This window comes from Nicotiana sylvestris, chromosome 1 (assembly GCF_000393655.2).
Source record: "Nicotiana sylvestris chromosome 1, ASM39365v2, whole genome shotgun sequence".
Classification (NCBI taxonomy): domain Eukaryota; kingdom Viridiplantae; phylum Streptophyta; class Magnoliopsida; order Solanales; family Solanaceae; genus Nicotiana; species Nicotiana sylvestris.
The window spans coordinates 101,981,443-102,053,531 of record NC_091057.1 but is presented as its reverse complement, the minus strand read 5'-3'; the positions used below and the strand labels follow the sequence as shown (position 1 = coordinate 102,053,531).

At 38.0% G+C, this 72,089-nt stretch overlaps 3 protein-coding genes and 1 non-coding gene across 4 annotated transcripts; 2 read left to right on the top strand and 2 right to left on the bottom strand.

Annotated features, from left to right (window-relative positions):
• Positions 1-30,462: 30,462 nt before the first annotated feature.
• Positions 30,463-30,569, bottom strand: LOC138881951 (small nucleolar RNA R71). Its single transcript, XR_011403403.1, has one exon. It is a non-coding gene; the product is annotated as a small nucleolar RNA R71 (small nucleolar RNA).
• Positions 30,570-31,853: 1,284 nt separating this feature from the next.
• Positions 31,854-32,648, top strand: LOC138872631 (uncharacterized). The gene has a single exon (XM_070150981.1). It carries the CDS (start codon positions 31,854-31,856, stop codon positions 32,646-32,648), a length of 795 nt encoding a protein of 264 aa, XP_070007082.1.
• Positions 32,649-44,560: 11,912 nt separating this feature from the next.
• Positions 44,561-48,661, top strand: LOC104226063 (RGG repeats nuclear RNA binding protein A-like). The gene is made up of 7 exons (XM_009777946.2): positions 44,561-45,004; positions 46,101-46,413; positions 46,502-46,567; positions 46,672-46,804; positions 47,461-47,613; positions 47,707-47,760; positions 48,257-48,661. Exons 1-7 carry the CDS (start codon positions 44,827-44,829, stop codon positions 48,449-48,451), a joined length of 1,092 nt encoding a protein of 363 aa, XP_009776248.1. The 5' UTR covers positions 44,561-44,826; the 3' UTR covers positions 48,452-48,661.
• Positions 48,662-49,690: 1,029 nt separating this feature from the next.
• LOC104226064 (ras-related protein RABD2a-like) lies at positions 49,691-53,763 on the bottom strand. The gene is made up of 8 exons (XM_009777947.2): positions 53,568-53,763; positions 51,997-52,069; positions 51,377-51,424; positions 51,195-51,242; positions 51,010-51,081; positions 50,736-50,891; positions 50,551-50,654; positions 49,691-50,057 (listed from the first exon to the last, which is right to left on the bottom strand). Exons 1-8 carry the CDS (start codon positions 53,579-53,581, stop codon positions 49,961-49,963), a joined length of 612 nt encoding a protein of 203 aa, XP_009776249.1. The 5' UTR covers positions 53,582-53,763; the 3' UTR covers positions 49,691-49,960.
• Positions 53,764-72,089: the final 18,326 nt, after the last annotated feature.

Sequence of the window (72,089 nt, the reverse complement as noted above, 5' to 3'; positions counted from 1 at the left end):
TAGACCTTATTCCAACTGTTTACACATCAAGCATAGTTAATTTTCAGCTGTTAATTATTTTCAGACTTCAGTTGTTAGAAATATCATCAATTGTGAATTACAAAGTTTGGGGAAAATTGATTATGTGAATTTAGTAAATCAGTCAAAAGTAATTGATAGGTTAATTCTCTGTCGTTCGACTATGGGCAGAATTACTCAGATTATATTTGCTATGTCTGTGTGTGCTTTTGTATAAGGCATAGTTTGACGTTATCACCCTCGCATTCACGAAGGGTTAGCTGGTGAGGCTGAGATTTTAGCCTTCACATTCACGAGGAAGGCTCCGCGTTCGCAAAGAACTGGGGTTGTTGTGCATCGCGTTCGCGAGAGAGGCTCCACGTTCGTGTAGAGGAAGTTGGGCAGCTGGATTTGAGGTTGATTTGTCATCGCGTTCACGAGAAGGGGAGCATGGGGATGAGGAACCATCGCCTTCGCGAGGGATTGGACGCGTTCGCGTAAGAGAAAATATGGTCAGTTAGATTGTGCTTCGCAAACGCGAGGCGTTGACCGCGTTCGCGAAGAAGGAATTGAGGCCTGGGCAGAATGTTTAAATAGTCATCTTGTCCGCGATTTTGGGGTTAACTTCCACCATTTTTGAGCGATTTTGGAGTTTTTTGAAGAGGATTGAAGAGGGATTCAAGGGGAAACACTTGGAGGTAAGATTTATGGACTTAATACTCGATTCTAATGTGAATTTTACCTAATTAATCATGGAAATTAAGTCTATTATTGAAGAACTAGGGCTTGTAATTGGAGACCTAGAATTTGGGATTTGAGAGGTCATTTGTGGTTGAATTTTGATGCGTTTGGTATGAATGAACTCAGGGAGTGATAAGGAGTCCATATTGATGTAATTTTTATCGGAATTCGAGACGTGATCCCGGGGGTCGGGTTTGGCCAATTTCGGGATTTATGTTACAATTTGATTTTTTTCGAGGTGCCTTTGTTCCCTTAGCATATTTTGATGGTTTTGCACTGATTTTGGTTAGATTTGGAGCGTCCGGAGGCCGATTGGAGGGGCAAAGGCATCGCGAGCTAGAGATTTGGACCGGGTAGAGGTGAGTAATGACTGTAAATGTTGTCCTAAGGGTATGAAACCCCATATTTGCACATCGTTGTGCTATATTGAGGTGACACACATGTTAGATGACGAGCATGGGGTCGTTCACTATTGGGGATCATGACTTAGTCCATCTCGAATGATTGTTTTACCGCGTATTTGACTGAAAACTATTTGCTATCATCATGTTTTGGGTTGAATGCCATATTTAACCTCGTGCCAACTATTTGAACCCCTTTATGGGATTTTTACTGATCTTTCCTCACTGTTTTGACTTTATACTTGAACTCAGTCATATTATATTCTACTGTTTTCATAACTCAGTCATGTTTACTCTACTTTAACACTTTAAATGACATTTAAAATGATATTTTGGGCTAAGCATCTACTGTTGCCCGAGTGGCTTGTGAGATTCTGACTAAGGCCAAGGGCCTATGTTGTGAGGAAACACTGATTATGTTATGAGGCCGGGGGTCTGATATTTGTACGCCACGAGATGGCTTGTTGAAATGAGATCGAGAGCCTAGTGATGATGCCACAAGATAGCTTGATATTGCGCTTGGGCCGTAAGGAGCCCCTCCAGGAGTCTGCACACCCCCAGTGAGCGTGAATACCCATTGTGATGTGAGATATAACCCGTGAGGCTGGTGTTATTTATGATATTGCCCGAGGGGTGGATTTTTGTTGACTTTGTGCCGAGGGGCGATTCTTTATGTGTTTATCTTTCCTAGTTGACTGTGACTTACTTGCTTAATTGTTAAAAAAGCATTTTTAAGAAGTTTAAACTGAGCTAAAATGACTTCTTATATTTTATTGCTTCATTGTTTTACTGTCTTTTACTGCTTCTTTACAGCCTGTTGACGTGCCTTTGCATGGTTTCTTATTACTCAGCCTGCATTTATTATTATTACTCATTGAGTTGGAGTACTCACTTTGCTCCCTGCACCCCGTGTGCAAATTCAGGCGCATCAGGTCCTGCTTGTGAGGGTTGAGAGCTGTCCAGCAAATTTCGGAGATTCACTAGGTAACTGCCCGGCGATTCGCATCCCAGTGCTTCTCCCTCTATCTTATTTCGTTCTGTTTTAGTTATATAATAGTGGAGTAGACTTGTTCATACTTGTAGTATTATTATAGATGCTCATGACTGGTGACACCTCGATGTCGAGCTATGTCTTTTTCCGCAAACTGTATTATTTACCTTATTTTGGGTTTTATGATTATGATTAAGACTTAGTTTTTTTACTTAATTGCTTAAAAATGAATTGGGAACGCATCGGCTGGCCTTGTCTTCATGAGAGGCGCCATTACGACCGGGTTCGGGTTTAGGTTTGTGACAGCTGCAAGATAGAAGGTAGCAACCGTTACGAGATTAGAAGGAATTAGATCACAAGTCATGGCGTGGGAAATAGGCTTAAAGGAGGGAATGCCCTGGACTTTGGATTTATTCACAGAACAACTGCCTAAATGACAAGGAGAGTAGGTATTCACAACACCTATAAGTTATGAAAATGATAAGAGCATCAGTCAACATTCGAGGACGAATGTTCCAAACAGGGGAATGGTGTTACGCCCCACAATATTACGTCGATATTATGTCCCGCAATATTATATTACGATGATGCCACGCCTTGCAGTATTACATTATGATGATGTTACGCTTCGCAGTATTAAATTACGATGATGTTGCACCCTGTAGTATTGTACGTTGAATTTGTCTTAAGGTAATTGACATCCAAGGGGAAGCAAGTCAAAAAATAAATTTTCGTCCAAGTTTGGCATGTTGGGATAAAATACGAGCCGAGCGTTAATACCCGATATTTATGGACTAGTATCATATAAGGTAGCATATGACCATGATATTATGATGTATAAAATATATTAAAAATGAGTAATATTTTAAGTAATTTGAGATAATTCTTAATTATGTGGGTAATTGGTTAATTATCGAGTAACGGGACATCATCTAATTAATTAATTAGTTATAAGATAAGATTAAAACAATCCCACCCCATGTGACAGCAAGCCACTACTAAGACATATGACTCTTAGTCATATTGTCTTAGGTGGCCATCTCAAGTAAGGCACATAAAGCCACCTACGTATAAGACTTATTCAAGTTTGGTTTCATTTATACAAAGTTTGGTTTCATTTGATTTTATTTATACAATCTTTCTTCCTAATTCAAAAGCTCTCAAAAAACAGACACAAAAACTTGGTTTCATTTGATTTTATATATACAACCTTTCTTCCTAATTCAAAACCTCTCAACAACAGACGCCAAAACTCAAATCCAACAAGCTTCCAACAAAATTTCTTAGCTCTCAAAAACAGACACAAAAACTTGGTTTCATTTGATTTTATATATACAACCTTTCTTCCTAATTCAAAACCTCTCAACAACAGACGCCAAAACTCAAATCCAACAAGCTTCCAACAAAATTTCTTGCGACCAAATCAATTCCAGCGAGAAATAATTAGCACCTCAGCAATGTAAAATTTTACGGTTCTAAAGGAGTACGGTGCAACCTTTTCCAAGAATGTCATATGAATTTTTCCCTACTCCAGGTATGTTAAGGCTATCCTTCTTTCTTTTTGGCATAATTCATACGACACGAACGAAACGAGTAAATGCACAACTTTCATAAATGACTCTATTCATAGAAATACTAGAGATGCTCATGTTCTTGATTCCCCATGTGTCATATTATTCTATCATCTGTTCATGGGTCTCAGAATATACATAAGTTGAGAAAGTTTGTTTCATGATATTAATCAGAGGTATGATGATCTTATGACGTATCGAGAGATTTTTTATTAACGTATTTCATATGCATTTCATGTATTTATACATGCACATTGTCTCATGACCAGATGATGTTATACGCGTATTTATATGTATATATATGTATATGGGATATGGGAAAGGTTATGGCGTTATATACGCACCACCACCTGATCAGCTGGTATACGTACGTTGATGATTTTGCCCACGATGGCTGAGATAATATGATGGGATGCCCTCAGAGGCTTGATGATGTTATGAGCACATGTACCTATACACGGCATAACATTCATACGCATATGCATGACATTATAATTATTTCATGAATTACAGAGTTATCCAGACTTACAGGTTGAGTCATTTACTCTATATTTCTTCCATGTCTGTTATGTACTTATTTATGTGCCTTACATACTCGGTACATTATTCTACTGACGTCCTTTTTTTCCTGGGAATGTTGCGTTTCATGCCCGCAAGTCCCTATAGACAGGTCGAGAGCCCTCCAAGCAGGCTATCAACTCAGCGGAAGATGTTGGTGTGCTTCATTTTCTTCGGGGTTGCTTGTTTGGTTAGTATGACTTAGACGTGTATTGTTTGGTATGGTGGGACTCTGTCCTGACCTTTATGAAAATTATGTATTCTTAGAGGCTTGTAGACAGATGTCATGTACGTAAAATATTGTATGGCCTTCTCGGCCTATGTTCAGTGTACGAGTGGTTATTTTGGCCTTATAGGCCGTATATCTTATGTATAAGTTGGTATCACATTTTGTATTCTACTTATCTCACAGTAGCCTTCCAGCTCAGTTATCAATGATAGTATGACATGAAAAGATACGTTATGTTGGTACTCGGTTGAGTAAGGTAACGGGTGCCCGTCGCGGCCCATCGATTTGGGTCGTGACAATTCCAAAACTCCTTTATCAATATGATGATCCTTTACTTCAACGTAGGTAAAAGTGGGGAAAGTTTCTATCACCAAATTATCGAGTCCACGTGTAGCAGCAGCAGCACTACGGCGGTGCATAGAAAGTGTTTGACGGATGCTGTTATCGTTGGCGGCGCTGTGACTGCGGTTGTAAATTGAGAAACAAAACTCTATATAAATCTTTGTCTTCCTCTTCGCTTCGTCGTTCTAGGGTTCTGCCCAATCTGGGATATTCTGTCCCAATCCACAAGCGCCATTCAAATTCAATTGTAAAGAATAGTTTTTTTGAAGCGTACGTGAGGCTATTATGGTAACAGGAACAGTGACGTTTCGAGTCAAAATCGCGGCCCTCTCGACGAGACGACATTAGGGTTGTTTTTGAACAAAGACGACGGAGTTTGGGCTGAGCAACTAGAATTTTCTCTTAATATATTTCAATGTATTTCAATGTATTCCGTGTATTTTATTGTATTCACTGTCTCGTTGTATTCCATGAATGTATTCATTTATTTTTTTAATTAATATAATTTATGTATTCAGATGTATATATGTATTCAAATTGCTTTGTTTTGTTGTATTTATCGGCTGGGAAAAATATTCAGCATATTTTCTCTGAAGATTGCTATGTTTTCGGGGTATTTTTCGGTTGAGAATCTTTTTTATAACTGGAAATACAAATTTTATGTGTTATAATTGAGTTTGTTGAGTTATATTAGGAGTCTATTATGTTAATTGATTCACTTTCCGTTTAAAACGGTTGAATAGACTATGAATTGCGTTATTTACATTATTGTATTCACAAATACATATCGTGAATACAGTCGAATACAATAATCTATCTAGTTGTAATCCATTGTTTCACGCCGTGAATACAGTCGAATACAAAAATTTGTCTAGCTGTAATCACATGTTTCACGCCTAAAAATGCTACTGTATTCATGAATACAATAACTTAAATACATCGAATACATTCTAAAAAACCTAAAAATATAGCTATATAAAGTAATATAACTAGCTAATAACCACTAAAACATAGTGGTTTTTGAAAGTTTCTCAAAATGTTATCATCTCAACAAAACAAAAAAATTGATTTCGAGTTAATATTAACAGTTTGAATCAATAATTATTTTCTTTAATGAGAATGAAAAATTAAGTTATTGAATTAATTAATTTAGCAAATAATCAAATTTAATTATTTTTAAATTCATCATATACAAAAATTATTTTTCAAGTTGATAAAACTTTTAGGGTACATAAATTTGTTTTACCAAGAAGAATATTGGCGTGTAAAGAAATCAAAAACAAAGCAAAATTAATTATAGTATAGTATTAAGAGTCACATTAATAAGAATACGAACTTGAAGCAATGAAACAATAGAAATAATTTGAATTATGAATTATGAAAAAAATTGATTATTAGCACACAAAAAATTGAATTATGAATGAATTGCCGTTAATTATTGTTTTTCTTTTTACACTCGTTCCAACAATTTGACAGTTCGTCGTAATTTTTTACATATTAAGTTAGTATTCTATATTAACTGAACATTAGTTATTTTTATACTTTAAATTGTTACTTATCAATTCTTTAAAGTTATACGTCAAACTCTTCATTTTCAAATTTTAAAAAAAATAAAAGATTCTGTTTTTAAATTTATTTTATTTCACAATTTCTTAAATAATTATAATTAAAGTATTTTCATATTACTTGTTCATTTTTACTATTTGTCACAAAAATAACAGCAATATTTTAAGGATACTCTCGCATAAGTCATCACGAATCATAATAAGTACCCGAGGACTAATGTGAGGCAAGATTTCTTTTTTATTAAGCTGGTTAAATGAGATCACTGTTAATTATTTTCGAAAACTTAGACCTTTTTAAATTTTTTATTTTTTAACTCAAACACATTGTTTAATTTAATATTTACGTGCTTTTCTCAAAGTTGTATGCTGATTGTTATGAGCCACATGTGCAAAGTGTGTGATGCCGTACCCAAAAGCTGTTAAATTGAACAGTGTTAAATGCAGAGAAAATTCGACCAAACCATTTTTGAATGCCACTGTTAAGATGCTTAGCAAAGCAAATGGTTATATATTTCCAACTCAGGCCTAAACCCCTATAGAGTTAAATTGCCTTGTTTTTCACCTCTTTGTATTCAAATTTATTGAGAACCTGCTATGATATAATGTAACGCCATTGTGCATCATTTCACATTGTTTATAACATAATATAGGATTATGTTGCACTCAAGGGAGGTTCAATAAAATTAGTGGCCTAATGCCAAATTTAATAAGAGGTCTTATATTTTTTTAAAAAAATATTAAAATTCATACATGTATACACAACAAATATAAAAAAGTTAGTGTTGTCATTTTATTATAGTACTTGTTTTTGTAATATAATATTCTCAAATGCTGTAAGTCATTTAACTTCCCGTAGTAATATTATTGTTTGTATTAGTAAGAGGTTATTGAAATAAATAAGATGTTATGCATGTATTTACAATAATAGTTTTTTTGATATTTTTGTAAGAAATTATATTTACTAGTATAAAAATTTAAGTATTTTAATTCAAAGTTTTGAAATATTTCTATCGTTAAAAAGTAAATGCTCTTTTATTTTTACAATTTTTTTGTACTTTTTTTTTTCCTGCAAACTTTAATATTGTCTAAACTAAAATAAAACCATAAATTTACTGTGGAGCCTCAAAATCTCGAGGGCCTAGATCAAAGCTTTATTGCCTCCTCCTTGAGCCACTCGTCCATCCCTGACATTCTCAATCAATTTTTATAGTCTCAATTAACATAAGACAATAATGATAAAAAACAATGAATGTATCATTCAGTTACCAAATGTGAATAACATTGTTTGAACAGTACGTGCATAAGGCAATGGTCTTAGGGCCAAACTAAAATTTATTAAAAGACATTTAACCCTTTTTAATAAAATTCATATGATAATAAGAGACCAAAAAAACTACATGGCTTTGATCTAGTGGTGAGAGTGCAACACTTGATGTGTGGGTTAGGCACGTCATGGTATTAAACTCTCCTTTATACAAAAATATGGTATTAAGTAAAATGATAAAAGGGTGACCCATTATTCATCAAGTTTTGAACCTTGCGACACTTGCTCAGAAATTTCTTAGTTAAAAAGGTAAGACACAAACGAACTTGCTTTTTGATGTATGAATCAATCAAGTGGGACAAAAATGAATAACTAAATTAGAGAATTTGAGTTGAAACTAAAAAAGTAAAATCGTGAGAAACTTGAAAATAGACTATTCATAGAGTAAGAAAAATAGAATTGATGAAAAGGTAAATATATTAATTGATTTAATGATAGTGAAAATTTATCGTATTAACTCACTTGATCCTAACTAGACCAAATTTAAAACAATATTTAAACTTAATTTGTTTACTAATATATATATATATATATTTGGGGGCCCAAGGCAAGTGCTCTAGGCAAGGACTTGCCCTACCCAAAAGCCGCCCTTGTTTGCACTATCTATTTAAATATAAGTGTTCAAGATAAATAAAAAAAATCAGTCCGCACTTCGGGTACGATTTTGGCATGCAAGTGCTCATCGCTGTCACAACAACAATATATCCAATGTAATTTCACATAATGTATACGCAAACTCTACCTTTATTGTAGAAGCAGAGAGGTCAACTGCTTAGAGAAAATAGGCATGGCCATTTACAATGTTACAATTCCTTTTTAGATCTCTTATGTGTAAAAGATAGATCTCTCATATGTAAAAGTTAATAACCCGACTGGTCATTTTGAGTTTTAGCATTTTGTCCAGTGGTTCTAGGTTTTGAGTGGCTTCATAATGTGCATTATGACTTGCGTGTACGGTTAAATTCGATTTTCGGATTTTTCGGGATTGAATTGGATAAGTGGTTCTCATTTTAGAAACTTAAGTTGGAAATGTTGACCGATATTTGACTTTTGTGAAAATAACTCCGGTATGGTTTTTTTGATGGCTCTGATAGGTTCGTATTGTAATTTTGGAATTGGGCGTATGTCCGAAATTGAATTCGGAGGTTCCTAGGTTGATTGGACTTCTTTTGTCGAAAGTTGGCAATGTGAAAGTTTAAAAATTCCTTAGGTTTGACCATGGTTTGAATTTATGGCTATCGGGTTTGAAATTTAGTTTTGGGACTTGGAATAGGTCCGTTTTGTTATTTGGAACTTCTACAAAGTTTGGCGTCATTCCGAGTTGATTTGATAGGAATCGGACACGCGATTGTGTTTATAAAAGTTACTGAGTTTCATGTAAATTTCATGTATTTTAGAGGTCCAACTCATGGTTTCATATGTTTTTTTGATTGTTTGATCGTGTGAGCGAGTTCGTGTTATGTTTTTAGACTTGTATTGATGTTTGGTGTGGAGCCCTGAGGGCTCGGGTGAGTTTCGGACGCATTTCGGAGTGCTTGAAGGAGTTCTATCTTCTGGTGGTTTCTGCACATATGCTTTAGGTCTCACGAATGTGAGCCTGTGTTCGCATTTGCGATATCGCATTTGCAAGGTGGGACATTGCTTGTGCGATATAGGCTGGGACTATTGGGTTTGCATTTGTGAACTTATTGTTCGCATTTGTGATGGGGTCTAGGCTAGGCAGTGGTCGCAATTGCAATCATTTGTCGCTTTTGCAAAATATTCAGTCTTCACATTTGCGATGTTAGTGTTGCATTTTCGACATTACCAGTGTTGTGATGGATGTCGCTTGTGCGATCATTCTTCGCATTTGCGGGGTTTGTATTTGCGAACCCCATATCGCATTTGCGATACCTGCACCAGAACATAAGGCCTGAAAATCGGGAGTTTGGCCTCATTTTTCATATCTAATAACCCTAGACTCGGTAGGAGGCGATTCTAAGGAGGGATTTTCATTTACAATCCTTGGGTAAGTGATTCTAACCAATTTCCAACTGTATTTTATGATTATATATAATATTGAACATCAAATTCATGAGAATCTAACAGAAATTTTGGGAAATTTTGTCTATGTTTTGAAAAATGAAATTTTGGGATTTGGGAGTCGATATGGACTCAAATTTTGAAATAAAATACATATATGGACTCATGGGTTATGAGTAATGAAGACCTACCCTTAGACCCGGATTTTGACCGGACACGTCTGGGTTAATTGTTTGGGAATTGTATGAAGGTCATAGCTTTACTTATTAGTACTTGTTCCTCTTGCATTATTTGATGTTATGAATTGATTTTGGTTAGATTTGAGTGGCGTGGAGGTGAATTGTAAAGGGAAAGCTATTTTTGAGAGTTGATTGGGCCTAGTTGAGGTAAGTATCTTGCCTAACTTCGTGTGCGGGAACTACCCCCTAGGGATTAGTTTGATTATATTATTTGTATTATGTGAAAGACGTGTACACGATGTAACGAGTGTGTACACGAGCTATATGTTGTATTTTGACTGGTATAGACTTCTAGACTTCTTCCATGCACTTAATTGAACTTGTTATTGTCACACCTCCTTTTTCATACACCCCCCGGAAGAGGGATGTATAAAGGAGTTTTTCCAATTAAAGGACAATCGAAACGGGATTTATTTATTAAAAAATTTAGAGTCGCCACTTGGGATAATTTATGGTGTCCCAAGTCACCGGTTTAAAATCCCGAATCGAGGAAAGGTTGACTCTGTATTACAGTCCGCGAACATAGAAATCCGGGTAAAGAATTATGTTAACCCGGGAGAAGGTGTTAGGCATTCCCGAGTTCCGTGGTTCTAGCACGGTCGCTCAACTGTTATATTCGGCTTAATTCTCTGATTTTAAATACATTTTAGCCTATGATTCAATTTTAACTTTTATAACCGCTTTATTTAATTTTTAAAGAAAATTGCAACGTTATTAAAACACGTTTCGAACCACGTCACATAAATGCACCCGCAGCTCTTGACATATTCTATCTAACATTGTTGAGATTTAGATTTGGGTCACATAAATGCACACCCGAGTTTAGGAAGGTAGATTATTAAAATAACGCGCCTAAAGCAACTACGCATTTATTTTTTTTGTTATCAATTTATCAGAAATGGTCATTTCTACCTATTAGACCGATACGTAATTAAACTATGACACAAATCCAAACTAATGTGATTTAATCCAAATAGAATAGTCTCGTCATTATCTCTTATAGTCTATTTATCACTCCTACGTGTTTTAAACATTAAACCGACGTCTCAAATTATTGTTATGGCGTATACTTATCCTGGTTCCACACAACGAAAGTTAATTCACAGAAACAACCAAACACCAGCAGTTAAGGCATACACTACTAATGATATACGTTATTCTAAAACAAGCATCAATGAAAAAGAAGCAGCGATGCACCAGCAAAGTCCATCAAAGCTATTTGAAAATGGAGTAATGTCATGAAGGAAGGAACTGACCTTTTAATTAAAAAAACTGAAGTCTTCTAGTACAGAGGAATCTAAAATAGTGAGAAGGATCCCAATGGACCTTGAAAGGAAAGTCAACAACTGACTAGCACCCGACCGGAACATACGTCGGCGATTCTAGCAGGACCTTTACTGACCGGAAAACTCGATGATGACCTCAGCGGCAAACTCGAATCTCTTACTCAACGACTAAATGGAAAGCTTGCACCAGGGACCTCGACGAACCCGACACTTCAATATATGGCCCTGTACGGATCTCGCAAACGAACTCCAAGATGGATTCAACATCGACAAGGAACCAGCAGAATAGTCATCGAAACACGACCAGAAAAACTCAAGACTCGCCGGAAAAGTGTTAAACGAGCTTTTGAACTCCTCACTGTTTTCAGTGTGTACGTGTGTCGTGGTTGTTTTCTCGTTTGAGCTGGTGATGGAGTTTGGCAGCTATGGAGGAGTTGGTTGTTGTGTGTCATTGGTTTCAAAGGCTGCGTCTGGAGCTCGTAAATCCGACGAGCTGCTGGAGCTCATTTTTCCGACGAGTTTCAGGCAACCGTGGTCAGCGTTGTTTGCCTTTTTCGTTGTTGGGTGTTGCCGGATTTTCCGGCGGGTTTGGTAGCGACCGATGGTACTGGTGAAGGGTGTGAGTGAAGAGGGTTATGGGGTCTGTTGGTTTTTGGGTTATGTTGCTGAAGCAGAAAAATGAAAAGAAAAAACGGGGAGGAGGGGAGGTTCGAAGAAGACGACCTCAAGGGGTGGTGGTGGTTTTTTTTTTCAAAAGCTGCACAGCCTTTTCTGTCAGCTTTCCCTTCAGCGTCCTCTCTTCTTCTTTTTGATTTTTAAGCATTAATTTATAGCTAGAGTCTAGGTTTAGGTGTATTTTTGTGTATTTTGCCCATTAGTCCCTAGGTCTTTTGTGTATTAGGTCCTTAGGGTCTTTTTGTTTGTTTTTATTCCAAAGAAGAGTCTAGAAGGGTCCCTAGGCTTAATGGACTAATCCGACTTGGGCCAAGAACTAGGTTCTAAAACTCTTAAAATTATGATCCAACACCTTAATCGACTCCTTTTAAAATAAGATAAAAATACTACATAATGCAAAAGCTAACATGAAACTATTATATATTTTTTTGTATTTTCAAGATCATGTAAAGATAAAAATAAGGTACTATTTTTGTGTATATTTTTTATTTAAATTTATGAAAGATACGCAAGCTAAAATATTTTTTGTAATTTTCCATTTTTATGACGAAAATAAAGTAAAGAAGTCAAAATAGTTGAAATAGCTATATTAGGCCTAAATTAAATATTTACGCGCTAAAATATGAAAAATCTTAGGGAGAGTCAAAAATCACATGTCTACAGCTGCCCCTCTTTGACTGGAAAGACGTAGTATTTTCAGACAAAGAATGACCAGACAGGTTTTTTGACCCGACCCTTATTTGGAGAAACTAATACTAAGAGAGAGGGGAATGTGACCGAGCTATGGTATCTGATCTGCCTACATATCCTTGGCTATAAAGGAATCAGGACACGTGTAGTTCAGAGGTGAGTGAGATGATGGAGTATGCCAAGGTGGAGAGCCGGTCGAGGTGCCGTTCCGCCGAAGTTCCGGTCCGCGGTCCTGTTATTACATCAAAATCAAAAGGAATGAAAAAGACTAACTAAGTCTGTCAACTACGAGTTACAAGATTCCTATCTATAAGTCTTCTGAAGCTTAATCTTGAGTCTTGAATGGTTCTTCATGCAGACTTTGGATTTGAACCTTGGCGCTTGTTAGCTGCAGGTGCTAGCTCGTTCTTCTATAGCTTTTTGGATCAAGACCGAACATGTAGTGCTTGTGACTTCCACCATGTCTTAAGCAGTTCACATCTTCCATCAACTTCTGCATTTGGATTCACTTTTTGCCTTTCTCTCTTTTTCCTTTATTATGACTAACTTCTGTTGATCACCTCGGACTGTTGACTCGCATTTTTGCCGCGAGCTCCTTTTGTTGCTGACTTGAATTGTAATTTGAGATGCTTTCCCTTTCTCCAGGTGGATACCTGATTGCTGAACTCGAATTGTACTTTGAGATGCTTTCCTTTTCTCCAAGCGGACGCTTGACTGCTGAACTTGAATGTATTCCCTGCTCTCCAGGCGGGCTCCTAACTTCAATAAAATAGACAAAAATAAAGAAAATTTTTCTGCCCCAAATTGGGTATCTGGGCACATATGTAAGTGTAAAATGAACTACATTACCAAATATCAATAAGAACTTGAAAGCTAAAACTTGAGTTATACTCCTTTGTTCTCCAGGTGGGCTCTTGATTGCTGACTTGAAATGTATTCCCTGCTCTTCAGGTGGGCTCCTGACTGTTGAACTTGAATGTATTCCCTCGTTCTCCAGGTGGGCTCCTGATTGCTGACTTGAAATGTATTCCCTGCTCTCCTGGTGGGCTCCTAACTGCTGAACTTGAATGTATTCTCTGCTCTCCAGGCGGGCTCCTGGCTGCTGACTTGAAATATATTCCCTGCTTTCCAGGCGGGCTCCTGACTACTGACTTTAAATGTATTCCCTGCTCTCCAGGCGGGCTCCTGACTGCTAACTTGAATGTATTCCCTGCTCTTCAGGCGGACTCCTGACTGCTGAACTTGAAATGCTTCTCCCTATTCTCCAAGTGGGTACCTGATTATAAAAAAATGACAAAACAACGAAAATTTTCTGCCCCAGTTTGGTAATTGGGCACATATGTGAGTGTTGAACTGAATCATATTACCAAATATTACTAAGAATTTGAAAGCTAGATCCCATTATCCAGGGGGTCCTGACAACTCTTAACTAAACGACAATTTTAAATCTAAGCTATATCCTTTAAAGGTGTGACTTCTGCTAAATCTTGTTATCTAAGAAGGTCTTTAAACTATTCCCCATTATCCAGGAGGGTCCTGAAAATCAAAAGTCAAGTTTTATCTTAAGAGTGACAACTATTATGGCTGAATTATACTACCCTACAGCAAAATTTACGCTAAATGTTGCTATCTAATCGAAATTTTAAAGCTAAGTCCCATTATCCAAGAGGGTCCTGAAAACTCTTAATTGAATCCTATCTCGAACATGCAAACTTTTAAGCCAACTTATATTCCTTTGGGATGCATTTATGCTAGATTATGCTATTTCTGAACATTTAAACTAGGTCCCATTTTCCAGGAGGGTCCTGAGAATAAAAAATCAAACCTGTTTGGTGACTGCCTTTCTTTACGGAGGGTTTCTCCGAAACAAACGAAATTTTCTTCCCCTGTTTCAAATCAAAGAAAAATCTTGTCAGTTTAAAAATATGGTGGTTGGTTTGTGGCCTTGACTTTGAGGACGGTTGCTCCTTCAATTCCCATGATAACTTTGATTTCCACTCGAAGACCTTGCTTGTTTATTGATTAACCACTTTCTCTGTCACCCTTATCACGGAAAATACTTCTGATCTGTTCCAACCCAATACCCTTCATCTATTGCATTGTGCTCTTGCATGTACTAAACCTTTGTGTTTCTCATGAATCTCAAAGCACGACAATTGCCACCCACTCATTCTGCATGTTGTTTTTCTTGACTTAAATCACTGACCCTGGCCTTGAGGTCTGTTGCTCCTTCACTTGCCACGATAACTTTGATTTCTTCTCGGAGGACCTCGCTTGTCACTGATTAAACACCTTTTGTCAATCTTACCACAGAAAATACCTTTGATCCGTTCACCAAACCCCTCCATCTTGTTGCATTGTTCATGAATTGATATGCACCAAACCCTAATGTTTCACCATAAATACCTTTGATCCGTTTACCTAGCACCCTCCATCTGTTGCATTGTTCCTGAATTTATGTGTACCAAACCTTTGTATTTCACAAGGGCCCCAAAGCATGTTGATTGTTACCAGCTCAGTTCGCTTGTTGTTCTTTCCTGACTTATGACACTTTGATGTATTGGCCAAATCCCGTTTTGTGCAATTGGAAAGCCGGTGGCAAATTTTGAAGTCATTTCTCACTTATTTTGACCAAACAGACTCAGGAAGAGGAAGTAAACAAGACAAAAGGAACAGAGTAAAGGACAAAGGAAAAAGATGATTCCTAACAAAAAAACTACAAAGTAGAAACCTATCAGATGTGGACACCAACTCTAATGACCGTAGCATGCACCTGTGACCTATTCTGTCAAGTAGGTCTGATGTTCAACTCCTATTATACCCCAAACCGTGAAACTGGACTTCCATGCTCCGATTATCCAATCTGATTCACAGTCCTTATTCGATATGTAGTGCTCGAGGGGTTTTCACCATCAAGCCTCTCTCATTCTGTTCTTTCTCTCAACTTACCGTCGCCTTACGATGCCCGCGAGGGTTTTCACCAATAAGACTCTTCATTTTTGGATTTCTCCCAGCTCTTGTCGCCCTACGGTGCCCGTGAGGGTTTTCACCAATAAGACTCTCTCATTTTCATTATTTTTCTGCTTGTACCAGAGTGTTGCTCCTGATATGAATTACCTCTCCTTGCTTGACTTGTCATCTCTCGAAAACTGATCGGAAGGTTTTTCTTTGGACCGTAACGTGGGCTTTTTGATAGGGTTAAAAAGAAAGGATATCAAAGGCTCAAAACAATTCACATGGGTTCAAAATTACAACTTTCGGAATCAGATTTCTTACAACAACCACAACTTCTGCCCCAGTTTCTTGCTTGGGGACTTTTGGATTTTTATTTTGATGGGACCGAACCATGAGGCTGCCTACATATCCTTAAAAGGAATCAGGTCGAACGTAGTTCATGTCGTAGGATTGCTCTGTTGTTGTGATTTTTCTTTTCTCTTTCTCTTTTCTTTTCTCTTTTGCTTTCTTTTCCTCTTTTTGTTGTTTTTCTTCTTCTTTTTTCTTTTCATTCTTTTCTTTCTCTTTTCATTCTTTTTTTTTTCGATTTTCATTTTTCTTCTCTCCCTTTTCGTTCTTTTCTTTTCTCCTTTTCCTTTACTTATCTTTCACGCTTGTGTTTCTGATCTTTGCTGCTAATTTTGAAAGAGGGGTATGAAAGAAAATAAACAAGGCTCAAAGGGGTAACGAAGGATAATGTGTTTAGATAGTAGAACAAAATGCCTTTATCATTCCAATCTTCAAAATATGCCAAGTACAAATAACACAATTAAACAAACCAAGGAAGACATTCGTAACATCTTTTGATTGCGCCAGACTTGATGACCATATCCACACATTCGCCTTCTACATCTGTTACAGACAAAGCACCATTGGACAACACTCTCACTCTCACTACCACGAACGGCCCCCTACAAATTTGGGGCAAACTTGCCGTTATCTTCATCCGATGCAACATGATGCATTTCAATAGTGTATTTTTATGTTCTATCTGCCCCAGTTTCACACAATTCGGGCTTGAAGTGATCTCAAAATGCCTTCACTTATTTCCCTCCAATGTCCCTACATCTTCAACATTGTTTCGTTGCTTCGTGACTAAACTAACTTTTTAAGACCATGATGAGAATTACGCGTGCGTGTCATGTCACTAGAGTCAATAGGAAAATAACTATAAAAGTAAAAGACAACTAAACAAAAATGACTAAAAATAATAGAAAACAGAAAATTGCATTAGATAGATGGTGAAAGGGTTTGGACAACAAAACAAATAAACTAAACTGGGGTCACAAACCTAGAACAAACCTAGAGAACACTAGTCGGGCTACTATGACTAAACAAACTAGGTAAAATAAAAGGATAGAAGGGTTTGAGTCACAAGACAATATCCGGATTACAACCCTGAAATAACCCGGACAACAGAAATGACAACAAAATAAACCACCAAAACTCCTCCCTGACTAACCAAGAAAGGAGCGTCTTTCCAATTGCCAAGCTCGGCATCTTAGCCACTGAATTCCGCCTCAACATTACTAGGACCTTCACAAACTTCCATCACATTATTCTTAATAAATTGCTTTTAGGTTCCCTTTGCTGGCTCGTTCTTAAGATCAACCTCTGATAGCACTGAAAACTTTATAGCGCGTGGACCTTCGAGGATCTCAGAAGAATTCTCATATTCCTTTTCAAAGCAAATCATACTCACCATATGCGTCTCATTACGAACAGGCGATGGACTTTAGCTAGTGTCTGCTGCATCTGGATTTTGCACGACAATGTCACCTGCATCAATAAGCTTTTGAATTGCTTTATTCAGATTCCAACACTTCTCTATGTCATGCCCTGGGGCTCTGAGCAATATGCGCACCTTTGAGAAAAATCAAACTTCTTTGACAGAGGGTTTGGCATTTTTATATGAATCGGCTTCAACATGTCCAATTGCTTCAACTTTTGGAACAAACTGGATATGATTCTCCAATAGGGGTGAAAGCCTTTTCTTTTTTCAGCAACCTCTCGTTCTTAAATGCTTGATTGGGCCGGAAACCTAATCTAGGGGGTTTTCGGTAGGCTCGTAGGGGTGGATAGGCATTTGGTGGAGATGGGTACTGGGAAAGTGTTGTACGATTTTAGGAGTTCCGTGGAGAGAAGTGGCATTGGGGAGGATCATCTAGCGCACAAGGATATCCATAGGGACGATGTCAAGGCTGGAATTGTTGATCGGGAAAGCCCATCGGATCATCTTTTCTGTTTCTCTTTCTTCCACCCAAACTTACTGGGGTGTTCTGAATGTCTTTCGAACAACTCATGATTTTGCCTGACTTGATTCCCTCTTCTACTAGCTTCCCCATTTTTAACATATCTTTGAAAGGCCTTCCCAAGGCCGGGATCAAATGGCTGAAGTAGGTGGGCCCCTGGGCTTGTAGGAAAAGCTCAACCATTTCTTTTTCACCAACTGGGGTATTGACTCGAGCAGCCTGCTCCCTCCATCTGAGCCCAAACTCCCTAAAGCTTTCCTCCGGCTTCTTTTCCATTTTAGATAGGGAGGAGCGATCTGGGGTAACGCCTGATTTGTATTGAAAGTATCGAACAAAATCTTGAGCCATGTCACCCAACGTAGGCCACTTACCAACATCTTAGCGATTATGCCATTCCAACGCTACCCCAATCGGGATCTCACTGAAGTACGCCATCAACAAATCATCTTTCTCTCCAATACTTCTCATTTTACTGCAATAATCCCTCAAATGGGCTACCGGATCCCCACACCCATCATACAAGTTAAACTTTGGCACTTTAAACCCCGTAGGCAGACGAACGTCGGGGGACATAGACAATTCTTTGTAAGACATGCTACCCTGGTCTCCCGTTCATTGCTTGTTATTTAAGGACTGTTCTATGCCTTTCGGCCCCCTAGGTATCCCATCTCACCCCTTTCTTCCTGTGAACTTTTCATCTTCAACATGAGGCTCATCTCGCGGGCCCTGCTTGTATGAGTTAGGAACCTTGTGGGCAATCTCTGAGGGGTAATATTGGGCATCGTGAGCTTTGAGTGGGTGTTCATTGTTGGGAATGGTGGATAAGACAAGAGGGCAATTTTTGGGAAAGGTAATTGGAAGATGGGTGATAGAGCTACTAGGGTGGTTGGAAAAGCCATGATAAGCGGGTGGATCTGGAGAGTATGGGGAATCATCTGGTACTGTGACCGGTGTTTGGGTAAGGGCAGCATTTAGGAAGCTAGGTGGTGGCGGGGGTGGTGCCTTCCCAGTCATCCAAGCCTGATACATGTCCGCCATGTGTTGTCTTAACATCTTTACCTCTTCAACCAACCTATTGTCCTGTTCAACCAACTGCTTTCGGGCACCGGTATCAACCAACTCAGTTCTGTTATTGTCTGTCATTACCTTTTGACTTTATGTTGTAGAGAAGAGTTACCCCTTTAAAACCAGAAACCAACCACCCTTCTACTATGAATATAACAAAAATGAAGCCATCACGTTAGCGTTAGGGCATTTAACATAAGATAATCTCACATTATGTGCAATGCACCTAGCCATAGTTATCGGTTCTAAAATGACTTCGAGGGTACAAAGGTCAGTTGACATCATCCCAATTTGTTCATTTCAACCTCTCTTTTCTTTGCTTTTCTAGCACTTGCTAGATCATTTTCCTTCCTCCTTTTCTAATTTTACTCTTTTCTTTCCTCTCATTTCTCACATCCCACAATTTCATCTCTTTTTTTTCTTTTTTTTTTCTTTTTTTCCTTTTTTCTTTTAACAGTAAAAAAATGATTCGATAGAACCCTATGTAGGTTGCCTACGTATCATGACGCCACATGAATCGGATCTTTGCGTAGTTCTGGAAGATCAGGAATAAAGGAAATAAACTGACGTTCTCTGTTTCTTTTTTTTTCTTTTCTTTTTACCTTAATGACTACTCTGCTGAGAAAAGAGAAATAAATGAAGCAAATCCTTTTTTTTGAATTTTCTAAACTTAATGTTCTATAACCTATTTTATACTCAAGCTTAACGGATTTTTTTTCTTTTCTTTGAAACAAAAGATATTTTTTGATTCTTTTTTTTTTTTGGAAGAAAATCTAAAGAGTGAACCACAGAAAAATATTTAGAATTTTCAATTGATATCCTGATGCAAGGTTTCGAAACAAGCAATGAAAAAGATAAAACAAAATATTTTTGGATTTCAATTTTGATTGCCTAAAGAAAAAACTCTGAAAATAAACCAAAGAAAAAGTATTGTTGTTTTCTTTTTCTTATATGTACAATGTCCTAAAGTTCTAATAAAAATAAAAGAATTTTTTTTCAAGTCATTTTTCATCAATTTCCCAAAAAAAAACCTCAATAGAAAATCTTTTTGGATTTAATATCTTAAAAGAAAATTTTTAAAGAGGTACTAAAGAAAATTCTCTTCGTTTTTTTTGAATTTTTGGTCTTAATATACTAAAGAAAATATAAAAGCAATTTTTATTTTGACATTAATTGCCTAAAGGAAAAACAACCTCAAAGGAATTTTTATTTTATTTTCTAGAATAAGCATTCTAAAGAAAATGTATAACGAAAATATAAAAACGCAATTTTTTTTTTGATTTTTGACTTGTAACACATTTCCAAATGCAAAATAAGAAATACAATAACAAAAGACTATGCAAACTTAACTAGACAATACAAACCCTAACATCACCTAAAAGACTAAATACTACTATGCAGGACTAGAAAATAAAACAAAAACAATTGACTCAAAAACATAAAATGGCTCCTCGAGCGGCTCCTGAATGCAGTGATCCTGGGGTATCTGTCATGCTCAAACTCCAGTAAGTAGATCCACACCTGTATGAGAAAACTTAAACCAACACTATGTGAGACAATAACATTCTCTACTAAACACATGCAAGACATGATTGAGGCTATTTTTGCAAAATGACTTATTTGGCCAAAAGGTGGTTAGAAGTGCAAAATTTGGCTAAGATCCTGCAAAGCCAAGAACCTATGATTTACTAGGAAGACCGGACCCTATGTGGGTTGCCTATGTATCACGTCCCGAAAGACGAGAATCAGGTATGCGTAGTTCGGGCAGATTGGATACGGGCAAGAATAATAAAAAAACCACTAATTTATAGAAATCACATTATTTTTGTTTTTTTTTTGAAAAATGACGAAACATGCAAAATCTTTTTGGATTTTTTTTCTTTTTTTTTTGATTTTCGACAAATGATGAAAAAGTGCAAATTGTTTTTGAATTTTCAAGCTTTTTTTTAACATAATTGGGCCCAACTCGCTTTATCTTCACACTTCACCCTCTCTTTTTCTTTTTTTTTCTTCTTTTCTTTCATTTTCATTCGCCCTCAACTAATATTGGTCCGCCAAATGACCCTTTTACCCTTGAATAAATGCAACATGTAGCACATAAGATGCATCAGGATGATCTTTTATTTTCTGGGGTATACCTGTCCTAGACGGACCCAACCCCTGTGTTGAGTCCCCTAAGTCAAGTGCACATGATGGAAACAAGCGTTCCTACTAGGGATCCGGCATGAAACTGAGTTATTCTAGGTTCAAAACCTGGGCAGTTGTTCTAGACTTGTGTACCCCAGCGGACAACTTGAGCCGAGGATGGGGCTACGTACCGGGAACCAAAAGGCCATCCGACTTAGTAACTTGTCCGAGCCTCTTTCTTATTTCAAGGTATGACACTAACAGAATAGGGAGTCTTGACTAGCGAGCACATCCCGAAGATGAGAAGAGAAGAGTTTCGTAGCAGTTTATATACAGTTCAGATAATATCAAAGCGGTAAAAGCAACATTTAGCACATTAGGCCCAAACATGTGATAAAATCAGATAACAGATAAAACCAAATATAACAATTCATCTAAGCTCGAATTTTGAACCCTAAACCAGAGATTCTGGGTTCGTTCCCCATCAGAGTCACCAGAGCTGTCACACCTCCTTTTTCCTACACCCCCCGGAAGAGGGATGTATAAGGGAGTTTTTTCAATTAAAGGACAATCGAAAGATTTATTTATTAAAAGATTTAGAGTCGCCACTTGGGATAATTTATGGTGTCTCAAGTCACCAGTTTAAAATCCCTAATCGAGGAAAGGTTGACTCTGTATTAAAGTCCGCGAACACAGAAATCCGGGTAAGGAATTCTGTTAACCCGGAAGAAGGTGTTAGGTATTCCCGAGTTCCGTGGTTCTAGCACGGTCGCTCAACTGTTATATTCGGCTTAATTATCTGATTTTAAACACATTTTAGCCTATGATTCAATTTTAAATTTTATAACCGCTTTATTTAATTTTTAAAGAAAATTACAACGTTATTAAAACACGTTTCGAACCACGTTACATAAATGCACCCGCGACTCTCGACATATTCTATCTAACATTGTTGAGATTTAGATTTGGGTCACATAAATGCACACCCGAGTTTAGAAAGGTAGATTATTAAAATAACGCACCTAAAGCAACTACGTGTTTATTTTTTATGTTATCAATTTATCAGAAATGGTCATTTCTACCTATTATACCGATACATAATTAAACTATGACACAAATCCAAACTAATGTGATTTAATCCAAACAGAATAGTCTCGTCGTTATCTCTTATAGTCTATTTATCACTCTTACGTGTTTTAAACATTAAACCTACGTCTCAAATTATTGTTAAGGCGTATACTTATCCTGGTTCCACACAACGAAAGTTAATTCACACAAACAACCAAACATCAACAGTTAAGGCATACACTACTAATGATATACGTTATTCTAAAACAAGCATCAACAAAAATGAAGCAGCGGTGCACCAGCAAAGTCCATCAAAGCTATTTGAAAATGGAATAATGCCGTGAAGGAAGGAACTGACCTTTTAATTAAAAAAACTGAAGTCTTCTAGTACAGAAGAATCTAAAATAGTGAGAAGGATCCCAACGGACCTTGAACGGAAAGCCAACAACTGACTAGCGCCCAACCGAAACATACGTCAGCGATTCTAGCAGGACCTTTACTGACCGAAAAACTCGATGACGACCTCAGCGGCAAACTCGAATCTCCGACTCAACGACTAAACGGAAAGCTTGCACCAGGGACCTCGACGAACCCTACACTTCAATATATGGAGCTGTACGGATCTCGCAAACGAACTCCAAGATGGATTCAACCTAGACAAGGAACCAGCAGAATAGTCATCAAAACTCGACCAGAAAAACTCGAGACTCGCCGGAAAAGTGTTAAACGAGCTTTTGAACTCCTCACTGTTTTCAGCGTGTACGTGTGTCGTGGTTGTTTTCTCGTTTGAGCTGGTGATGGAGCTTGGCAGCTATGGAAGAGTTGGTTGTTGTGTGTCGTTGGTTTCAGAGGTTGCGTCTGGAGCTCGTAAATCTGACGAGCTGCTGGAGCTCGTTTTTCCGACGAGTTTCAGGCAACTGCGGTCAACGTTTATTGCCTTTTTCGTTATTGGGTGTTGCCGGATTTTCCTGCGGGTTTGGTAGCGACCGGCGGTGCTGGTGAAGGGTGTGAGTGAAGAGGGTTATGGGGTTTGTTGGTTTTTGGGTTATGTTGCTGAAGCAGAAAAATGAAAAAAAACGGGGAGGGGGGGGGAGGTTCGAAGAAGACGACCTCGGGGGGGTTTCAAAAGCTGTGCAGCCTTTTCTGTCAGCTTTCCCTACAACGTCCTCTCATCTTCTTTTTTATTTTTAAGCATTAATTTATAGGTAGAGCCTAGGTTTAGGTGTATTTTGTGTATTTTGCCCATTAGTCCCTAGGTCTTTTATGTATTAGGTCCTTAGGGTCTTTTTGTTTGTTTTTATTTCAAAGAAGAGTCTAAAAGGGTCCCTAGGCTTAATGGACTAATCCGACATGGGCCAAGAACTGAGTTCTAAAACTCTTAAAATTATGATCCAACACTTTAATCGACTCCTTTTAAAATAAGATAAAAATACTACATAATGCAAAAGCTAACATGAAACTATTATATATTTTTTTGTATTTTCAAGATCATGTTAAAATAAAAATAAGGTACTATTTTTGTATATATTTTTTATTTAAACTAAAATATTTTTTTGTAATTTTCCATTTTTATGACGAAAATAAAGTAAAGAAGTCAAAAATAGTTGAAATAGCTATATTAGGCCTAAAATAAAAATTTACGCGCTAAAATATGAAAAATCTTGGGGAGGGTCAAAAATCACATGTCTACAGTTATTGTCGCGCCCCCTTTTTCCTTCGCGGAGTCCGGGTTTCGACATTCATGGGGGAACAACTTGTTTTCTTTTGGGAATTGGGTGTTTGAAGAGTCGCCACCTAATGGATTAAGGTGCGTTAGGGAACCTAAAGTAATTAACTCATGTAACCAGTTTGCATTAGGGTTCAAAATAACCTTGAGGGGAAGGTGTTTGGCACCCCTCGCGGTCCACAACGGTGGGTCCCGACCAAACTTAAACTATGTGAATTAGTCATTTAACAAGTAAGCGGTCTCAACACATATTTGCAAATAAAGGTAGTTTACACAATCTAAACACATATACAATCAAGAAAGATAAGCGTAAATTAAGGAGGTTTGAACAGCTCGAGCATACATAAACCAAGGAAGTTTAGGAGGTCTGAGTACTCATATGTGATTGGGAAAAAGGAAGTCCTAAGTTGATTAGCCTATAGGATCAATCTGTGCATTGCCCGGTAATCCTCCTCAATTAGAGGGGCTACATATGTCATTAGCGCGTATGTCATCATATCCTTTTACTACCCACTACCCTCCCCTTAGTGGTTATACAAGCGAATTTGATTAACGAACTCTAAGCGTGTTGTTACCCGTCCCTTTCTTGTGGTCTCGGAGGAGTTTAAGACCTCTAGACTTAGGTAGTTCTAGACAATCCTAAGGTGTTTAAAATGCAAAAATCTAGGCGACAACAAATAACATGTAGGACTGTCAAATATGAAGCAGATAGAAGGCTCATGTTTACTTCCACATATATATAGGCAAATAAGCAACACGTCTCAAACACAGATTTTTAGGTAATTTCTGAGAAATCCTAGAACAGGGTATCTAGGTGAGCATCAAAACACAGAACATGCAACATTATTCTTAAAACGAAGTGGTAGAACCTTAATCAGTTTGCCTACTGATTTTAAAAACCTGTTAAACCTGAGCAGTTTATAAATAATTAGAGCATAGTTTCTTAGTTTTTACAAGGACATTAATCACCTAAGGTTTGCCTAGGCGTGGGGCTATACATAATCTTAGTTATAGGGACGTTTAAACAATTTGAAGTTGTTTCAACCTATAGGCATGTTGATTTAAGTGAACAAGTGATTTTATACAGATTGCTGCTGTAACATGATACCTATGTGTGAAACTATTTTAACCCGTTTTATTTGAGCGACATAAAGCAAATGCACGTATAGTCCTACAACAAGATCACTAATGCACATGGAGAAGGTTGTTTATTAAGTAGTTTTAATAATCTAGTGACACGATTTCTAAGTGATCGTGAATTATACAAAATCAGAAATAGAGTTATGGTCTACCTCATGTTTCTAGTATTCAAAGTAGTAAACGTGAGTGCTAAAAAAATAGGATATCTAATGCACAGATTTAGCATGATTTAATGCAAACAACCATATCAATCCTAAGCATGGTATCTAGTGCATCACACAGATCTAAACATGATTTCTACAGCAGGTCAACATGTAGCACAACCTAGAAACATGATTTCTACAACAAGTCATCGTATAGCAAAGACTAGAAAACATGATTTCTACCCAGTTTTATCCCACATAATCATATATCTACCCTCTCTTTTCACTATTTGCCCCAATATATGTATACAAAGAATTATTACAGACCAGGATTGCATAAATTACATAAATGAAATATAAATTAGACTATCGGGAGCCTGTTGCAGGCCCAAAATAATACTGGGAGTACCAGGCCTTCAATGGTAGTCTCAAATGCCGAGAACCTCATAGCCAATGAATGTCCAGGTGTGTCAGAGTTCCCTAAGGACCTCAAGGATCCCGGGCAGTGCTCACACCAAGACCTTCTCACAATAGGGACTGGTTATGTGCAGTGTGGAAAGGCCAGCCCCGTTGTGCCAGAGTTCAAAGGAATCTCAGGAATTCCAAGGCAGTACACACACTAAAGGGGCAGAACCTAATGATTTAAAAGTAAAGTGAGAGTGTTTGACATAGTTTGAAAGATTCGGTGAAAACAGTGTAGAGACGACTCTAGGAGTGAAAAAGGCTTTCTAAAACAGAAACTAGTTTGGTAGTGAAAAATAGTTTGAGAAGAGTACCAAAACACTTTTGAAAATAGCAAACAATCAATTGGTCATAAAACACCCAGATTCATAAATACTTAATAAACAGATCTCATACATGGATAAAGGGATTGGGGACACATAGAATTCACATTAAGAGAACACATGACAGGGCTTTGGGAGGCATATAGACAACAAAATGCATAGAACACTTAGGAGCTTATAGAATTAATAGGTTAGTCATGATGGTAGGTAATGGAGCCATGTTGAAAGCAAAGAAGCACTAGACAAAATCAGACACACAACTAGAGTCAGTCGAATGCCTTAAAATATTAGGTAACTAACATGATTTCCTTAGTGAAGGAGAATAGACAAGGGCGAATAGACATGCTGGACAAATATCAAATGGACAACTATAGTTTGTACATGCTAATTACATATTGAACAAAGCAGGATTAGACATACTAAGCAAGGGAGTAAACAGAAACACGAATTAAATTCATAACTAATGAGCTAGTATTGTAATGAAACACATAGAGTTTAGGTTTCAAAATTTAACTAAGACATACCAGCCAAGGAAGAGAGCACAGAATGTAAAGCAGGTGCAGTTCAATATCTAGCCTTGGCTTATAGTCGGCTAGATCAGTGATTATCACAAGTAGTAGAGAAGAAAAAAGAGTTTTGAGTGTAAGTGTGTGTTTTTGAACTGATGTTCGTGTGTTAAGAACTAAAACAGAGGAGTTTATATAGTAGTTCAAGAGTATGGCAAATAAGGTAACCGTACCAACTTCAGTTAATCAAAGGAAGATTGCAGAATCAATTGCACAAAAAATCAGCATAGTCTTCCCTTAATTAAGGGTAATTAACCAACGGTAAGGATATGAAATATTTAAAGAAAGAAATTCAAATCAGACTTAGGCAAAGAGTGAATAATTAGGAATCTAATTAAGGAAATAACCGTGCAAGGAATCAGTAGATACTACATGCAATTAAATAAGGCAAGAAAACCAATTAAAGTCGTAAACAAGGAAATAATCAAGAATCATGCACATGAATTTTTTAACAGAGCAAGTCATTCAACAATTCTGGAAAGAATATATCAATTTTCATAAATAAAATACGCTGGGTAAAACTTTAGGAACACAGAGAAATTAGACGAAAAATAATTCAAAAAACCCTAATAAAGATTAATTAGGATAAAAATTACAAAGCAAGAAATTTTTACTAAGAAAAGCGTGTAAATCAGAATACAAAATGAACCAATACGACTAGTAACTTTGAAAAGATCAGAATCGAAGCAAAACATCAGACAGTTAGAGTTTTAGCATAAATCAACTAGGGTTTATGCAACTTTAGCATAAATCAGTCAAGAACACTTAAGAACAAATAGTTAAGCATTCAATAATAAGAAAACCTTTTGAGAAGACGACTTAGGATAAACCCTGGTTTAGGAAAAATGGAAAATCAGTTGAAAACCAGAAAACTTTTAAAGAAAACATGTAAGATATGTTCGATTCGTCTCAGATCTATATAGATCTGAGAAGATCGGAGATAAAAATTAGGGTTTTCGAAAGTACAACAGAGACGAGAACATAGGTTTAGAAAATCACGGATTCGTAACAAAAATTCTTACTCAAGGTCGAGCAAATAGCCTGAAACAGGCAAGAAATACAAAGGTGCACAACAGACGTGCCTAGGTCCCTTGAAATCTCCTCAAGGATCTAGGAGACGAATAAGCCATAGCAAATAGGAGGCCGGTAGAGGCCTGAGGTGAAGAAGAAACACCATGGAATAACAGTATAAGCCTGTGACAGCGGGGAAATTAGGGCTCTGCTAGAGAGCGTTTGAGAGAGAAGGGGAAGAGTGACGGCGAAGGGAAGGGGGTAAGTGATTAGGGTGTGTGTGTGGGGGGGGGGGTTGGTTAGTTTAATTATGGTAGGAAAATCCTCGTCTGTTGATAAAAAATGATCAACGACCAGGATTGGCTAAGCATTGGGTCGGGTAGGTAAATGATTTGGGCCTAAGGTTTTGGGATAATTTATAAAGAGGTGTTGGGCTGGTTTTTTAGGCTAAAATTGAAAATAAAAGGGCTATTTATTAAATATCCAAAACAATTGAATAAAATTAATTTGTAAAATAATTAACTAATTATAAAAATAATTTTCATGCGTAGAAATGTTTAAAAAATAATTTTTAGTATTTTGAAATATAATGGACTAATTTCTGGTAAAATAACCCAAAAATTGCATGCATGGGCTAAAATTGCAGAGTTATTGCAATTATACCCAAAAGGTGCCAATTTGGCTATTTGTGAAATAATTTGGACTTAATAGGACCATAAATAGTAATATTAAATCAAGAAATATTTTAAAATCATTTGTGATTCAATTTTGTAATTATTTATATAAATAAAATACTAGAGTAAATTAATTTAAACATATAAAAATTATAGAAAAATATCCATTGATGCTAATGCATAGTTTTGAAGGTATATATACACTTTAAAATATTATAGGGAAAAATTGGGTATCAACAGTTATAACATGTTATATCTTTCTTTGTTGAATTTACCTCTGATAATAGGCTAGATTTATGTAATTTGGCGATTGTTTATGCCCCAACTTAATTATGTTTCAATGTTATAATATAGTTAAATGATGAAAAATGGGCTCTAATTGTGAATGTCACATGTTGCAGGAGTGAGGAGCTTGTATGAGGCCTTAAAGCTGTGATTGGAGCTACATTGAAGCAAGAAAAAAACCCTTAGGAGCTGAGTACGCAAGAAGACGAGAAAAAGAATAGTTAAAATGAAGGTTTGGACTAGCGCGACCATTAGCACGTCCACTAGCGCGACACTAGACCAGATGGTCGAGGCAGAATGATAGGGCATTAGCGCGGCCATTAGCGCGCCACTAGCGCGGCCGCGCTAGCCCAGTTTCGGAATATTAATTTTCAGGGGTAAACTTGGAAGTCTGGGGAAAATTCACTTAAACTATAAAAGTTCAAGCTCGCCCAAGGAGGGGCTATGCAGCTTTTCATAGATTAGTGCAAGAAAAGGGGAGGCAAGAGGCAAGGAGGAGAATTCAACATCAAGTTCTTCCTTTCTTCCTTTTGTTTTATAATTTGTGATGAATTTGATTATTGTTGTGTTGAACACTAGTATGAATAGCTAAATATTTAGTCTAAGGTTTGATGAAACCTATTGAAGGATGAACTTTTTGATTATGTTAATATAATTTGCCATTTTAATTTCTATTTGTTCAACTACGTGCTTGTTGTAGTTAATTGACAGGATCCTCAATTAGCTATGCCTATTTAATGTACATAACTCGGGAGAGAGTGCATATTTAGGTAATTGTTGAACAACACCACGCCCAAAATATATGAGAGATCAATAATTGCGGGTTTAAAGGTTGGATTAGGGATAACAAAGCCTTGGGTGTAATCTAAAGTGAGCTGTAATAAATAAACCAGCTAGCGTAACTCTTGAGAGTGCGTCTATTAGATTATCGTGATTACTCGGGAGAGATTTACGGTAGTAAGAGTGCTCAGGATTGATAGAGATGATTTAGTGAATCTATGTGAAGCATAACCGGAAGGGAGTCCATCAATATGGGAAATCATAGCCTTAGAACATTCTCTTAATAGTTTACAACTCAATTATAGTTATTTTTCAGTTGCTTATTTACATTCATTCGTAGTTAGTAGAAATACCCTCAATTGTTATTTACAATGTTTAAGAAGTTGATTCCGTGGAATTTAGTAAGTCTAACGATAAGTAATTGATAGGTTAGTTCCTTGTGGATTCGACTCTGGGCATTTGCAACGTCTGCGTGTCCTTTATATAAGGCATAGTTGGGTGTGATCAAATTTTGGCGTCGTTGTCGGGGAATTTAACGGTGTTATCAATTACAATTGAAAGAAGTAAAAAAAAAAATCTTAGTGTAGTCAATTTTCTCTATACCCAATCTTTACATTGAAGTTTTAACGTTTGTTGACTTGGTTGCACAGGTGCATGCCTAGAAACTCATCGAGAACTGGTGAAGTATTTGAAGCATTATCAGATCTCGAGAAAGTTTTCAAGGCCTTGAACTGGGCCAACCGGAAAAACAAACAACAACAAACAAGTGAACACTTCGAGACAGAAATGGGAGATCACAAAGATAACCCAGCTATACCAATAGCGCAAGTGGCACCTCTTGTGCCAGAGGCAGCTCTCTATGACTGGGCACAACCCACAACTGAAAATATGGCCACCTCGATTTTAGTCCCGCAGATACAGGCTGAATCATTCCAAATAATGAATAACATGCTGCACTTGTTGCAGAACAAGGGACTATTTTCGGGATCACAAGTCGAAGATCCTCAACATCACTTGAAGAATTTCCTGTCAATCTGCAAAACCCAAAGGCAGCCCAACGTAACTCCGGAAGCAATCAAGCTCCTATTGTTTCCATTCTTAGTGACAGGAGCTGCCCAGACCTGGCTAAACTCACTCCCCATAAATTCCATAACAACTTGGGAGGAGTTAGTCAAGCAATTCGTGAATAAGTTCCACGCACCCAACAAAACCGCTCAACAAATTGATGAAATTTTGAGTTTTAAACAGAGACCAATGGAAACACTGCATGAAACATAGGAACGATTCAAGGGGATGCTGGTTATATGTCCGCACCATGGTATTTCATATCTGATGTTGGGGCAGCGGTTTTACATGGGATTGTCAGATAGTTTGAAGAACATTGTTGATGCTTCAACTGGCAGAGCATTTTTTAGCAAAACATGGAGAGAAGGCCAGGGTCTGCTTGACAAGATGGCACAGAATTCAGGATGGATAACCAGGAATGCACCTATCACTCCAGTGGTGCACTCAGGGCCCTTAGATCTATCCAACTCTATGGCTGAAAATATGGCCACCTTATTGACACGGATGAGCATACTCACCAAAAAGGTGGAAGAGTCAGGGCAGAAGCAGCAAGTGCACATTGTAGATACTACCAATGGGGGTTTGTGCACATCGTACATTAGTCATCCAATTCGTAACCAGTGGAATGCAAAACATGATCATCATCACTACCCTGAAGACATGAACTATGTGTCGAATTATGGAGGCCAGATACTGGGTGGTCAGAATTGGGGCCAGCAGAATCAGTAGTACAGGCCAGCCCAACCACAATTCAACAATGGGAACATGGGAGGTATGAGACCCCCTAACAATATGGCACCTTACCCAAGGCCACAAGGATATAATAATCAAAATCAGCAGCAGCATGATGGAAGGCAGGAAGATGGGTTTGCTAGACTTGAAGCAATGATGTGTAGGTTATTGGGTCTAATGCAAAGATTAGTGAGAGAGTAGATGCACATGATTCAGCGATCAAGAATATTGAAATGCAGATGGGCCAAATTTTGATGTATCTGAACAATCGTCCTCATGGGACACTACCTGCAGACACCCAGATAAATCCAAAAAATCAAAGCTCGAAGCAGCTGATGGCGGTGAGTCTACGTAATGGCAGAGATTTGGATGTAGAGCAAGAGAGGGATCGAGAAACTAGACAAGCGGAGACACTCATACCAGTGCTCATTGAGTTGGATGAGTCAACGAAACTGACAGAAGTGACAGTCCAGCCTGCCCAGGAAGAAAATAACATTCAGATTGAGACCGAGAAAGAAGCTGAGACAACCCAGGAACCAGTAGTTGAGGTGGCAGCTGATAAAAATCAATCCCAAAGGATTGGGAAGAAGAGACCTTCTGCACCCTTCCCTCAGAGGCTGGCTAAGTACCAAAAGGAGGAGCAATACAAGAAGTTCTTGGAGATGCTGAAACAAATCCAGGTAAATATTCCATTAATTGATGCTTTGAAAGAGATGTCTAGGTATGCAAAAATGATGAAGGACTTAATGTCTCGAAAATTTGATTTCCAAGACTTGGCCACAGTTAGTCTTACTTAGACCTGTAGTGCAATGGTGACTAGACCAATTGTGGAAAAGCTGTCTGACCCAGGGAGCTTTACAATTTCATGCACTATTGGTAGTTTTGCTTTTGCTAAGGCACTGTGTGATCTAGGGGCCAACATTAATCTTATGCCCCTGGCGATTTATAAGAGGTTGGGCATTGAAAGAGCTAGACCTACCTATATGTTGTTGCAGCTGGCTGATAGGACTATAAAGCAACCCTCAGGTATCCTGGATGATGTGTTGATTCGGGTAGGGAAATTTGTGTTCCCTGCAGATTTTGTGATCTTAGACTGCAAGGTAGATGAAGAGATTCCCATAATTTTGGGAAGGACGTTCTTGGACACTAGGAGAGCTCTCATTGATTGTGAGACTGTGGAGCTCAAGATGAGATTGAACGACGAAGAGATAACATTAAATGTGCAGAAATCTATGAGGCAACCAAGTGAATTCGCCAATTGCTCTCTTATTGATGTCGTGGATGTAATTGTAGAGACTGATGATGAGATGCTGACTATTGAGGACCCTCTTGCTGTATGTCTGATGAATTTAGATGAGGTAAGTGGAGAAGAACTGGCAGAATGGGTGATGGCATTAGAGGGTAGAGGGTTCTGGGATGGAACTCTTGAATTTGAGCCCTTGCACTTGGAAAATAGAGAAACTCCTCCAGCCAAGCCATCCATCGAAGAACCACCAAAGCTGGAGTTGAAGCCACTGCCTGCCCATATCAGGTACGAGTTCCTTGGACCTGACTCCACATTACCTGTTATTATCTCATCTAGTTTGTTAGATGTGCAGGCATAACAACTCTTACAGGTACTGAAGGAGTGTAAGACTGCCACTGGGTGGACCATGGCAGACATAAAGGGGATCAGCCCAGTCTACTGTATACACAAAATTCTCCTAGAAGAGGGACACAAACCTTCCAGGGAACACCAAAGAAGGTTGAACCCCAACATGAAGGAAGTAGTGAAGAAAGAAGTGATAAAGTGGTTAGATGCGGGAATCATTTTCCCAATATCTGACAGCAGTTGGGTTATCCCGATTCAATGTGTACCTAAAAAGGATGGCATGACGGTAGTTAAAAATAATAACAATGAACTGCTCTCTACGAGAACCGTCACGGGCTAGAGAATTTACATGGATTATAGAAAGTTAAATCTAGACACTCGGAAAGACCATTTCTCACTTCCCTTCATTTATCAGATGTTAGACAGATTGGCAGGGAGGTCACATTTCTGTTTCCTGGATGGGTACTCAGGGTACAATCAGATCTCCATTGCACCAGAGAACAAGGAGAAGACTTCCTTCATGTGCCCGTATGGCATTTATGCCTTTAGGAGGATGCCCTTTGGGCTATGCAATGCACCCGCCACATTCCAAAGGTGCATGATGGCCATATTCACTGACATGGTAAAGGACATAATGGAGGTGTTCATGGATGACTTCTCCGTAGTGGGTAACTCATTTGATGAGTGCCTGATATAGTGGGTAACTCATTTGATGAGTGCTTGATAAATCTTACTCGTGTGCTGAAAATGTGTATTGAGACTAACCTGGTTCTTAATTGGGAGAAGTGCCATTTCATGGTACAAGAGGGCATAGTCTTGGGGCACCGAGTGTCAAGCAAAGGAATTGAGGTGGATCATGCTAAAGTGGATGTGATCGCAAAGCTGCCCCCTCCAACTTCAATCAAGGCAATCAAGAGCTTCCTTAGGCATGCCGGTTTCTACCGGAGATTCATAAGAGACTTCTCAAAAATTGCCAACCCTCTCTGTAAGTTATTAGAAAAAGATCACCCTTTCTCATTTTCTGATAATTGCAGGGTAGCATTTGAGGAGCTGAAAAAGAGGTTGGTCACAACACCTATCATTGTTGCCCTCGACTGGGATCAGCCATTCGAACTCATGTGTGATGCCAGTGACTACGCAGTGGGGGCAGTGCTGGGAAAGTGGAAAGACAAGTTGATGCATCCAATCTACTATGGTAGTAGAATGCTGAGTGGATCCCAGCTGAACTACACTATGACTGAGAAGGAGATGTTGGCTGTGGTGTTTGCTTTCGACAAGTTCAGATCATACCTGATTGGCTCTAAGGTAATTGTATACACTGATCATGCAGCTCTCAGGTACTTGATTGAGAAGGAGTCTAAGCCGTACCTGATTCATTGGGTGCTGTTATTGCAAGAATTCAACCTCGAAATTCGTGACTGTAAGGGCACAGAAAATCAAGTCGCTGATCATCTATTGCAACTTGAAGGAGCTGAAAACTCAATCGAGGTTGAAGATATTCTGGAAATCTTTCCAGATGAGCAGTTGCTCGCTACTAGTCTTGAGGAAGTTCTATGGTATGCAGATTATGTAAATTACCTGGTCAGCGGTATAGCTCCCTATGACCTTTCATCTGTACAAAAGAAATTTTTTTATCGTGACAGTCGCATGTATTATTAGGATGAGCCCTATCTGTTTAGAATATGTGTTGACAATATGATCCGGAGGTGTGTCCCCGAGATAGAACAATCTTCTGTTTTGCAGGTTTGTCATGCATCGGTATATGAAGGACATTTTGGAAGGGTCAGGACAGCTGCGAAAGTTCTAGAGGCCGGATCTTTTTAGTCAACAGTGTTTAAAGATGTGCACCAATGGGTGAAGGGCTGCAATGAATGTCAATGGACCGGGAACATTTTCCGTAACCATGAGATGCCCATGAACCCGATTCAAGAGGTGGAAGTGTTTGATGTCTAGGGGATTGACTTCATAGGTCCTTTCGTCAGCTCCTTTGGCAATAAGTACATACTTGTTGCTGTGGATTACGTGTCCAAATGGGTAGAAGCTGAAGTGTTTCCCACTAATGATGGAAGAGTGGTGGTGGGATTTTTGAAAAAGAACATATTCACCCGCTTTGGAACACCAAGAGCGATCATTACTGACGGAGGCACACACTTCTGTAATAGAGCTTTCGAGAAGTTGCTCGCAAAGGATGATGTACGCCACAAGGTGACTATCCCATATCATCCCCAAACTAGTGGGCAGGTTGAAGTGTCCAACAGAGAGATCAAGAGTGTGCTAACCAAGACTGTGAATGCCACAAGAACTGATTGGGCGAAAAAGCTAGATGATGCACTTTGGGCGTATAGAACCGCTTTTAAAACACCAATTGGTATGTCGCCATATAAATTGGTGTTTGGAAGGCCTGCCCCTTGCCAGTGGAACTTGAACATAAAGCTTGGTGGGCACTGAAACAACTGAACCTTGACATTGAAGCTGCAGGCACAACGAGGATCACTGAATTGCATGAGCTCGACGAGTTTCGACATCTTGCTTTTGAAAGCACAAGGTTGTACAAGTAAAGAATGAAGTGGTTTCACGACCAGAACATTGTTGAGCTATATTTCGAACCCGAGGACATGGTACTGCTCTATAATTCAAGATTACGGCTATTCCCGGGTAAGCATAAATCACGATGGTCTGGGCCATTTCGATTGGTTGAAGTATTCCCTTCAGGAGCTGTAGAGATCGCCTAAGAGAAAGACTCTCACACATTTAGAGTCAATGGGCAGAGATTAAAGTTATACATAGGCATGAAGGAACCAAAGGAAGTGTCAGAGGTCCACCTAATGGAACCTCAGAGGTCGAGCGAGCCTTAAATGCGTTTGTCTGCGTCGTGCCACGATATTAACTAAGGCGCTGGTTGGGAGGCAACCCAACGATAGTAGTAGTTGTTAATTGTGAGTTTTAGGAAGTGCTAACCAATGCAGGTGACAATGGGCGGGTGATAAAGCCATCGAAAGTGGTAACAACAAGTGGAAAATGTAAAAAAAATTCCTCCCAAGAGCGCGCCCGCGCTATAGGCTGTGCTATTTGGGCAAACATTCTACCCGGCCCGCGCTAATAGGCAAACATTCTGCCTGGCCTGTGCTCGTGAACGTGCTCCTGGATGCGCTACTAGCGCTATCGCGCTCCTAGACGCGTTAGTTCCGACGATTTTTTTTGTGTTATATTTTCTGAGTTGTTGTAATTTTATTTTTTTTGTTAGTTGTAATAAACCCCTCCTTTAATCCCCCAATCCCACGCCCCACTCCCAATTCCCATGCCCCGATTCCAAACACAAGAGAAAGAGAAACAAAACCCTCCCCAAATCCTCTTCTTCATCAAATCCCCTTCACCTTCAACTCCCCTCTTCCACAAATTTTTATTTTTTTTCAATTGGCCCCAAGTCTCCAACCACATTCTCCTCCACCTTTCTTCTCTGTTCCCCTCCTTCTATCACTACAGGTATGCATTTTAGGGACCATTTTTTTTTCTTTTGTTCCTTTTATTTCTGATTTTCATTTTTATTTTTATTATTGTTGCTCTTGCCTCTGTTTAGTCGAAATTTGTAGTATTTGTTGTAGTAACTATGGATGGAATGGTCGGTGGAGTTAGAGAATGATTTAGTTGTGCTTGTGGCTACATTGTGGTGGTTTTTGATGTTGTCAAATACTTGAAAAGGGTTGTGAGTGCCTAATGCCCACAAGGTCTTTGTGGAAAGGCCTCAATGAACGTAACTATGTAGTTGTGACCACTTATGCATGTGAAGTCTGAGTAATCGCAATGCGTCACAATTTTGTGTTGGGCTGTGCTAATGTGTTCCCGTTTTTCAGGTATACTGACTCCATCTAGGAAACGCCGCGCCACAGGTGCATCTTCTAGCAGCCAAGCCGACTCGTCCAGGACACGAGGAGCAGCCCCTACATGCCCCTTTGATAGCACCAGATTTGTCTCGGCCAAGGCTTAGGACCACTTTGCGGCGAAGGCCTCTAAAAAACCGATTCCGGAGAGGGGTAATAACATCGGATTAGTCCAGCAGCACTGCCCTCACATTTACACTGAGATGTTGAGGCGGGGGTTGAAAACCTTCATTAATGAGCCATGTGAGGGCAATTTTATGGTTGTTAGAGAATTTTACGCCAATGTGTTGGAGCATGACAATGGTGTAGTCATGGTGCACCGAAAGGTGGTGAATGCTTCTATTGAGGCGATACGGACGACATACCAGTTGCCCCATGTTGTGGTTGATTATAATGACTTTTATGAGTATGACCGTAACCCAACACACGAAAAGTGGGAGCGATTCTTTGAAACAATCTGTGTACCAAGGAAGGAGGTGGTTTGGATGAAATATGGTGAGAAGTTTCACTCCTCGGCACTAACCTTTGAAGGAAAGTGCTGGCTGTATCTTATCAACAACCGTCTGCTTTCGTCCTCCAACACTACTGAGGTAAATGGGCCCCAGGCAACTTTGATTTGGTGCTTCGTCAATGGTCACAACTTCGACGTGGCCAAAGTGATACATGAAGAGATGTTCATACGCTACCTAGTAAAAAGGTATAGGTTCTTTTTCCCTTCTTTTGTTACTCAGCTTTGCAGGGAAGCTCGGGTGCCCAAAAATCTAGCTGTGGATGGGCTAGTACCAAGAGACCACAAGTTCTGGGCTGACAAGGTAACAACGGGTAAGGAGCCGGCGGCAGTTTAGGGGGAGGATAATAGTGGCTCTGATGACTCGGACGAAGAGGAGGACGAACAGGAGGATGTGGAGGCCGAACCACAGGCCCATGAGCACAGTGCAGCAGCTGCAGCACCACCTAGGACTTCAACATCCTCCCAGCCACGCCGTAGTACCCGTATGACCGCTTTAGAGCAGGATATGGCTGGGTTGCGTACCTCCATCACTGATTTAGGTGCCCGCGTTGACGCGATGGCTGAGCGGTAGGTGAAGTCAGAAAAGAAATTCTTAGGCTGGCAGAGAGCTCTGGGTCGCACATGCAATGTGAACCCAGACACCGTCTCCGAGCAGGAGTGATCCTTTAGGGAAGTTCCTTTACCTTACTACTCTTTAAATTTTGGTGCCATGAGGACATGTCTACATTTTAAGTGTGGGGTGGGGGATACTTCAATGTATATATGTAATTGTACAATTTAACTGTTTGATGTCTCTTTGTTTTGCGTTGATTGTTTTCGATGTTTGAGTAATAGTTTCATTAGGTTAGTTTAAAGTAGGTAAGTGGCTTGTTCCGACAACGGATCTCTTTCGGCGGGATTCTTGAGGGACTAAGTCGATTGAAAAAAAAAAGGAAATATGGAGACTCTTCCTGATGATGAAGCCTTTAGACAATTTTCTTGAGGGAAGTAAGTCTAGAGAAAAGACCAAAAAGATTTTTTTTAGGTAGTGTAGTAACCCCCCATTGGGTTTTCTTTGGGCCACGGTTCTTTTTCAAGGGTTTAACTTGAATTGGGTATAGGTAGTTTTTGTTCATTTTGTTTTCTTTTTAGTAGATTAGGATTAATAGGCTACGAGCTAAAATCGAAAGTTAAGCCTCTAGCGTTGATACACCTGAACACAATAGACACTAGAGTGTAACACTTAGTCTCAGTAGTTGATTCTTGCTAAAGTGCCTTAAAAATTGTATGTTTGTTACTGAATTGAATACTCAGAAGAGAGTGTCTTGATAAGCCAATCTGGAATAAGTCATGTGCCATGTGCGTGTCAGTTTTATTGTATTCCATGATTCACATTTGATGCCTAGAACTTGCCTTGTGTGTTTGCAAAGCGAAATAGTAGTTTCATTCAGTCCTAGAAGTGATATAGGCATTTCTTTATTGAGCCAGACATATAAAGTAAACCTACCTAACTGTATTACATCTTAGTTAACCCCATTGAGCCTATAAACCTATTTCTTTGGCAACCACATTGCGAACCTTACCCAATTATTTGAATAGCCTGCTGTTTGAACCCTTCTACCTCCCATAAGCACTTGAATGGTATGGAAATTATACAAAGGCAAAAGTGTGGGGTGGTTCTTTGGTTTTTGAGTGGAGCCGTTGAAATAGATAAAAGGTGCAGTGTTTGGAAAAGTAAAAGAATAAGCACCACTGAAAAAAATGAATAAATGTAGTAATCGATAAGTGGTGGTTTGTTATAATTACATCCAATGGATGGGGTTGTTGTAAATAAAAGAAAAAAAAATGGTGGGATATTTGGTTGACATAAGTATGGCTTTGAATGTTAATGTAATTGTATTAAAAAGTGCTTAGGGAGGTTAGTCACTATATCCACATATATCCTACCCGTCCCTTAGCCTACATTACAACCAAGTGAAGACCTATTGATCTTATACTGAGCGGGCTCGATTAGTAGAGTAGTACACTACGGGCAAGCCTATGGTGCATCTTTATGGCATGTGAATGTTCTTTTTTGAGAGTGAGCTAGTTTTGTCTATCTAAGTTCCTAATTGTTCTAAACATCACTATATGTGGAACTACTCTCTTGTGTGGTGCGGGCATGTAATTCATGAAGGAAGGGCAAGTCTTGACTTTTGCGTAGAGTAGTTTGAGAAAGTATGAATATTGCACGACACGTGAGAGTCGACTTTTGAGGCTAAGATTGTTCACTACTAGGTGTAACTCATGTGATTTGTTCTTGGTGTGATGCGTTAAGGAAGAATTCTTAGTGAAGGAACCTCTATAGAGTGTGGTGGACTGCTCGAGGACTAGCAATGATTTAAGTGTGGGGTGTTGATAATAGACTAGATTTATGTAATTTGGCGATTGTTTATGCCCCAACTTAATTATGTTTCAATGTTATAATATAGTTAAATGATGAAAAATGGGCTCTAATTGTGAATGTCACACATTGTAGGAGTGAGGAGCTTGTATGAGGCCTTAAAGATGTGATTGGAGCTACATTGAAGCAAGAAAAAACCCCCTAGGAGCTGAGTACGCAAGAAGACGAGAAAAAGAATAGTTAAAATGAAGGCCTAGACTAGCGCGACCATTAGCGCGGCCGCGCTAGACCAGATGGTCGAGGCAGAATGATAGGGCATTAGCGCGGCCATTAGCGCGGCCGCGCTAGCCTAGTTCCGGAATATTAATTTTCAGGGGTAAACTTGGAAGTCTGGGGGAAAAAATCACTTAACCTATAGAAGGTCAAGCTTGCCCAAGGAGGGGCTATGCAACTTTTCATAGCTTAGTGCAAGAAAAGGAGAGGCAAGAGGCAAGGAGGAGAATTCAACATCAAGTTCTTCCTTTCTTCCTTTTGTTTTATGATTTGTGATGAATTTGATTATTGTTGTGATGAACACTAGTATGAATAGCTAAATACTTAGTCTAAGGTTTGATGGAACCTATTGAAGGATGAACTTCTTGCTTATGTTAATATAGTTTGCCATTTTAATCTCTATTTGTTCAACTACGTGCTTATTGTAGTTAATTGACAGGATCCTCAATTAGCTGTGCCTATTTAATGTGCATAATTCGGGAGAGAGTGCATATTTAGGTAATTATTGAACACCACCACTCCCAAAATATATGAGGGATCAATAATTGCGGATTTAAAGGCTGGATTAGGGATAACGAAGCCTTGGGTGTAATCTAAAGTGAGCTGTAATAAATAAACTAGCTAGCGTAACTCGGGAGAGTGCATCTAGTAGATTATCGTGATTACTCGGGAGAGATTTACAGTAGTAAGAGTGCTTAGGATTGATAGAGATAATTTGGTAAATCTATGTGAAGCATAACCGGAAGAGAGTCTATCAATAGGGAAAATCATAGCCTTAGAACCTTCTCTTAATAGTTTACAACTCAATTATAGTTATTTTTCAGTTGCTTATTTACATTCATTCGTAGTTAGTAAAAATACCCTCAATTGTTATTTACAACATTTGAGAAGTTGATTCCGTGGAATTTAGTAAGTCTAACGAGAAGTAATTAATAGGTTAATTCCTTGTGGGTTCGACTCTGGGCTAAATACTCAGATTATATTTGCAACGTATGTGTGTCCTTTACATAAGGCATAGTTGGGTGTGATCAACCTCACATGCTATAATTGATTTGTTAGTCCATGTTCTATCTTTTATTGCCAAATTTACCCTTATATACTTTAATTGAAATTGTTGCTTCTTTCATTGTCACGTTATCTCTTCCATAAATGATTTATTCTTATTTGAAGTCGTTGCTACATGTTATCTATCTCATTGTTGAGTTATTATTATTTGAATTTATTATTACTTGTTATGTCTTTCATTGTTGAGCTTATTCTCCCATTTCATTGTGTTGTCATAATTCTCGTGTTAATTTACTTGCCGTACTCTCGTGTTATTGTTGTACTCAGTGTTGTTGAGTCGTGGGCTATGTGTGGTTGTGATATTGAGATTGTTGTTATGGAAATGTTGCGGCATATGGGTACATGTAGTGTGAGTTATTATATTGCGTTGTTATGTTTTAGACACATGTCAAATTGTTTAGAGGATTGTCGGGGTGTTTGCATGTGAGTTGTTCGTGCTATTGTTATTATTGATATTTTCACATGCGGTGTGATAAGGCGGGCTATATATGTTGAGTTTGCGCATGTAGGGCATGATAATTATTGATGCGCGTGTGGCGAGACAAGGCGGGCATTTACTTTACTATTGTGCATGCAACGAGACAAGGCGAGCTATATCATGGATGATTTGTGATGGCCTGGGGGCATTGTCTTTGATGATATTTGTGTGGTGGTTTGACCATATTGTGTGCATCATGCATATTGTGGGTTTTTTTGTATTGTTTCCAATGTGCTATTCGATATCTTTGATCTTACTTATTGACTCGAGATGTGATAGTACACCTGCACAAGCATATATCGTAATCTGTCACCTATATCAGTCCATGAGTATAATTCTCGATGTTCATTGATCATGTACATGTATTCTTGTATATCTACCTTATATGTGGGGACTGAACTGTTGGCATGTAGGTTGTCTGTGTTGATATAAGACATTGTTACTATTGACACGTGAGTTGTCCGTGCGGATATGAGTTTATTGTTAATAGAATTAGCACGTCAGTAATCCATGCGGGTATGGGGTTACTGTTAATAGAATTAGCATGTTAGTTATGCGTGTAACATGTAGATTGTCCGTGCAATTGTGCTTTATAAAGTGGGCAAGAGATGTCGCGTGATTATGATTCGTGAGTTGGGATTTGTGAAATTGTGGTATTTCGATATGATCCTTGTTGTGCATTTTATGTTGAAAAGCTCGATGAGTTGAATGATTGTGGTTCTTGTTTTCCTTACTTCCTTCCATTCGTATTTTTTCATTGTTAGATTATATCAATGTCTTGTACATGTTTTCATGTCTAGTAGGTGTCTTGACATGACCTCGTCACTACTCTACCGATATTAGGCTTGATACTTATTGGATACCGATGTGGTGTACTCATGCTATGGTTGCTGCACATTTTTTTGTAGATCAAGTACCTTGGAGTATGCAGGTTGTTGGTTAGTTGATTGTGAGCTGATGTGGAGACTTCAAGGTATACAGGCCATCCCGTTCGCAAGCCTCGAAGTCACTTTCTGTTGTTTTCTTTACCACTATTTATTTCTATTTCAGAATAGTTTGTACTTGGAGATTCTTCTAATGAATTCAATAGAGCTTATGACTTGTACTACTGATTTTGGGATATTGAACATCTATTGATGGTTGTAGGCTATGTATAGAAATTTATGGTTCATGTTTAATAGTTGATTGCTTTAAATCTATTAATATCTCGATATGTGTTAGGCTTACCTAGTCTTAGAGACTAGGTGCCATCAATATTAGAAGGGATATTGGGTCGTGACAAAAAGTAAATCTCTCATGTATAATAAAAAAGAGATAAGGTCATAAAACAAAAAACAAAGTAATTATCTCATGTGTAAAAAAAGAGATGGAGTCATAAAACTAAAAACAAGTTTATAAAGACCCACAACATCATTTGATCCTTATTTGATCCTTAGAGTTGTTAATTCATAAAGTTATATTAATGTCAATGAAAGTTGGTTGGGCTATTTGTAACATGTGGGTTAAAGATTATGACATATATTACTAGTGCAATTATGAATACATGGGATTGGTTACCTTGAAATACATATACAACACAGCTTGCATAGTTGCAAGAATATTAGCGGTGGTTTGGTAGGATGCACTAGAGAAAATAATGCATGCATTAGCTTTTGGTATTACTAATTTGTTGTTTGATACACTTTTTCAGCCTATGTATTACTAATGCAAGTATTAGATATATAACATATTTGGTATTATCCTATGTAAAACTAATACATAGCAAACCATGGTATTAGCAATACCAAAGCTATTAATGAATGCATTAGCATGGTTAAAGATAAAATTGTCCTTATAATCCTTCAAAGCTGAATAATACGGAGGACATTTTGGTATATAACTAATTTTTAAAAAAAATTATGCAATGCATTCTTGAAGTGGAGGTTAGCGTCGGGAGTCTTGTGTGACAAGAAAGTGTCACCGTTACTAAAAGGTAAGTTTTATACGGCAGTGGTTAGGCCTGCCATGTTATATGGAACTGAATGTTGGCCGGTAAAGAACTCACACATCCAGAAGATGAAAGTAGCAGAGATGAGGATGTTGAGGTGGATGTGCGGGCATACAAGGATGGATAAGATTAGGAATGAAGATATTCGAGAGAAGGTGGGCGTGGCCCCCATGGAGGACAAGATGCGGGAAGTAAGACTCAGATGGTTCGGGCACATTCAGAGGAGGAGCACTGATGCACCGGTGAGGAGGTGTGAGCGACTGGCTGTAGTGGGCACGCGGAGAGGTAGAGGGCGACCTAAGAAGTATTGGGGAGAGGTGATCAGACAGGACATGGCGCGACTTAGGATTACTGAGGACATGGCCCTTGACAGGGAATTATGGAGGTCGAGCATTAAGGTTGTAGGTTAGGGGAAAGTTGTGAATATTTCTACAGCACAATAGAGTGAGACTAGCCAGTTAGGAGTTAGACTAAGAATGTCATTGGTCGTCTATTGATGCAGGGCTTTACCTGCTAGTTTTACTATACCAGCCATCTATTTCGTATTTCATATTTTGTATTTCATATCTCTTATATTGCTGTTATTTTATTATGCATTTTTATGGTACTAATATATCGGCTCATGTTGCTTTTTTGAGCCGAGGGTCTCCTGGAAACAGCCTCTCTACCCTTCGGGGTAGGGGTAAGGTCTGCGTACATATTACCCTCCCCAGACCCCACTTGTGGGATTATACTGGATCGTTGTTGTTGTTGTTATTGTTGTTGTTGTTGTTGTTGTTGTTGTTGTTGTTGTTGTTGTTGTTGTATGCAATGCATTCTAATTTTCAATACACTACTCCAAACACTAGATAAGAAGTAATCTTTGCATAACTAATATGTTATTTGAATTGGCTTTTAAAAAGTAGCTTATAAGCTAAAAGCCATAAGTTGGTAATACCTAACATTTAACTTTTGGCTTATTTTTGTATATTTCATGTCTAAAAGTAAGTGCTTTTCAGCACTTTTTATCATTGCCAAATAACACAAAAACTAAAAAAGTGCTTAAAAGCCAATAAACACTTAAAATAAGCCAATCCAAATACCATTTAATACTTGCATTACTAATCCCTACATTACTAATATAACTTATTCAAAATTATTTTTATACACCCTACCAAACGACCCCTTATTGTAACACTTCATATTTTACTATTTTAGGGATCCTATATGCACCACTTTTATAGTTAGAGAACTATTTAGAGTACCTCAGTATACTTTAGGGATCACTTGGAATAAATGCTAAAACTTAAGGGACCATTCTAGACTTTTTTCTCGACGACGACAACGCCAGTAAAGAAATGTATATAATAAATAAATAAATAAATAAAAAGCACAACATGTACGATAAGTCCGGGATTTTTCCAGATTAGGTTCTCTAACTCCTCTCTCTCTCTCACACACTCACTCTCCCTCCCTCGTGTACTACACTCAGCATTGGGGCTAGGGTTTCACCAAATATCTTTTTCACAAATTATCTTAGGGTTTTTGTCTGTTCTTCACAACTGATTTATGATAATGGATATACGGATGAATTAAGCTTTTTCGAGGGATTTTAGACTTATAAAAAACTAAAGGGTTTTTTGTAATTGTTGCTTGAAATGGCGGATTTGAACCCATTTGATTTGCTGGGTGATGATGACAACGATGACCCATCTAAGCTGATTGCCATTCAGCAGCAAAAAGTTGATACCGCTAAGAAACCCTCTGCTCCGGCGGCGGCGGCTAAGAAGCAGCCGGCTAAGCTCCCCACTAAGCCTCCTCCCACGGCTCAGGCTGGTGAGCGTCACCTCAGTTTATTATGTTCTCATATTTTGTATATTACCTAAAAGTAGAGAAAGGTATTAGTATTTCGATCATGTTTAGTGTATTGAGTTAAGCAGATATTCCATATTGCGCAGATAGCGTGATTAACTTTTTGGATGTTGATTTCAACGTCTAATCAATTAATATGACACCAACTTGGTGTATTGCTTATGCAATACTAACATTGATTTATCAAAACGGAAGTAGTCATGACGTACATAGACCTTTAAATATAACAGTCTATACGTGTGACACCATAGTGATTAGAAGTGCTAAAAGGGACTAGGTTTATTTAAAATCACACGAGGAATTGTCTAGAAGAAACTCCATTCTCTTAGGATTGATGTGGGCTCAACTAAGAGTATGAGAGAATCGAAGCAAAGTACTCGCGCAGATGATACCAGCTATTTAAGATTCATGCTTAGTTGTTGTTGTTGTTCACACCTACATTAGGTCGAGGTAAGGATAAGTGTGATAGAATCTCTAATTTTCCTTCAATTACTTAGCAGTATCAGCATGAAATTGGGTTGAATACAGTGGAATATATAGAGGATTCATGTCATTAACCCGAACTATTTTGGGATTGAGGTATTGACCCAAAAAGAAAAGGAACTAGTTTGAGAATGAGGCATAATTTATTGATATAAGAAAGAAAATATAATGAGTTAAATACTCCAATTTTAAGAGGGAAGCATAAGATTTTGTAATTTGGACCTTTATTTATTGAAGGATTGGCTGTTGTGTCCTATTTCTAGTGTCACTTCAAAAGAATGAGAAATAATCCCATTCCTGCTGTTATTGATTCCTCTTGGTCTTGAAATTTCAGTTGTTCATCATACGTACATACTTTTTTATATTCCACACAAGATGTCTGACGGTGACCAGTTCTCTGTTATTCTATTTCCTTATTCTCATAATTTTTGCTAGTGGGTCCACTTGAATAATGATATGGATGAATTACTTTTTGTTTATATCTTTTGTTATAGTCATTGCACTTATGGTTCTTTTCCTCTTTTTCTTTTGCAAGTATTCAGAATTTACTTATTGCTTCTTTGTTTCAACTGTGTAGTCAGGGAGGCAAAAACAGAGGTTGGACGTGGAGGAGGTAGAGGTGGTGGACGTGGTTACAGTCGTGGTCGTGGTGGAGGCGGGTTTAATAGGGAAGCATCCAACAATGAGAATTTTTCTCGAAACAGAGAATTTTCTGGTGGTATAGCTGCACCTGAAGATGTGGAAGGAGGAAGACCCTATGAAAGACGTGGCGGTTACGGTGGACCCCATGCTTTTGGTGGTGGTCGACGAGGCGGTTTTAGTAATGAAGAATTTCCTGAGGGAGACCGGCCTCGTAGGATATTTGAGCGCCGTAGTGGTACTGGCCGCGGGTAGACACACCTTTCTTGTCTGTGTTACCATCACCTTTTGTTGCTGTATTTGTAAAGCTTTCTTACTTTTCCTTCGCTATACGAGCAGAGGTGAGATAAAGCGTGAAGGAGCTGGCCGAGGAAATTGGGGAACTCAAGCAGATGAAGTTACTCAGTGAGTTTTACCTTCCTACATAGTCCTAAACAGACTAGTGTGAACATCATGGCACATTCTATCTATTGATTATGGTGTTGATTTGTTTGTGTTGTGTATTATAGGATTACTGATGAAGTTGCTAATGAAGGCGAGAAAAATCTGAATGTGGAGAAACCCTCCGCAGATGGAGAAGCAGGAGACGACAAGAAGGAAAATCCAGCTGCTGAAGCTGAGGACAAGGAACCTGAAAATAAGGTGAACCTTTTGTATCATACTCAACACATTATTGATAGGACCTTGACGATCCCTGTGTTGCTGCCTTGTTTGTTGACACATGTCCTGCTCTGCTCTAGAAACAGATGCTTAAGAGAGCTTGAGCAGTCAGAATTTAACACCTTCCTTTTTGATGGCTTCGTGCTCAATTGGAGTATGCTAAATCAATTGGGTGTTTAGTATATGCTATGACATGCACTTCACCAACATTGCTGATGCAGTTGCTCTTTAATTAAAAGAAGGTTTCTGAATTGACATGGTTTTTGCTTCATATATTGTTTCACTTAATTTCAATTATTTTATCTATATATTGTTGTTTGTTTTTATAATATAAAAAATTATAATGCTCACCTGTGCTATTAGTTATTTTTTCTGCAGTACTGTATATATTAAATTCTTTTCCCTTCGAACATACATGCCTTCGCTGCAGAGTAGGTGTTTTAGTTGCACTTTACTTTATGTATTTCGCTTCTTACAATATTGACCGTAAAGGTAGAAGCAGAGGTTTCATCAGTAGTAGAAGCTTTCCAGGTGTTGTTCTAGCTGTGGTAGAACTAGTACTTAATACATAGTGGAGTTGCAGGCGATAGTTAATAGGTGTTACATGTGAATGTAACTCATGTTCCTTGAATGAATAGGAGATGACCCTTGAAGAGTACGAGAAGGTGCTAGAAGAAAAGCGGCAGGCTTTGCAGGCACTTAAAACTGAGGAAAGGAAGGTCGACATCAAAGAATTTGAATCCATGCAACAGCTTTCAAAGAAATCCAGTGATGACATCTTCATCAAATTGGTGAAATTCTTGAGACATTATGCCCTCTACTCATGCTTGATGCTAGTTATCTATAAAGCATCTCTTGAAATACTTCTATGCCATGATTTTTAGGGCCCCAAGGATAAGAGAAGAGAGTCTGCTGAGAAGGAAGAGAAGGCAAAGAAGGTACTTATTCGGCATATGCGTTCTTTCCTGACAATTGTTTAACCAGCAAATGCTTTTCATACACTGCTCAATAGTGATTTACCAAGCTTTATGAACAATGCGTCCAGTCTGTTGCAATTGTTATATGAACAATGCTTCCAATCTGTTCTAGTTGTTATTCTTGCTATACACCACAGCAGTTATTTCTACTTTTCTGGATGCTGTTGCATGTGTGTCGATGAAAATGGTATCATGTAACAACATTGTTGTAGAGGGAATATTTAAGTTGTATTTCTTCTAAAGTCGGGCCTTGGTTTCTTTCAGATTTTCTGGTAATTGTTTGACTTGCGAACATATAGTAATTATTGTAGTACCATGCTACAATTTTTACAATAAAATTCCATTGCTCACTCTTATACATGTGCATGGACAGGCTGGAGTTGATTGAGATGAGAGGTGTCAAATCAGCAGAAATGAGAATCATCTAATCTTTTTTTCCCTTCTTCTCTGGCTTTAGGCAGTCAGCATTAATGAGTTTCTGAAGCCTGCTGAGGGTGAGAGGTATTATGCACCTGGTGGTCGAGGTCGAGGAGGTCGTGGCCGTGGTTCTAGAGGTTATGGTGGAGGTTACGGTGGAGCCAACACTACCAGCAACGTGGAAGCCCCTCTCATTGAAGATCCGGGTCACTTCCCTACATTGGGTGGCAAGTGATGCTTTATTAGTGCTTTTCTCCCACGTCCAAGAGGCAAATTGACTGAAAAATAATGGAGTGAAAGGGTCAATGTTTCTGATGGCCTTCAATGTAAATTTCTTGCCCTCATGCAGTACCCCTCTGTAGTTTTTTTCTTTATGTTGTGTTACTTTTCTGATATATTGGGGTATATGAAGCACATTAATTTATGCATGAGCTTTTTCTCCGCAGTTCCGTTCTTATATTTTGTATCGCATTCTCATTGACAAAAGATGGGAGGGTGCTCGTGTTCTGATTTGGGACAAAACACCTTTACAATTTACATTATTTGTGTTGGGAAGTGATAAAAGTTTAATAGCCGTGACACTAATGAGTAACCGTAGGGGGGACGGTTAGTGCAAATCCGTGGTGAGGTTATTTGACTTCTCATGTTTTGTCCATACTCTATATTTTTTTTCAAAAAATCTGATCACCCTGGCCTTCACCTCCTGTGGTGTTGAAGCGTTTGGCATTGACCCTTTTTGCTTATTAGAATCAAAAAAAGATTCCAATAAGAAGGGGACCTTATATGTGTTCGAAACTGACCAAAGCTCTGATAGCACCAAAGAGTTTATAAGTTCATCCTCTTAATGAATCTTAGGAATTGCTAAAAAAAGGAATTAATCACTTGTCCTTTTCATCTAATGAAGTGTTCACGCTATTTCCTTTACAAGGTCCAATGTTCTATACACTTCATGGACCTGCTCTGCCGGTCTTCCACCATTCTGCGACACTACTTTGGCAAAAAGAAAAGATTGTATACTAGGCTCAACAGAAGCAACAAAGTGAAGAGAAAGAGCGCGAACACCTTCATTATGAGAAGCAACGTGACTAACTATTTTGGCCCGTTAATTTCTTCATATGCATAACTAGAACAATTTGGATCGTGTACTCCTATAACATAGTAAAAAAAAAAAGGTGTTCTGGTAAGGCGGTATAAGGCAATTGTATGTTCTCTATCCCTATAAGCATAGATTGCCATATTCTCGCTAGAGTGCAAAACAAATTAGCTTAGGCGCTAACACGCTGTTCTCATACTGTTGAAATATGAGAAATATATTTAGACATATATTGAGAAGAGGATCATGCCGACCGAGCAGACCTTTGAGCTTAGCACATTTTTGTGGCAGGCGAAGTGCTGTCCCTTTGGGGACATCCGATGACAAAAAGGATCTTAGTCACCAGACGTTTGAGTGCGTATTCATCTTCGCCAGTATAGCTTCATGTTGAACTATGAGAAATATATTAAGATATTTGTCAAGCTGAAGCAGGGCTAAGTTGTCAAAGTTCAACAATCGTTATGTTCACAATTTGTACACTTCAATTAAAAAATCTTTTTAATCAAGAAAAAAGAAGATACATCTAGCTGTAAGGATTTTGCAGGACAAGTCCACAAGGGTAAACATTGCTTGTGATTAGTGAGATTACAGTAGATATGTCATGGATGAGCCATCAAGCAAATAGCGGAGGTTCTCTTGTAGTCAAAGGACTCAAGATGAGCAGCAGCCACTATTCTGAGCAACAGGCTGTCCACGAATATTTACAGTTGGAGGCTTGGCAGTACTTGTGGCTGGTTGGCTTGCCATACTGCAATAAGGAGAGCAAAAGAGAATTGAAATAATGGAATTTTGCTTGTTAAGAATGAAATTATGGAAATTTAGAGAAGCAACGCATATGCCAGCTCAAATCATAAATGTAAATGAAAAGATTATTTGGAGGACATTTTATACAAGGGATGAGGCCAGAACCAAACAAGTTGCTGTATCTTTCATTTAGATTTTTTTTTTTTGGCTTGTGAAAATGTTATAGGGGGTTGCACGAAATGATCCATGACCATGTTTAAATCCATTTTAAGGCATCAAATAGGATCCTAACTGTAAGATGATTATGTTTACCATCTGAAATATCTCTCAATTTTCTGTACCAACCATAATGTCAGAAAAGGAAGTGATAAAAATATATACGTATCCCTCTCCCAGAAAATTTTAGTAATTGAATCTGATGAAAGATCAGGCCACAACTTGGAAAGGCTATACAAGACACCATTGAGGAGCACTATTTAAAGAGGATACACTTTTACCTATTCTTGATAGCAGAAGTCATAGCCATGAAAGCCTGTTCTACGTTACTAGCATCTTTCGCACTGGTCTCCAAGAATGGAATCCCAATTTCATCAGCAAAGGCCTAAGAATAAATTTAAGTAGATCAGTTTGTTTTACATTTAAGGACAAAGGATAATTAAATATCTGCACGAAGATGATTCACCTTAGCCGTTTCATACGACACAACTCTATTAGCTGCAAGGTCAGACTTGTTCCCGACAAGAATCTTGTTAACATTTGGGGTAGCATAACGATCAATTTCATTCAGCCACTGCTTCACATTATTGAAGCTCTCCTGATCCGTCACATCATAGACAATCTACCATAGAGGCCATGCAAAGAAAATGTCAAAAGGTACAGAAAGCAGTTGGCATTAGACTCTACAGATAACTACTTGCTATTTACAATTTCTTATAAAAAGTAAGGCAACTACTCACTATTATGCCATGGGCTCCACGATAGTAGCTGCTAGTGATAGTCCTAAAACGCTCTTGTCCAGCAGTATCCCACTAAACAGTGTCAAAATAGAAAACAACAATATCTTGATTTCATGAAAAGTTCACAACACAACGAATATCTGTAATATGAAAGGCCTGAAGCAGAAGTGCAGGTGAAGTCTTACAATCTGAAGCTTAATGGTCTTCCCATCTTGCTCCACTGTCCGGATTTTCTACATGAAAATATTTGAACAGTTGGTAAGATCAGTGATAACATAAAAGTAAGAGTGCTCTGGCTGAAAAAGATCACATAAGATTCCAACTGTATGTAAAATTGAGTAGCTCATAAACAATTAAAGCATCTTACAAAATCAACTCCAATTGTGCTTATGTAGCTCTCCTGATATGTGTCATCCTGATGGTAAAAAGCGATAAAATAGTCAGCCAACATTTGCAGAATAAATTTTTTAACCACATTGAACTATAATCTGATAAACTTTTCAGCAGGGTGAGAATCTCTGAGTTGAACTATAATCTAATAAACTTTTCAGGAGGTTGAGAATCTCTGAGTTCACGATCAAGAATCTCTAACAATGAAAGCGACGCAACCAGAAATAAGTTCATAACTAATCATCCAGATGATTAAAGTGTGAAAAATAAATTTCGTGTAAAAGAAGAGTCTCAAATATCATGGCAGATGTAGCTTTTTATGAGTAGGTGATTCATAATTTCATAAAAAGCAATACAACAACTCCACCAGGGTCAGTAGACTCTACTAGCTGGAAAATTAAGGATTATTCAAGACAAATAATTCACTCCAAGTGGAGAATGGAACTGAGAAATGAAGACATGGAGAATCCATGGCTGATGCTCCATAAATCCTCCATTTGTTTAGTCAATCAGGAATTTAGTAGGTACGTTCAGACAGGTAAAAGCAGGACTAGAGAAAAAAGTCAGTATAGACAATTCCAAGATTTGAAAACTTACAGCAAATCTTAAAAGGAGACATGACTTCCCAACACCAGAATCACCGATAAGCAGAAGCTTGAACAGGTAGTCACTGCCGGAAAGCACAACCAATATAATTATAATATACATCCATTAGTTGGCAAATGTGCAAAGTTGTATACTTAAGCGCTACCCGGAATGAAAAAACTAAATCACTAATAGAAACAAGCGCTAACATCAATATGAGAGAAGTTTGTTACCTTGCTATATATGCGTAATTTAGCAACATCTACTGGTCACATTGGGATTAAATTTGGTAGTCCTACTTGATTTGGCTATAAAAATATGGAAGGGCAGAAGTTCTACATTTACGTATTATTCCCTAGATGTTCAAACTTACTATACTTTTTAGTAAATATTATTTCACATATTTATCAACACACCAAGACAAAGTAGTCTTTACATTATAGAAATCATCATGCACTGTTGGATGATGCAGTCTAAGTATGGTTAGATTGATATGTATGATAGAATTTGCGGAAGAGATTGTCTAAGGATTGTACCTCATTTGATAGGCTAAAATGATAGACATGAGATAATTGACCTGCCATATGCTATCATCTACAATCAAATATAGCCTACAAGTTCCAACATTGATTATGTTTGGAGTAAATATTTTGCATCTTCTTGATGCCATTATTGAAGTCAATTACTTCATAAAAAACACAGATCATGTTTGGATGCTCTTTTCTAGGTTGCACTTGATATGATTTAATGCTGCATCACGAACACGTAATCCTAGTTATCTAGAACATCTCTACACCAAAGGAAGACCAACAAATATCGGCCTATTTACCCAAAAAAAACTGACTTAGGAGGTTACTAGTTGGACCTTGTGCAAGCATGTGAAAGAAATATTACACCAAGGAATTTCAAACGATCTGAGATAACCATGAAAGCAATGTTGTCAATGACAAAAAATAGGAAGTGCCAAGTGCCTACAGGAATTTAACAGCAAACCACAACTGAAGTGCGCACTTTATGAAGAAAGGCGCGTATGAAAATAAGGTATATGCAAGGCAAGAAAAAAAATAGTAGTTGTAAATGTTAATCAACAACTGCAATTATATAGACTTACTGAAAAAGCTGCAATTGAGTGAATTGTATGAAGCAAGAACCTTCTTCATCAAGTTCAAAAACCATTTAAAATCTCTAATTTAAATATAAAAGATACAGTTTTGAGTTTTGAATTTAACTGGTGACTAGTATTTTTAATACTTTTTAAGTTTCCAATTTACCATTTCCTGAAAATAACTTCTATTTTTTGGGACCGATTGAAAAAGGAATAAGTTATTAAGCTTAATGTTGATTTTAATCTTCTCAAACGACGTTCGATTGCTGATTTTAGTGAATTAGGGATTATAGGTGAAATCCACAACTGCGATAAAGATAAGGATGTTTTGACAAAATCCACAGTTAAACGAATAAGTATTGAAACGAAAAGAACTAGAAAAGGAAATTGAATGACAGAAACTAATATGAAGAGATAGTTCAATTCTTCACCAATAAGTATTGCAAAATAAGCAAAGGAATATGCCGACGGAACTTACTATTCTGGATTCATGGAGACTAAAAGCAGACGGAAGTCGCCGGAATATTGAGAGATCTACCGGCGAGAATTGGACGGAATTTGATTCTTCGCGGCAGAATTCAGATGCAAAAACGTTGAAAGAGGCTGTGGGAGAGAGAAAGAGACCCTGCAATGAAGACACGTAAAAGGAAACAATGACAAAAATGGTCCTTTATGTTTGGGAAGGTCTAAAGTAGTCCCTTAAATATACATTTAAATAGTTTTAGTTCTTTAAATTTATCAAAATCGAGCAATTTTGGCCTCTATTAAATATTTAACAAACTACGGTAGTTAAATTAATGGGAACCGGAAAAAACATTTGAAGGTGCATATTTTGAAGTTTTTGCTATTTTTGTCTATTTCTAATGTCGGGTGCAGTTTTTGAGGTTATTTAGTTCGGGTCTTTAATATTAGAATTAGGGGTGTATAAAGGAAAACGATAAATTGTACTAAATCGATAATCCGAGTTAAACCGAAAAAAATCCGACTATGGTTTGATATTAGGAAAAAAATCCAACCATAATTGGTTTAGTGTTAGGAAAACAAACCAACCATAATTGGTTTGGTTTGGTTTTAACTAAAAAAAGTCAAACCGAAACCAAACCAATCTGACATTATATGTATACAAGTTTTAAAAATACTTTTATAATAAAAATAATTATTGTAATGTAATTTATAAATATTTTTTAACTCTTTAATAGTTCTCTCTTTTAATGTTTTATTTCAAGCTTGGGTTTAGAACTTTTGAATGGTCAAATATGTTTTATAACTCATAAAAGCTAGTAACTCAAATAAAGCCCAAAGCAAAATCAAATCAATACTAATGCTAACAAAAAAATTTCAATTCAATACTAGGAATAACGATAATACTGGATATTTATTTTTTTAGTTTTGCATTGACTTAGATAGTGAAAATGCATAACCTACTTTTAATATTATTTAGTCATATAATTAATGGGGTAGTACTTATTAGTCGTACTTATTTTAACATGATTTAGTACTTTAGATTATTTTTTTATTTTTATTATGGCTTATTAATTAGCAATATCTATCTTATACGATTTGTTGAGTATTTTAGTATAATCATGACTCATCTTATATTATTTTATATTATTTTAGCAATATCTATCTTATACGATTTGTTGAGTATTTTAGTATAATCATGACTCATCTTATATTATTTTATTGGATAGTATCTTATATAGTTTGATCCTACTAGGACCTAAGAAATATTACAGCACAAATTATAAATTTTATGTTATGAAGATTTTGTCGGAAAAAATCCCGAAAAAACCCGAAAAATCCGAGAAAAACCGCGATTGGAAAATCCAACTTTTGTTGGTTTGGTTTGGTTTATAGATTTAAAAATTCGAGACAATTGGTTTGGTTTGATAATTAAAAAATCCGAACCAACCCGGCCTATATACACCCCTAATTAAAATATTTGATATTCCAATTTCTGATGTATAATTGTAATATTTTGGTGTTTCTTGTTAAAAAAAATTCTTCCAATATCAATTAAATCTAACAACTAGACAAAAACCAAACGTGCTTACTTTTGACAAACTTGGTAAGGGGCCATTTTTGTTATTTCTCTAAAAGAAAGCATTGATTATTTTCTCATCCCGCTTATTATTTTAATAAAATAATAAGTCATATCATGAGCATGAAATCGAGTTGTTAATAGATAAAAGACAAAATCAACTTTTAAGCCAAATATTGATGACAATATGAAATTTACTGATACGCTAGCTACAACAACAACAACAACAACAACCCAGTGTAATCACACAAGTGGGGTCTGGGGAGGGTAATATGTACGCAGACCTTACCTCTACCCGAGAGGCAGAGAGGCTGTTTCCAGGAGACCCTCGGCTCAAAGAGGCAACAAGAGACACTATATTAGTACTATCAATAGACTCATAATAAAACAACATAAAATACCATGAAATCCATAACATAACATAAATGCCATAAAAAACAAAGTAACAGCAATATAAGAGATATAGGAAATACGAGAAAGATATAAGGTATTAATACACAACAGATAAAGCCCATCATCAGTAGTTGATCAATAGCATCCTAAGACTAACTCCTAACTGGCTAGTCTCACTCTAGTGCGCTGTAAAAAAGACATCACAATTTCCCCTAACCTACAACCTTAATGCTCGATCTCCACAATTCCCTGTTTAGGGCCATGTCCTCAGTAACCCTAAGTCGCGCCATATCCTGCCTGATCACCTCTCCCCAATACTTCTTAGGTCTCCCTCTACCTCTCCTCGTACCCACCACCGCCAGTCGTTCACACCTTCTCACCGGTGCATCAGTGTTCCTCCTCTGAATGTGCCCGAACCATCTGAGTCTTGCTTCCCGCATCTTGTCCTCCATGGGGGCCACACCCACCTTCTCTCGAATATCTTCATTTCTAATCTTATCCTTCCTTGTATGCCCGCACATCCACCTCAACATCCTCATCTCTGCAACTTTCATCCTCTGGATGTGTGAGATCTTCACCGGCCAACACTCGGTCCCATACAACATAGCAGGCCTAACCACTGCCCTATAAAATTTACCTTTCAGTAACAGTGGCACTTTCTTGTCACACAGGACTCCCGTCGCTAACCTCCATTTCATCCACCCCACCCCTATACGGTGTGTGACATCCTCGTCGATCTCCCCGGACCCCTGAATAAACGACCCCAGGTACTTGAAACTACCCCTCTTAGGGATGACTTGAGAATCAAGCCTCACTTCCACTCCCGCTTCCGTCGGCTCTGCCCCAAATTTGCACTCAAGGTATTCCGTCTTCGTCCTGCTCAACCTGAAACCTTTGGACTCAAGGGTATGTCTCCAAACCTCTAACCTCTCGCTGACGCCGCGTCGTGTCTCGTCGATTAGGACTATGTCATCAGCAAATAGCATGCACCATGGCACCTCCCCCTGAATATGATGTGTTATAGCATCCATCACCAGGGCAAATAGGAAAGGGCTGAACGCAGACCCTTGGTGCAACCCCGTAATAACCGGAAAATAATCGGAATCGCCTCCTGCTGTCCTAACCCGAGTCTTAGCTCCATCATACATGTCCTTAATCGCCCTAATGTAGGCAACCGGTACCCCTTTAGCCTCTAAGCATCTCCATAAGACCTCCCTAGGAACCCTGTCGTACGCTTTTAGATCGATAAACACCATGTGGAGATCCTTCTTCTTATCCCTGTATTGTTCCACCATCCTCCTAATAAGGTGGATAGCTTCTGTGGTAGATCGCCCCGGCATGAACCCGGACTGGTTGTCTGAAATAGACACCGTCCTTCGCACTCTCATTTCTACCACTTTCTCCCAAACTTTCATGGTATGACTTAGTAATTTAATACCCCTATAGTTGTTACAGATCTGGATATCGCCTTTGTTCTTATACAACGGGACCATTGTACTCCACCTCCACTCTTCGGGCATCCTATTAGTCTTGGATATAACATTAAGCAACTTAGTAAGCCATTCCAAACCTGCTCTACCCACACACCTCCAAAGCTCAACCAGAATTTCATCTGGTCCGGTAGCTCTGCCCCTTCTCATCTTATGCATTGCCTCCATAACCTCATCGACCTCAATGTCCCGACAATCACTTAGTTCATGGGGGCTGTCAGCGTTCCTCAATTCACCTAGTATAATATCCTGATCCCCTTCCTCATTTAGAAGTTTATGAAAGTAGGTCTGCCATCTCCTCTTAATCTGGTCATCCCCCAACAAAACTTTGTCGTCCTCATCTTTTATGCACCTCACTTGGTCCAAATCCCGAGCCGTCCTCTCTCTCACCTTAGCGAGTCGGAGTAACTTCTTCTCCCCGCCTTTTTTGGTAACTAACTTCTTTTTATTAGTTACCAAATAGTAATTACATAACAAAGCAAAGCAAACACAGCTTGCTAATCTTTTATTTACTCCTTATACTAATCTTCCTAGAAACATAAACTATACACATAATGCTTGTTCCTAGGAGTGACTCTAGCACTAACTATATATGCTATATCTTTTGAAATTTGCTCCACATTTCTGCTCTTCTTCTCGAATACGCTTCTGTTTCTTTCAAGTCATATATGATAAACAACTTCTGCATACATTATTCTGAACATCATCGCATAAACAGACTTCCCTTTTGCTTCAATTATGGCCCATTGAAGAAACTGCTGCCAGTTGCCATTTCCAAACTTCTATTTTCCAAGCCATCTGCACATTCTGTTCCACACTTGGATTGCATAATCACAATGCCAGAATAGGTGATCTCTTGTTTCCTTTTCTTTTATACACATCACACAATCTGGTTCTACATTGACCTTCCAACTAACTAACCTGTCACAGGTCATTAGCCTTTCCTGGATCATCAACCACATAATGAATTTTGCTTTTGGTCTTGCTGCATTTTGAAATACCAATGTTTTCCATTCCGTTCTTCTGTAATCTTCCAGTAGGTGCAGGTATATTTGTCTGATCATGCTCTTCTTCCGACTATGTGAGAACTGCACCTCTTCAAGTATACTGTATGACTCAATCACTTTCCTTACCATCCAGCATGCTTGTTGAGGAACTTTCATTGTCTTCACTTGCTGATTCTTGACATAATAAGCATGTATCCATCTGATCCATAGCTTGTCCTATTTGTGAGCTAAATCCCAGCATGTCTTTGCAATAGTTGCCTTGTTCCACAACTTCAAATTGATTCACCAATTTGAAGAACGCAATTCTTAATATTAATATATAATTCACCAAAATGTACTTTGTTTTCCCAGTATTTGTTGGGAAATGTCATTAATCCACTATCAGATACATAAATTTAATTTAAGGATTTAAGTTATATGTATTGACAGTATAACGATTTTTTTCACCAAATATAACTTAACCTGTCATAGGCAGCTAATGGTGGGGAACTCTGTGGTTTTGTTTCCATTTCACCAATTTATGGGATGATATTTCTCCAGATAACTTTTCCTTCTACTCTTTCAGCTCTCATCGAAGTTTGAGAACCTAACATGTCTAAGATTGTTTGATACAATAAGAACTCTGAAGTTCATGAAGCTTGAGAATTTAGTGTAAACAGTCCAGGATAAAGGAAGACTAGTTTTTTTTTTGGGAAAATTTGATCACCAAGACACAAAATAAGAGAGGGTGAAAATAATTTGTTTTATTTCACAAGTTGGCCCGAATACTACAATTATCAGGAAAAATACGCGTGTCAAAGATTAGGTCTCAGGTTCAAATTCTAGCGAAGACAAAAATACTAGGTGATTTCTTCTCATCTATCTAAGCCTTGGTGGATAGAGTTATCAGGTATCTATTACTAGTGGGAGGTACCACGTACCTGTAGAATTAATTGAAGTGAGAGCAAGCTTGCCAGTACACCACGATTATAAAAAAAATACCGGTGTCAAGGTTAGGGTCTCATGTTTAAATTCTATAGGAGGCAAAAATATTTGGTGATTTTTCCCCATATGTCCACGACTTATTGAACATAGTTACTCAATATATGTACTGGCGAGAGGTAGAAGGTGCGCTGTTGATGCCCAATTTCGCCATCATATTTTTCCAAATAATATATATTTTTAACATGTCAGCTTTGCGTCATTATTTAGTTTATAAGAATTATACATGTATTTTTCATAATTTTTAGCAAATTTTACAGCTTTAAAGATAATTTTCTTGCATCTAAATTACTTAAATATTTACTAATTATTCCTTTAAATTATTTTTTGATGACTTGATCATCTAAAATTATTATTTGCATCTATATACATGTTTCAAAATTTTCTTTTAATTCATTTTATATAATTATATTAGTATTTTTAGGCTATTTGCACAATCTTGCAATAATAGCCCATATTTTGCATTTTATTGCACTTGTCATTTTATTCAGGGTCAAAATAAGTCTCTACATTTTTATAATCTTCTACTATTTTAAAGTAGTAATTTGCATATATATCTTTTTTATATTTATTTAACTATTTTTATTAAATTATTTTCCTTTTAATCTCTTATTTAAAAGCTGGGCCAAATTTTGAGCTAATTTTCGGACCAAACGAACCTAAATCCCTGGACCAATCCCCAAGACCCTTTAAAATAACCCGCCCTGTTTCTTTTGCGATCCTGGCCGTTGTTCTCAAATGATCAACGACCTATCATAAACCCATCCGTTCCTTTTATATTGCCTCTTACCCAAAACCCTAGCCCATTTTCTACCAATCGCCGCCCCTGAAATCCCTGGAATCCACCCTTTTCTCTGAAGAACCCTAATCACCGCCCTCTCCAATCCTTCTCATAATTCCGTTAACAATGGGATTCACCAATTATTTGCTTACTATATTTGCATTCCTTCGCTACTAGGTGTTTTTTATGGTATTACATAGTACTTTCTTTATTTTGGAAAGTATAAATCTTTAAATCAAAGGGAATCCTTCTTTAATCTTCAAGATCTAGACGGTATTTCGTCCATATGCATCATGACAAGGTCATATGGGTTCGAATCAATGAGATTTTTAACTATTTTTGGCTCTCCATCATAAACTAGGGTTTACCTAATTTTCTCCCTAATCCGTTTTTAATTGATTCCGCATGTTATTATTTCCTTATTTGTGTTTGATTTTACAGTGTTTCCTTGTTTGTTTGCTTGATTTCTACTACTATATAAATCCTTCCCCTATTTCCCTTTGAGGGCAGACTTTAATCATCGGATTCACTAAAAACTCAAAGCTATCACTCTATTATTATCTCACTCTCTTGTTCTATACTTTAGCTCTTGGCCGGCTAAAAGCCAAGGTTACCGGAATTTGATTATTCAACCTTTCTTAGTGCGAGCACTGTCAGGAGTTCATTTGAAACCCTTGGAAACTCTGATGCACTAAGACTCTGGGTTCTATTGCTCTTTGTTGACGTTTAGAATACTGTAGAGTTTGTTATTTCTTGCTTGTCTGTTTATCAATTGATAACTGGTAAGTTCCTTCGCTTTTGCAATTTTATTCTCTTGTATTCATGTCTTGTACATTCATACCTCTGAAATTCCGTGACTTGATGTATTACTAGGACATCTCCGTGTGCAACCTTGTTGGCACTAAATTTGTTTTATGATATGAACTTCTTTAGCATTTGAATTTGCCTAAATTTTTTAGTTCTGAGACCTTTTTATTGTACATGCTTAACTTGAATAATTTTGACTCTATTAAGCTCGTTTAGTCTAGCATATTGGTACCTAAATGTTTATATTTGCCGCCTGGCATAAGTTTGCGTCCCTGCTTTGTTTTGAATTCCTGTAATGACTGACTTGTATCTATAATGTGTTCTAATCTCTGTTAGGACATTCATCATAGCTATGACCTTCCCCCCATGCTATTTTGTCACTTATTATGTCTTTATTTTGCTTAATCTTATATCCCCTAGTGATTATTTGGAACCTTTAGAGTAGCTATCCTAACTTGTGTTTTCTTATAAGGTTTGATACTGGTTTGTCTTACTGATATAAGTTGGCATGTCTGCTTTTCTGGTGTTGTGATGGATACTTAACATAACTTGGATCCCTAGGCTTTAAATCCTTTAATTTAGTGCTCTACTTTGGATTTGTTTGGCATTGTGCACCCTTATATGTTGATCCTATAATCTCAGAAAAACTGATTCCTTTAACTCTCTTAATGTGTTTTTCTGCCCAATATGCTATCTCTTGCTAAGTGATTGAATATGTAATATCAACCTGCCCTCTAAGTCTTGTTGATTCTCTTAACTCTCATGTTCTCTATGTAATCAACCTTGCTACGTCTGCTTCTAAAGTGCAAGTGCACCTCTTAAAATTCTATCACTTAATCACTGTTCTCTCACTCTCATTTGTTATCTATATTATTCTGAATCTATTATTCTTGGCCGGCTGAAAGCCAAGGCCACCAAAACTCTTTCTATCGACCTCCCTAGTTGAGCCCTACTCGGGGTCCATTTGAGACTCCTGTGAACTCTAACACTCTAGGATTTGGGGTCCTTTGACCATTTCTTTACTGGTGGAACTTAAGCTGTCTCTGACACTTAGCTTTTCTCCCTAATCTTTTTTGTTGATCTGCAAACTGGGTTGCTTAAGTGATTTTTGTGTGATTCTATAATTTATTTGGGTTATGTGTAGTTGTTTGGCTTGGCATCAGTTCCTCTGTGACTTTGGGCTGTGCTGATGGGCATAGTCTCCTGTTTGAGAAATGCTTGGATCTGGGCATGCTATTTGCGACGAATGAGCTTGTGAAGGCAGGTAATACTAGGTATCTCCTTTTGGGCCTGCTGTTAGGCCTACTATTGTTCCATGTGTAATATTTATACTTATATTCATTATCTGGGCCTGTAATAATTTGTGATAGACAATGGGGACGTTAGTGAAATTGGAAAATGGGTATATTCTAATGTTTGCATAAAAGGGTAGAAAACATGCCTATAGAATTTATATGACTTGTTATTTTATCCAACCTGCCATATATGCTATTTAGTGTCCATGTACACTAGTAGAAACCATGCTTATAGGAAATCACACACTCACTCAACCTATTTTACTATGCCTACTACTTTACATTATTAGACAACATGCCTATAGGAAATTAGTGTCAATAACTATTCGTTAAATTTGTGTAATTACAGCATGTTCACTAGATACCATGCTTGGCGGATCACACTAATGCTCATCTAGATATCATGTCTATAGGGGTTAATTGACTAATTAGCCTATTGTTTTCATCATATTGCTCACTTGGAAAACATGCCTATAGGGATGAAGCGTTATAGAACTAGTTTCAACTGCCAGATATTAGAAATCATCCCTATAGTATGTTGTTATTCGCCTAGAAACTATGCTAATAAAATCAAACACGAGTAATATTTCAAGCTTTCGAACTGTTTTATTGCCTCATTTAGAGATTATGCCTATATGATTTGTAACACCTATAATCTGTAAACTCATTGTTCCAACAAAATCAGCACTACATGTGCACTTAAAATCAAAATCAAATAGAAATCATGTCTATAGGGTTTAATGACTCTAATTTGCCTCAATTCTGAAACTGTCTGATGCCTAATGTGAAAATTTGCCCGCATGCATTTGTTGCTTATATGTGGAGGCTAATCTGGGCCTTTAACTGCCTTTATATGAAGTCCTATTTGTTTTGAATGTCCCCTAACTTTATCGTTTTGAGTAACCTAAGTAAAGTCTAGAACCACCCAAATAGAGGTCAAAATCCTCCTGGACCATATGCATGAGACTGGTAGCGCAGGCATAGGATACGACTTAGAATTGAATTAAAGAGCCTTTAGGTAAACAACTTTAACATAGTAATCGGATAGCAGGAGATGATAGTCTGTGCCCGTTGAATAATATGAATAACTCCCCATCTTAATGGAGCTGCGAAATATTATTTATGTTGCACGGGATGATCCTTTAGGCTAAAAAACTTAGGGCCCTCCTTTTTCTTTATACTCTTTGTCATCTAATATAGGCCGTTATAGTTATATCCTTGTAGTCCATTTGTACCAATTCTCATTATGTTATAATAAAACTCTTTGACCTTTTATTTTCTTCGTTTATATGATCATCTTGCCTAATTATAATCTATATAGTCTTAGGTTCGGCCGGGACCCACAATTGTAGACCTTGAAGAGTACCCAATACTTTATCTTTGAGGTAATTTGAGTCCTTACCCGATCTTTGGTAGCGTTGACTAGTCAAACAGAGTTATCCGCATAATAGGTGACCTAACGCATCTTAAAAACTATTAGGTGGCAACTCTTCTTCTTTTAATACTCTATCTCCCACTCAAAAGAGTTGTCATATGTCGAAACTCGCTTTCGTGAGAAAACAGAGCGCGACACGCGTAATATCTACACTAGTAGAGATCTGCTATAGTCAAGGGCAGATCTACCTTAGCCAAGTGGTGTCACGTGACACCGCTTCGTCGAAAATCTTTACTTATTATTTATATATAAAATAAAAAAATAAAAAAGTAAAATATGATAAAGTGACACTGCTTGTCACAAAGAGATGTGTAGCTTATCTTGTAAGACTCTAAAGTGTTCTACGTGGGTTCGAACATCCATAGCTTTATTTGATGTTCTAATACTTTTGTGCCTCATCTAAAAAATGTACATAACCAAAAGGGGTTTTGAGACACTAAGCAATTAGACATTATCAAAGCACTAAACCAGTGGATTATAGTCATAATTGAAGAAACTAGCACAATTAATTTTTTAAATGGAGGGATGTTGCTATTTTCTTAGTAAGTTGTGCTATTTATTTTTTTAGGTTATTTTTTAAAATACGATGTTATTACAGTAATTTGGTTACATTTAATATGGTAGTAGTGCTTACAAAAACTCATGTGTACGCTACTGGCTACGCTAAACGTAACCCGAAACCCAAATAGGAAGAGCAAAAAAAGAAGACCAAGTAAATGAGAAATCAATCAAAATATCAATAAATACAGAGAAAAAATTACCAGAAGGTTTAGAGTGCCTATGTGGAAATTTGCGTGGGATTCTGTGATGATCCGGCCGATCGTCTTAAGAATTTATGCCCCGATCTCCTATTTACTATTTTCCCCATATTTATTTCTGCTATTTTGATTTGCCGGGATGTTCGGTTTTGAGTTTGAGAGTTTTGGGACACTTAGTCCCTAAATGAGAGCTTAAGTTTTGAAAAATTTGAACGTAGTCAGAACAATGTGAAGACGGCCTTGGAATGGAATTCCGATGGTTCCGTTGGCCCCGTTGGGTGATTTCGGGCTTAGGGGCATATTTGGATTGTGTATTGGAGGTCTGTAGCTAATTTAGTCTTGGAATGACAAAAGTCGAATTTCAAAGTTTTCGGTTTGATAGTGAGATTTTGATATGAGGATCAGAATGGAATTCCGGAAGTTGGAGCAACTCCGCAGTGTTGAATGTGACGTATGTGCAAAATTTCAGGTCATTCGGACGAGGTTTGATAGACTTTTTGATCGGAAGCGTAAATTTAGAGTTTTGGAGTTCTTAGGCTTGAATCCGTGGTTGATTCGTCGTTTTGATATTGTTTTAGGTGTTCTAAAGATTGGTATAAGTTTGGCTAGTGGTATATGACTTGTTCGTGCTTTTGGTTGAGGTTACTGGGGCCTCGGGATGATTTCAGATGTTTGACGGAAAGGTTTGGAGTTGAAAGTTGCAGCTGAAGCTTTAAGTCTGCTGTCATAACCGTACCTGCGACCTGGGGACCGCAGGTGCGAGGTCGCAGAAGCGGTCGAGCAACCACATAAGCGGTTTAAGGTAAAAATGGAGTTGACCGTGTTGATACCCAATTTTTCCCTATATAATTTTCATATGCAAAATACTTTCAAAATAGCATATGTATGCATATATAAGCATGTCCAAGTGTTTCATTATTTTTCAATTTTTAAAACATTTTTAAATCAATTTATCGCCTTATTTTATCAGAAAAAACCAATAATTATTTCCCAAATTATCATTTTTGGTAACTCCTTTATTGTATTCTCATATTTATACCAAAATATAGCTAATGTAATTTTTGCACATTTTCTTACAAATTTATTGAGTATTTTAAAATTAAATTGCACATAATTGCAATTTTAGCCTATTTTAAGATTTAATTGCGTTTATAATTACAAAATTAATCCCAATATTTTTAATTTAATATTTGCGTATTATTAATTAATTTAGTACCTTCAATTTGTTTCCAAATTTTGCTATTTTTTATAAAAATAAAGAGGGAAAAAGTGGCTATTTAATACTAGCCATACCTATTTAAATTTTAGCCCAAATCGACCCCCCAATTAACCCCAATTTCAATTTCAAATGGACCGGCCCAATTCCTAAACTACCCGCCCCTGATCCAATTAAGTTCAACTCGCCCGGCCCCCCATTAAATCCAGGTCGTTGATGTAAATGATCAACGACCACAATCCCTCCTTTCCCTTTTTAATCCAACAACACCCCTTAACCTTAAATCATTTCACCTAACCAGCCGCCTCTGAAACCCTCTCCTCTCTCAAAACACTCTCGAACCTTCTCTAACCCTAGCCGCCTCCCATCACTTCTACCTTGAAACCTACCGTGATCCATGGCTTCTCAGGCTATAGAAGTCTTATACCCACCTCCTGTTGCTCTTACACACCTGATCTCTGAAGATTCAAGGCCTGTCCTTGAAGGTTTGCACCCAGACCTCTGCCGATTCAAGGTCCAGAGTCATCGTCGACCTTGGTCCGGCGTATCATGGTGTTTTCAGCCTGGTTCTGACCTCTCCGACTCAGATCAGTGACCTTTTCAAAGCCTTTCTCATTTCTAGGGTTCTTTTGAAACCCTAACCCTTTGAGGTTTTCTCTGATCTCTTTAGATCCGTTGTGTATCTGTGCTCTCTTTGAGTTTTCAAACGATCTCCCTAACTTTTCTTTCGAAAATTACTTTTCAAAGTCTTTCTTTTACGATTTAGGATTTTCTGAAAAGCTTAAGTGTTTCTCTGACTTTCTTTTCCTTTTCTTTTGTGTGTATTTGCCTCTACTGTGTTCTATGTTTTCCTTCTACCATGTATGTTCTTCTACTGTGCTTTCTATGTTCCATTTTTGTATGTTCTTCTACTATGCTTTCTATACTATGCTGTTGTATGCTTTTCTACTATGTCCTGCTATTTTCTTCTACTATGTTTTGGTATGTTTCGCCTACTGTATTCTTCTACCGTGTTCTTAAGTGTTCTTACTATTTTCTTTTATTGAACTTTGTTTAAGTTTCTTTTAAAAGGATCCTCTTAAGCATGCTTTCTTCTGCTGTTCTTATCAGTCTTTTCTCATCATGTTTCGAATTAGTCTTTTTACTCTGTTTGCCTTGAACCCCTCTACTCTATTTACATGCTATTCATGAGTTCTGTTGCTGGAAAAAGCATGCTAGAAGTGTCAATTCTTTTCTGAAACCTCTAAGCATGTTTCGATTCAACTACTTGTCTTATCATCTCTGTACTTGATTCAAGGCGGAAACCCTAAAATTTGGGGGTTCTGCCAGGTTTGATCATATATTTGATTGAACTAGGGTTTTATTTTAGAACCCCTAACTCTTCGAGTCTTTGAATTGAGTTTAGACTTCTTTGTTTTTATATGATTCTGACCTTTTTACTAAAACTCTTCTACACTGGTTTTTCTTATTAATTTACAGTGACATGAAAGTTTTCTTTCATACTTAACATGCTCACATGCTTTTTATATATGATGAATTTCCCTCTAAATGGTTTTCAAATTTGCAATTAGTTCAAACTTCCTTATGAATGTGGCTTGATTGATTTCTTTCCATTGTTTGCTGATTCTCCCTGTTACTCGACCTAAGTTAAAACCCTTTTTCATCTTTTCTGACTCGGTTCATTCATGCAAAGTCTCAGACTCTTTTGATTTATTGTTTGTTAATTGATTTGCTTACCTTATTTGCACAAACCATGTATTTCAAAACCTTGTCCTTAAATAACTTTTTATGTATTTGCCCCTGATTGCATGTTGTGCACAAATTGCTTACTCAATTTCTTTCCTTAAATGGTTTTCACCCGTTTGAATCTGAATCCCTTAGTTAAGGGAAGCCTTATGTAATTGATTGACAATCAGTTCCTTAACTGTTTTTCTTACCTTATTTCTGCTTGATTTTTACACTATAAAAGGCACAACCCTCTTCACACATTACATCATCAGAATCCTTCTGAGCTCACACTCTCTCATAATAATATTCTATTTTTGACTGTACTGTGGCCTGTTTTACAAGACCTACTGCTTTCCTTTACTTGTTTTCCTGAAAACTGGTATGTCCTAATTTAATTCTTAGCACCACAACAATGTGTAGTTACTGCTTTTGTATCCATGTTCATATTCTACTTTTGTATATCTCAACACTTAAATTAGCATGTTAATTTCCTTATGTGTGTTTTGTTATGAACCCCCATTCCTCTATCACCCCTATGTGTTTTGAGTGGTGACTTAAGGCATGGCAATGTAAGTTGTTGTCCATGAATTAAGTTTGAACCACTGGGGTCTTGACCTCTAAGCAAACAGGCCAGAAGGTGTGCCAGCATCTCCCATTGCTGGGTATGCTCTTCAGCCCGCTTTTCTGTTGCCTCTTGCAACTTCCCATTCCCCTATACCCTTATGTGTAATGATGTGAGCTGCTTCCCTTTTCCTTTTTCCCCTTTCAGAATTCTACTTCTGCACTTGCACTCTCTCTTAGTCCTTAAGTTCTGCCCCCCTCTTGTGAGCCTTGCCTTGGGACCTTGAGCTCCCTCTGAACTTGGACACCTGAGGGCTGGCCCTTTTATACTGCACTATGGCTTAATCCGTGATACATTTGGGTGTAAGCACTGCCCGGAGTTCATATGATACTCTTAGGGAACTCTGACACTCCCCAAATAGGAGAAAGGCTTTGAAATATGATCTTTTGGAGTTGATTTACTTCATACTTCAGACAGGAAGTCTGAATCAGGCTCCCCTTGGTTGTACTTTTTAATTTCTGATGTATTTTTCCTTTACTTTACTTTTTCTGGGTTGTAATTATTTTGTAATAAAACTCTCGGGGATGGTTAGTGAAAAAGTGAGGGTAACTATGTATGCAAAAAGGGGTAGATAACCTGCCTATAGGAGTTTATGAATTTCTGCATTCTTATATAGATACCATGTCTATAGGAATCTTGCATTCGCGTCTACATACCATGTCTATAAGAATTTCTGCATAGATACCATGTTTATAGGAATCTCGCATTCTCATATAGGTACCATGTCTATAAGAATTTCTACATTCTCATATAGATACCATGTCTATAGGAATCTTGCATTGTCATGTAGGTATCATGCCTATAGTTTATTTCTGAACTTCTGCATAGCGTATATATATCCTGCCTATAGGAATTTTTGAATTTCTGCACATCATGTACATATCCTGCCTATAGGTTCTTTCTGAATCTTGCATATGCATTCCTCATCAGGCAAACATGTTCGTAGGTCTTAAATAACCAACTGCAATTAGATATCATGTTCATAGACTTTAAATGAAATTCAACATCTAGATGTCATGCCTATAAGGTTTCTGCATTTTTTACTACGTTTATAAAAGTGTCCTAAATCGACAACACATATAAAGCTTGCCTATAGGAGCCTTAATCGAATTTGAATCATTTCATTCGCTTATAGGTCTAAAACTAGTAACAATGACGCATGCTATTTTGCTAAAACCCGCCTTTCTTTAATAACATATGATTTTCTTAAATTAGTATGTATTCATGTTTGTTTCATCGTTTCTGGAATCAGTAGATATCATGCCTATATGGGTCTTTGTCTAACACTTAGGCAAGCCATAGGGTGAAAGTTTATAAACTGAATCAGATTTTTATCAGCTACAACCAGCAGGCAGGCCTGATTCGGGCTTCTTATCTGAACTATGTAATAAATCAATCTGCCTCCACCATTTAAGTTTTAACCAGACCCTAAAAAGTACATGCAAGTCATGCTATATTATGTGCTTTCTTCGATTTTAAGGAGGTCTGTTTGAGCCCTTTTATTTGTTTATATGCTTCCCCATACTTGCCATACGTGTTTTGATTGTCGCCTTAGAATAGGTACCTCCTTCCTTTAGGATTAGTAGTCCCAAGTGCCTCCAGAGCTGATAAGATGGGGGCGGGTAATAGCATGCAATAAGTAAACGAGACTATTCTGCGCTTTAATACCTTAACGGGGTAGGAAAGGGTAGACATGAATATGATGACCATGCGATAACATCACGTGTAGCCCCTCACTGAGGAGTGATTACCGGATATTGTGTGGGGTGATCCATATTATTAATAAACCTAGGACCCCCTTCCCTTTGTTTTCTTTGTTTCTTTTAAATCCTTTTAAACCATTTCTTTTAAGAAAATCAACTCTTTTTAGTTCCTTTTTCTTACTTTTGTTTATTGTAACCATTACGTGAAAATCCCCTCTTATTTGAAGCCTTTATTTGCCTATATGTTATTTGCACTTAAGTCACAATAGTAGTTTGGCCGGGAACCACACTAGTGGATCCTGAGGGGTGCCTAACACCTTCCTATTGGGATAATTTCAAGCCCTTACCCAATCTCTGGTTACTCAAAACAATACCCTCCTAATGTCCTAATGCACTTTAATCATTATGTGACGACTCTTCAATTCAAAACCCAATTCCCGAACGGGAACGAGTTGTCTCGCAAATGTCACAAACCCGATTTTTGTGAGAAAAAGGGGGCGCGACAGCGTGGCGACTCTGCTGAGGATATCTTTTAGGCTTCTACCATTTCAAGCTATTACTGTGACTTTACATTTCTTATGTGCCTTATTTGTTTAATACCTTTAAGCATTTAATTCCCTCTTCTACTGAAAAAAACTAACTTGTCTCTTGTTTCTTTCCCTTGTTTCTTTCACTTCTTTCCTTTACTGCACTCCTTTATTACTATTTTAAATTATTGTAATTATTACTTTATGAATGTGCAAATATGTGACGACTTGTTTTAATTGCATATGCATGTTTCCAACATCATATTCCACTCGTGCCAAATAAATACCATAGCAACGCTTATAATGAGTGGTTGCGCTCTTCCGATATTATCACCCTTTAAATCCGGCAAAAGCGTATTTACGGTAAAACCAGTCGATCAACGGTGTAGTCAACGGTTCCGTGCCTTTCCCTCTTCAGTTGTCCGCTCAAGGGTACCAGTCTAAAACCCCGTAGAAACCTTACTCTGTTTAAACTGTGCATACATCATGGTCAAACCTAGCTGAGTCAGTTATGTTGTCGGCATAATGACTCTTTAAGATAGCCTTGTCCAAAGTCCACTGGGTTTCCCAAAAACCCAAACAGACACTATCATGTTTTGTGCATTTTTTTGGAGAACTAAATACTTTTATGTCAATTATTGGTATTTAATAGTCGAGTTTGGTGGGGGTAAGGACCTAGCCCTTTTGTCTTGCAGAAACATGAGGCACGAAGTCCCCAGATTCGGCATGGTCACAAACATCCACCCAAGGTTGCTAAGCTGGTGGGAGGATCTTCATTCCAGTGATCAGACTCTTGTCCGGAAATACCTAGGAAATCTACCTTCCCTCCTGGAGGTCCAACCCAACAATAAAATCATAGAAGCTGCAACTCTATTCTGGGATTGTGATAAGTCTGTGTTTCACTTCGGAGAGATTGAGATGACACCCTTGCTAGAGGAAATAGGAGGATTGGTTAGTGTACCATGGGAGACCCCCAGTTTTTTAATGTCGGAAAATCGCAAGGGTAGAGGTTTTCTCAAAATGATGGGCCTAAAGAAGAATCCAGACTTGACATGTTTGAAGGAGTCCTACATTCTCTTTGATTATTTGTACGAGAGGTATGGACACAGCAAATCCTACCGTACATATCCGGATGAGTTCGCCCTTACATCATTGGGGCATATTCACCGAAGGTTCTTTGTCTTCATGTTCTGCTTCTTGGGGATGATAGTGTTTCCAATGAAGAAAGCAAGGATCCACACCAGGCTAGCCATGGTCACCAAAACTTTGTTGGAGGGAATTGGTGGAAAACCATTTAGCATAGTGCCCATGATCATCGCAGAGATATACCGAGCCTTGGAAAAGTGTCAATAAGGAGCCCCACACTTCGAGGGCTGCAACTTGCTACTCCATCTCTAGCTCATGGAGCATCTTCAAAGGGGTAAATATCGACAAGAGATTCAGCATAGAGACTGGGACGATCATATAGCCTTCCATCAACAAAGGCGAATGAACTACATGCCCAACATGTTTGCTAAGCCAGAAGATGCCAAGGGGTGGGTGGAGATGTTTGAAAATCTAACTGAGGATCAAATACAATGGATGTTCGAGTGGTTCCCTACTGAAGAGTTCATCGCCCGATCCAAGGATGCACCATTTCTGATACTGATCAGTTTGATAGGAACCTACCATTATGTCCCTCTTCGAGTTATGAGACAGGCTGGTAGGAAGTAGGTTATACCAAGGGTCAATAAGATGAGTCACATCCGGGCTGACTTCCAAGCTGATGACAGTCCTTATAAGTGCCAAGCTCAGCATATGTGGCATTGCAAGATCATCACGGGAAGAGATACTATCGAACCAGACAGATACCATGCTGGCTGCACCCCATACTATTCAGGCTGGCTGGAGGATAATCACAATGGTCTGGGCCAACCCGGGTCTGTTCGAGGTCACAGAATCATCGATGAAAGGGCTGAAGCACAGGTCAAATACAACCAACTGCGTAAGAGGATTCTGGAATGTGAAAGCGAGCACCGTGAGATTCAAGAAGCCCACCAAAAACTGATTGAAGAGTGGAAAGACATGGCTGTCAGTGCCAACAAGCGATTAGGATACCTAGAACAAGGTTTAGTGGAGCATGGAAAAGAAGTTTCTCAAGAGGATCGAGGACTGCCAGAATGCTGAAGGAAACGAGGGTGGACACCTGGCTAGAGCCTACCTGCTGCTGGGACTTC

Excerpts from the sequence above, each read along its gene's own strand:
- LOC138872631 (XM_070150981.1), top strand. The coding sequence starts at position 31,854 with ATGGTGACTAGACCAATTGTGGAAAAGCTGTCTGACCCAGGGAGCTTT.
- LOC104226063 (XM_009777946.2), top strand. The coding sequence starts at position 44,827 with ATGGCGGATTTGAACCCATTTGATTTGCTGGGTGATGATGACAACGAT. Across the intron at positions 45,005-46,100 it reads TCCTCCCACGGCTCAGGCTG|TCAGGGAGGCAAAAACAGAG; the intron begins GTGAGCGTCACC and ends TCAACTGTGTAG. Across the intron at positions 46,414-46,501 it reads CGTAGTGGTACTGGCCGCGG|AGGTGAGATAAAGCGTGAAG; the intron begins GTAGACACACCT and ends CTATACGAGCAG.
- LOC104226064 (XM_009777947.2), bottom strand. Across the intron at positions 51,425-51,996 it reads GTCTCCTTTTAAGATTTGCT|GATGACACATATCAGGAGAG; the intron begins GTAAGTTTTCAA and ends TTTTACCATCAG. Across the intron at positions 50,892-51,009 it reads GTGGAGCCCATGGCATAATA|ATTGTCTATGATGTGACGGA; the intron begins GTGAGTAGTTGC and ends CCTCTATGGTAG.